The 72,089-nt window shown below is 36.0% G+C and overlaps 1 protein-coding gene across 1 annotated transcript; it reads left to right on the top strand.

Annotated features, from left to right (window-relative positions):
* Window positions 1–46,204: 46,204 nt before the first annotated feature.
* Window positions 46,205–51,562, top strand: CPXCR1 (CPX chromosome region candidate 1). The gene is made up of 3 exons (XM_070256799.1): window positions 46,205–46,338; window positions 47,839–47,944; window positions 50,002–51,562. The coding sequence occupies exon 3, from the start codon at window positions 50,081–50,083 to the stop codon at window positions 51,059–51,061; it is 981 nt and encodes a 326-aa protein (XP_070112900.1). The 5' UTR covers window positions 46,205–46,338; window positions 47,839–47,944; window positions 50,002–50,080; the 3' UTR covers window positions 51,062–51,562.
* The last annotated feature ends 20,527 nt before the right edge of the window (window positions 51,563–72,089 follow it).

Below are 72,089 nucleotides of genomic sequence, written 5' to 3'. Positions count from 1 at the left end.
TTCCTTTGGGAAGAAAGGCCCTGGGCCATGGTCCTCAGATTCAGCTCAGAATAAACTCTCCCAAATTTTCATTTATAGATTGGTTATGGATTATTTTCATCAACATAACTTTATTTCCTGTGCTTCAGAGCTATGAAGGAGCCTTGGATGCCATGCTAATGCCTGCAGATAATAGAAGAGAACCTGGCAAAAATACCTCAACCCACTTTTGAACATACATGCGTATATACACATACACTGTAAGAAGAAAAACTCTAACTTATGACTTTTGTTTTTTCTGCCTATTACATGGGTCTTCCATGAATAGTGACCTTAAGGTCCTATACTGTATTGTCTATGGTTGTAGGTGAGGTTCCTTCACAAGTCTAGGAGGGTTTTTATTCACAATGATTACAATGTGAAATGCCACTGCCTAGAGCTGTGCAGTTCGCAACCATGAGCTGTGCAGTACCATATGTGAAGCCCCAGAAACTCTCCTGACCTGGAACCTTTCCAGAATTTCATCCAAATTAACCCCTGTGTAAACCCATTTATGAATGGGCCAAAACATTGCTAATCTCCCCTAAACAAAGGAGTATAGAGAAACAGAATCATCTGGATACCAAGGTGACCATAAAGGAAAGTCCCAGCATTGATACTTGGTTGGAGGTTTAAAGTAGGGATGTATTTACATCTATATCTGTATCTGTATTTGCATTTATATCTATATCTGAATCTGAATATCTATATATTTATCTTTACTTACTGTATTATTAACACCAATTTATTATCCACAATTGGCCACATCTAGGTTATCCAAAAATTAATTTGAAATGTGTTTATAGTCATCTATTGAGGGTATGTATGCAAATTATCATTGTAAAATTTCCCTTTCTCATATACAATTGATATCCTTTTTCTTCAGAATGTTAAGAAGCTATAGAATGAAAAGTTCCTAGTTAATAAAAAGATTTAAAAATATTAGTAAAGGATAGGATTGTTTGTTTTAAAAATAGTGATAAGTTAGAAAAACCTAATGTGGATTTCTATTTATTTGTTGTAAAGTTATAAGTTGGTCTCTTTGTAAACCTTGTGACTACTTATAGAATAATACACCATCAGGAAGATAGTGCTTATTTACATATAAAATTACAAATAAGGTAAGACCCTTTTTTGTGCCAGTAGATGTTAATGTTTAAATGCAATTTCTTTCAAAAGTCAGAACTTATTTTGATGAGAATGATTATAACAAGTTATTATTACTGTCCTCAGAGATTTAAAAAAAAAGAAAAAATAGTGAACATAAATGAAAGTAGGGGATATTATATCTTGACATTCAATGCATAAAGCTTTAAACTGATGACTGAAGGACACATGGAGGCTACTAGTTTGAATAATTTTCCCACACATAAAATCAAGCACTGGCCATTGACTATGTTGGATCAAATTATGACCTCAGATCCTCAACTTTGCCTATTTCTTCATTCTGGAACTTAATGAAAATTAGCAAAATGCTTCAAATTGCCCCTGATTTCTACTTCTTGAGAAGAAAATTGTAGAGAGAATGTTCTTGCAACCACCTAAAAGGAATGCATTCACTACAGTAATTGTCCCATGTATTTGTGAAAGTTGTTTTGAATGGGAAAAATGTATATACATTTATTTAGTTTACCTTTAGAAACTGATGAAATAAAAAATCACTAAACAAATATCTATAACACTAAATGAGTATTTTCTTTACTCACTGTAATGAAGAAGAATCTTCCTTTTGTCTACTTGTTCTTACAGAAAGTTTAAAATGTCTCAAATAAATGTTTCAAATTTACGAGTAGAAACTATTTTACTAAAAAATTAAATAGAGATTTGTTAAATTGTAACTCAGTTCTCAGTGATATTTAATTTAACAATAATCTACCCTCAGATTTAGAGAAAATTAAAAATAACACAATGTGACATGCTTTCACTTGCCACAGTGTCTTGCTGGGAATTTGGCTTGTCAGTGTGTCATATTGAAAAAAATGATGAATATAGTAAAGTGAACTTTTTACCAAACCAAGTGGAACACATACAGAATTGTTTAGCATTCCAGGAGTTGGTCTGTAACAGATGCTTTACAAAATTAAGTATTTGGACACATTTCAAAATTCATCAAAACACTGTAAGCTTTTCACTAAATCTGAAGCTTGGCATTTCACGATGGCAAGCGTTTGTCAATAAAATTAATTTAGTGCAAATATTAAAACTGTGTTTTGTTTATCACAGAGCAATGAAGATTCACGGATTTTTAATTAGCATTCAAAACCTAAATTCAATATCATTTAATAATTTCTTTTGAAAATAACAGTATTTAGACTTTTCAGAGAGCATGAGGAAGACAGCACATTTTACTTAAATATGAAGAGAAAAAATTTTTATTGCATTTATTATAAAAATCTATCTTGCAACGAATCTTATAAAGCAAAGAAATTAACAAGGTTTATAATAATGATTCTAAAGAGTCTGTCTGCTCATATCAAGGTTCCCCAATATATCTGTCTAACCATAGCTGTATTTTATACCATAGCATGAAATAATTACGTTATCAGATGAGAGCATTTCAACAATAAATGTGCAATAGATATATTTTGTGCCTGAGTTGGAAATGATTAAGGACTCATTATACTGCAAGCATTTATATCAGGGAGAAAACTGAAGTGGTACAGAATTCTTTGAGCTATATTTTGTTGCCTCTGGAAGCTGTCACTGCACATTTGGCAGGTGATCCTGTCTTCACAATGATTTTTCCCTGAGAGTCTCAGTTTTCTACATAAAGTAGAGCAAGGAACATTATCTCCATATGTAGCACATTTTTAACAGAGTTACTAGCACACAGCCAAATTATCTAAGTTTTACTTCCATTCAGTCACCCTGCCCACCCAGGTAGGGGAGCACTTGAAGAAACATGAGGCTGAGAATTGCTTAATTATTTCCTAAATAAAGAAGCATTAATCACAGCATTACAAATTTTTGGAGTTCCATCAAATGTTTAGATGAATTGGGATAGAAATTAGGCTACTGAAAATAAAAATGTACCTCATGTCAAGAACCAGGGAAAAGTAAAATTGGAAAACAAAATGCGCACTTAGTTTGGGTTAGATAAACTCTGTATGTATAGGAGATGTGGAAAAAAACAGTCATTTTATTTACTTGTTTTTAACCAATAGTTTCATCCCCACTTATTAATAGTTGGTACACATGGGTTAGAATTGCTAACAGCTATGTGGAATGAGAGCCTGCTAAGGCAATAATCTACAAGCCATTTAGAATGAACCGTAATAGTATTCTCAAACTTTAGTATGTGGATTGCTTTTGCATAAAAATCACCATATGAAGCTTCCTTTCAGTTATAGGGGTGGAGAAGCCAAAAGAGATGCTACTTGTTTTGAAAAGGTAGCTATTATGCAGAAGCAACTGTTAGGCTGAAAATGTATTCTATTTGTTTCTAATAATATTTCTGAGGAAATCATAAGTAAGACTCCTTTTTATTTTTGTTTTACTTGATTTTCAATGTTCTCCATTATCTTTCCTTACACTAAAGTAGCTACAATTTATTAAACAATTATTTAAGTACTGACTAAGCATGTTACATATATTTTCTGATTTCTCTGTGGCCAACTGTATTTTGCAAATATGGCTATGTGTATACACACACAGACACACATATGTATCTATACAGAGACTATTCCACATGGTCTTCTTATGATGTGATGTGATGTCTTCCTTCAATAGTTGGGTCTATATTCCCTTTTCCTGAACCTCAGCGGGCCTACAACAAAAATGAGGATATGCAACTTTTGAGACTAGGTCATAAAAAGAAATACAGCTTTATTTTACAGCTACAAGACTTTCTTTCAAGACTCATGTTTTTGGAGGCTTCAGCTGCCACGTAAGATGCCTGACTACTCTAAGTCCACCATACTGAAGAGAATGTGTGAAAAGAACTGAGATTTATTTTTTCAAGATACTGGAGGGGCTTCTGTTGTTTCATCCTCCAGCTGTTTTAGTATTTTCAGCCCAGATGTCAGATAAATAAGTGAATAAGCCTTAAAGATGACCCCAGTGCTTGACTGCAAACTTATGAGAGACTCTCCAACCAAATTGCTCCTAAATATCTGACCTACAGAAACTCTGAGGGATAATATATTGTTTTAAATTACTGAATTTTAGGATGATTTGTTACACAGCCATAGTAACTGGAGGCTTATCCAACAACTCTATAGGATTGTGTAAGAGGTAGTCTTCAGTTATATAGATGAAACTGAGGTCTAAGATGGATAAATTACTTGATCAAAGCCACAAAACTGGTCCCTAGCAGAACTGGGGTGCAATCCAGGTTTCTTTGACCCTACAGTAAGTCCTATTTCTAGTAGAGCACACTGTCTCCTTTTCATATTTCCCCAATTTCTCACTTAGATCCTACACCCACCACATACACTTTTATACACAGGAATAATATTCAAAATTTCTAAAAACTTGCATTGCATGGTGTATTAGTTATCTATTGTTGCATAAAAAATGATTCCAAAACTTAGTGATTTAAAACAATAAATTGATACTTACTTTTCTCATAATTTCTGTGGGTCAGGAATTCATGAGTGGCTTGACACAGCAGTTCTGGCTTTGGGCCATTCATAAATTTCCAGGCACTTGTTGGTCAAGGCTGCAGTCAAGTGAAGGCTCACCTGGGGCTAAAAGATCATTTCCAAGGTCACTTAATCACACTGCTCACAAGTCAGTGTTGGCTTTAGCAGAGGAGCTCAGCTCGTCTGCATATCGGCATCACCACAATGTCACTTAGGCATGTAAGTTGTGTCCTTAGGCATGTAGGTTGATGAAGGAGCTCAGGACATGCCACCCCAAAATATGCCATTTTGGAATACTAATTATTTTGAGTTTAAAGCACTAGTAAAACAGCAAATGAAGCAAAAGTCTTTCTCTGAACTCCCCTTATCTACCTAAAGACAGATCCTCCAAAAGGAGCTCAATTGTCATCAGTCTTCTCCCTGGGAATTTCATCACCTAGGAAGAATTGACTATGAATAGAGGATAGCAGACTAGAAGTCAACACCACAGCCAGACAAACTTTATCACAAACTATCATACCTCTCATCTGTGCTTCTAAGGGCCTTTTAAAGAACAAAATTCAACTGAGTAAAATTTAAAGATCTTATTGACTTTATTCAGTGATTAATTAATCAAGCAGCATCCAATCTAGCAGATAGAAAGGAGTGCTGAAGAGCTGTATAAGGCAAGAGATTTTATAAGGCAAGAAATGTGCAGGAATAAGGAAGTTATACCGGGCATTTGCTGATAGGTTAAAGCAGGGCTACTTTTCTCATATGGAGCAAAGGGAAGTCTGGGAGCTGGGTTAGGTAACTTGTGCTGAGCAGGCAAGCACTGGTTGAGTGACCTAGGCCTTCCTTTTCTGGGAGAGCTGAACACAGAAATAGCTAAGTTTTTGTTTTGCTGACATGAGGCTTAGCATGAGCAACTCCATCTTGGGTCCAATCTGGTTACTTTAACAGGTCCATTAATCTTTCTTAAAAACATTTACCCTTCCTTAAGTGGCCCACATACCCCTCTCCTTTCCTTATTAAGACAGTATTATAAGCTCTCAAATCTCGTGGCTTTTTGGGTATTCATTATTATTTTGTGTGATGCTTCCATGCACATAATATTAAAAATTAATAAATTTGTATACTTTTTCTTCTGTTAAACTGTCTGTTGTCAGTTTGTTTCATAGACCCAGCTGTCAAACCTAGGAAGGCAGAGTGAAAGTTTTCCTCCCCAAGACTGCCTTTCTCCAGAGTGAGCTAACTAAGAGAGCAAGGCAGAGCCTCAATGTTCTTTATGAACTCGTACTGGATATCATACATCATCACTTCTGTTATATACTTTCAGTCACACAAACAAGTAATGATATAGGCAGAAACTGTACAAAGATCTGAATATCCAGAGGTAAGGCTCATTGGAGGCCATCTTAGAAGCTGGTTACCACTGTGGGCCCTTTTTTCCTCAATTAATTGTAGAGGAGAAAAGTAATTTTCCCTCTATCCTTCTAGGTTCTTGACTGAGACCTCCATGTAATAAAAGATAGATTAACAGGAGAAAAACAAACAGAAGCTTAATGACATCTATACTATGCGGGATCAGAATGTGCCACCCCAAAATGTGTCTCTTTGGCATGATTATTTTTAAGAACAGAAGACTCTGAATCACACTTTGAGCTTCCCCCTAAATACCTGAAAGAATTTAAGACAGAAGGCCTGTTCCAGGAAGGCACCAATACCATAAGATAACCACAGCATAATATAAACTAGGTGTGATAGACAGGAAGGCACTAGCAAGCCCAAACTTTTATCAAAGTTCTCTCTCAGTTTTCATTGTCTGTAGATGGCCCAGCAAACATTTGTTTACCAAACAATTGCTTTTCCATTTCGATGTGAATTGCCTTCCTCCCCTCTGAAGTCCCAAACCACTAACCCCAACATCCTCTTTTATCTTTAGCTGAAGATGGTATTTTAAGGTGGTGGCTGTGGAAATTTTGGTGAGTTACTCTCTTTTCCTGGGTTTCTCCCATATATACGTGTCATTAGACTTTGTTTGATTTTCTCCTGTTATTCTGACTCATGTCAATTTAATTCTTAGGCCAGCCAGAAGGACCTAGAGGGCAGAGAAATAGTTCTTCCTCCCCTACGATACCTCCGGTATACATAGGAGTGTTAAAGAACAAAAATTCAACCAAGTAAATTTAAAGATCTAACTGGCTTTATTCAGTAACTCATGAATTAGGCAACAAATAGATTGGAGGTCCCAGGTGTAGTACAAAATATAAGGTTTTTATAAGCAGAAAGAGACTAGGGCGAAGAAGTTAAATGAGAGGATTATTTCAAGCAAGGTCACCTTCCCTTAGGGGAAAGCAGGAGGTCTTATAAAGCAGATTACCTCACTAGTGTTGATCAGGACATTCCAGACTAATTGGTTTAAAATTCTGTTCTTGGGTGAGGTTGAAACTGCAATTAGTTTAGGTATTAAGTCTTGGTGGGGCTTAGCATAAGTGACCCCATTTTGCCCTGTGGTTTCTTTTTAATAGGTGATATCCAGGAAAACTGAGTAATTCCCTGAAATGGCCCCAGCCAGCATCTTAAATACCATCTCCAGCTAAAGACAAAAGAAAGATGTGGGAGGGAGGAAGAAGGCCAGTTATGGGAGGTTGTCAGGAAAAGGACAGTAAATCAAGGTGTGGTTGTCATGCAGATTTAAATCCATGCCTTTTCCTTTGATAAGAGTTTCTAGAGATTTAGTCATCCTCCTCTTCCTGGCACAGAAAGGGTGACATCCTTACAAATGGAGATTTCCTTTATGAATGTAAATTTCCCTTGCCAAAGGGCAACTTCTATTCTGTTTTCAGAGATTCTCCTGTGTCTGCTGTTGCTTAAAAGTAAACAGCTTAAGATAATCCTTATGCGAAATAGACATATTTTAGAGTGGCAAATTCTGCTCCTCTTTATAATCAAGTCTCTCCACATACAAAATACATTCTCATACCCCAAAGACCCCCAAAGTCCCATTCCATTATAACATTAAGTCAAATCCAGAATGTGGTCAGCTAAGCATCAGTGCTAAGCTATTCTGAGCTTACAGCTGGAAACTACAGTGAAGGACGTCTGACTTACTATCTCAGAATACATTCTCTGCTCCCCTCTGACCCCTCATCCCATTTCTACCCTGGCTTCAGCCTCTTTAAGTGTTAGGAGTGGCCCCACACTTGTCCAATTATGTTGTGGAAAAATAGAGGAGGGGAGGGACTTTGAATTTTGATAGCTCTGTTGGACACTAGCACATATATGCCCACATGGGGGAATGGATGCAGGAAGTAGGGGTGAATGAGAGGCATGTAGAGTGAAACTACAAGGGCCTATGAGATGGCAGAAAGACTAGATCCAGAAACGTTCCAGCACAGGCTAGATGTGAAAGCAAAAAAAGGAGGCAGTTTAAAAAGCAGCAGTGCAGCGGCATTCCTCCTCCTATTTGAATTCCTGTGCCTGGAGTTGGAAATGACAGCTTCTCTTGCCAGACATGGTTTTAACCCTATTAATACTGAATTTAATTGCTAGAAGTTTGAGAAAAACTTGCAGGGGGTGGGAGGAGTTTTTCTGTTTGTTCCTTAATGGCTTTGAATTGTTTTCTATACTATTGCAACTTGGTGTACGGTGGAAATCGATGTTAAATATTATATGCTTGTCATAAGTACTCAAGATGGATCATCCCTGATCAGGGAAAGTTGCAAAGAGAAATGTGAGTGGGACAAATTGGTTTTTGCCTCCTGCGGGTGGGACGGATGCCCTTAACCTCAGGTTTTGGCAGTCGAGAAAATAACTACTGGCTTCTTACCATCAAAAAGGAGGCCTAAAACTCTATTAGATTATTTTTAAGTATGGGAGACAGAACAAGTCTCCTTGATGGATTTTTGTTCTGATTTTTGCCTAAAGACAGGCAATATGTAAAGGGAAACAGCTGGAAAGAGGGTGACCATTTCTAGATAAAGATACATTAGGAATTTTAGGCTACTGGATACGTGCCTTTTTGAAAGCTCCTTTGAAGCTTGCTAATGAGGTCTTGTGGAAAAGCGAAGCACCCATTTTGGGGGTGGGTCAACTCAGACTCATTGACTGGTGAAAAAGGAGCTTCAAAAAATTCTTGCAAGAAAGTCCCAGATCACCCAGTATATTCTTGGGTTTGCATGAGAAAGGGGTATTTACCCTCTCCTCTTGCAGAAGTAGAGAGAAGCTAATGTTTTTTAGAGGAGGAAGTTGGTTTTTTTGGCACCCTAGAATCATAGGAGATTTCCTTTAATTGTCTGTATCTGGCTCATGCAATGTTGCCTGCTGCTGCTGTCAGTGCTCTAAGCCAAGAGCAAGTGTGGTCATACTCTCAGGGGGCAGGACTAGGACTCTGAAGCTTGAAAGTCACTCCTCTCTGGGGCTGTGAGCAGTGAAAATGAAAATGAATCTTGGATATTGAATGAACTGTCTGGTCACATGTAAATGTCCACAGAAAGGGCTATTTTCTGATGAAACCACTGCTGACCTATTCTACCTCATTCCTAGCTTGCGATTCCTGACAAAATCTACGAGGTGGGGAAGGGCCAAATTTCAAGGGTGAAGCTATCATCTCCTCATCCCCATCTCTTGGGTGATTGAATGAAGTTGGATTTTCACCACCTCTCAGGGATCTCTCACTGCTGTTGGCTTCTTTTCGCATTTGAACTATTGGCAATCAGAGATTTGTTCCTTTTGTGGCAGAAGTATCTCATCATTGAGCTGATAGTCTGATTTTACACCCTTACCTCTTCAAGGTATCCACACACTAGTAACATAGTTTATTAAATGCAACTGTACCCAGAGAGGGATGATCTTTCTAGACATTTTTGGATGGTGTAGATATATTTTGAAAATGTAATCAGAATTTTGACCTGACCATTCCCCTGGACCTGATGTGTCTTTGTTTCTTGTAACAGCAACTCCAGATCAACTTGGCTGGAAAGGAAGCTGAGAGATTCAAACTTCAAGTTGTATAAACATGTCCTTCTGTAAAAAGGCTTTTGTCTCTCTTCTACTGGAATATTCTGGACTAAAGTTCTCAAAATAGAGGAAGACTAGAAAAAATGTAAAGTTAGAGTTACTGAAATGGGACATACAGATTTTGTAAAAATAGAGGGAAAGCAAAAACTATGGTTGGGGAAGGGAAATCCTAAACATCTGGAAAATGTTGGGGCGGGGGACATTAATGGGCTTTATCTTTTAGAAATCATTCTGAAGACTTGGCCTAATGTATTGTCCCACCCTGCTGCTGTGGGGATCACAATCATGTTCCCCAAAATGTGCCTCTTTGGCTTGATTATTTTTAAGACAAGACTCTGAAATAAACTTTGACCCTCCTCCTAACAGCCTAAAAGAATTTAAGATAGAAGGCCTTTCCCCAGGACGGGCCATCACCATAGATAGTTCTGGGAATAATAGACTGGGAGGACCCTTGACAAGCCCACTCTTATCAAAGTTCTCTTGCTTGGGTCACATTGTCTATAGATGGCCCAGCAAACATTTGTTGCTCCATGTTCATGTAAGTTGCCTTCCTCCCCTTTGAATTCTCAAACCACTACCCCTAACATCATCCTTTGTCTTTAGCTGAAGATGGTATTTAAGGTGGTAGCTTTGGACATATTGGTGAGTTACTCAGTTTTCCTGGGTTTCTCCCATGTATACATGTTATTAAACTTTGTTTAGTTTTCTCCTGTTATTCTGTCTCTCATTCTTAGGCCAACCAGAAGCACCTAGAGGGTAGAGGAGTAGTCCCTCCTCTTCACTGCCCTGCTTGGGAGCAGTTTTTCCAAACTGCTTTCCATGCCACTGTGTGTACTTTGAATTAAAACTGACTGCTGAAACAACTGTATCTGCCCCCCTCCACTCCTGCAAGGCAGCTGGAGATGGCCTCAGCTCCTACCTTTCCCACACAAGATACCTATAGATATCATCCACATCTCATGGACATACAAATTGGTGTCTTGGGCAAACGGGATTGCCTGCAATTGATTGCCTTCAGGCTGTCCCCCTGAATCAAGCACTAAACTGAATTTAGCTATTTGGATTGAATGAGGTGATGTGGGGAAGAGAGACCTAAAACTTACCAACCAGTGGGAGCTGAGAGATGGAGTCTGTGCACTTGTGCTGCCTGACTGATTTACGCCCTGCTTAGGGGTCCCAGACAGTTTTCTATTCCTTGTTTCTAGGAGTGTCATATGTGCCCTGTGAGATTGTGCTTCTTGTGTCCTATATGTGAAAGGCAGACATGAACTTTTCTTTCTCTCATTCTCTCTGATTTACACTCTAGCTATACTTAGCAGAAACATTCACATGTTCAAGCAAACATTCCTAAGAGATCAAGTATTCCTCAGAGACGTGTATTCTGTGGGATGTTTACCTATGATAGGACTTATTCCATTAGAAAGGTGGTATGAAATTTATCTCAGACTTGAACTTAAGTGATTCATGACCCTGCCTCCTTCTAGAAGGTATTCAAGTCAGTTTCACCTCACTGGCTTGAGTTGTGTAGATAATAAAATTTATGGATTTCACCCTTGTGGGCCAAAGTGAAGTATGTACTGATAAGGCTCAAGATATGCTACTCCAAACTACCACACGTTGGCATATTGAATACTTTAAACTGAAGGAATTTGAAAAATGGCAGTCCTAGAAGGACTCTGTGACCCTCCCCTGAAGCAGTTGATAAGATCCTCTTGTAACAGATGCCCTCCCTATACCTGGAGGAAATCCCAAGCTCCACATAGGAAGGAACACCTGAAAGGAGAATGAACAGCCTTTGCCAACTTTCCCCCAGTCTATTACCCTTAACTCGTACCCTTTGTCCTATTACACTTTTATCCAACTTTCAACTCTTCATCAAACCTAGCATAACAATGCCCAAGTTTAACCAATTCTTTGGGTCTATTTCTTTGTGTCTTCATTACTCCCCTGTCATGTAAAACTTATATTAAGTAAATTTGTACATTTTTCTCTTCTTAATCTGTCTTTTATTACAGGACCCCTAGCCAGGAACCTAGAAGAGTAGAAGGAAAAGATATTTTTCCTCCTTTACAGCACAAATTTTTAATATATCTTGTACCCTGGTATGCTTCTGGCTGCTTTGATAAAATTAATACAGAATCTTAAGGAGGAAGCCACCTTTCTAAGATAGACCTTCATGATTGATGCATCTAACGTAGGTTTATTTAACTGAGTGAACCAAAAACCCTTGGAGGGAGTACCTGAGACCAAGACTGCAGATTTTCTTTATCCTATCCTTGGAGTCCTGCTAGCAATAGCTGGATGAGTGTTGTTTAAGACAAACTGAAAGGATTTCATCATAGCCCTCTTGGAAAGATGAAAACAAAATGACCAATGGAGTGACATATTATAGATAAATTTGCTAGAGGCCAACAATAGAGAAAAACAAGAGGTGAAATTGTAAAGTGTAGAAAGAACATTTTTGTGTTTCTGCAGAGGGGAAATTCTGAAATCAATTTTGTTAAAAACTTGAGATCCTCCACTAAGAACAAGCATTAGGAAGTTAATTAATAACTGTACAGATAGTGAGAGAAGTCCATAGAGCTTTGGCTAACTTGGGCACTATGCATTGATGTTTGAAGGGAAGATGAGGCTTGGAACCGCAGAGATAGCTCTATGTTATAAAAGCCATCAACACCAGTTCCCTTGGAGAGATGTATTAAGATTCAAAACAATTAGAGAGAAAATCCAGGATTCTTTTTGTCCTGTTTCCAGGAGCAAAGTGTTTTTCTCCTCCATCCTTGAGAGGGGAGAGTATGCAACTGCCTCTTTCTTCTGTTTATAAGCAGGGAAAATATGTTCATCTCCTTCCCTTGCCTACGGAGACTCTGGCCACTTGTGTAGATTTTTTTCCATCTGGTTTGTATTACATTGCCCCAGCAGTAAGGATAGGGGCGTGGAGGACCAACATAGTTATTAGTATGTAGACATCAATAACTAATGTGTTTGTGATCCACAATACCTTGCGTATGCATTCAGAATAGAATTAATAAAGATGAATATAAAAAACCCAGCAGTACAGCATAGGAGGAGTCAGGCAGCATATTCACCATCAACAATATTCTTAGAAATCTCTTTGAATAGATCTTGAATAGACCAGTTCATTTGGTACATATTCTAACTTTCATGTTAATGCAGGTTATAGTGTTACTCAACTTTTCAGTGCTACAAAACAAGGAACTCCTTACCTCTAGTTTCCAATAACATTTTCCTCACATTTTTTTAATCCTCACCAAAACAGTCCCGAGGGTCATCAGGTGACTGCTAACAGCCTCTTCAAGGCGTTTTAGGCCTTTACCAGCATTCTCATCAAGGTCCTTCTGGCTTATACCTCTAGCCCAATCCTAAAGCCATCTCAACATTTTAAGGTTTTGTTATGGCAGCACCATACTTTTAGGTACAAAAGTTTGCTTTTATTTTGTATTTTTATCCCAAAACTTAGTGGCTTAAAACACAAACATGTGGGGCCAGCCTCATGGCCCAGTGGTTAAGTTTCTGTAGTCTCCTCTTCAGCAGCCTGGGTTCGCAGGTTTGGATCCCAGGTGTGGACCTACTCCACTCATTGGCTATGCTGTGGAGGCATCCCACATAAAGAGTAGAGGAAGACTGGCACAGCTGTTAGCTCAGTGCTAATCTTCCTCAAGCAAAAAAAAAAAAAAAAGAGGATTGGCAACTGGAGGTTAGCGCAGGGCGAAACCTCCTCATACAAACAAACAACAAAGAAAAATATCCAAAACCCAAACAAGTATTATCTTTCATAATTTTGTGAGTCAGGAATTTGAGAGTGGTTTGGTAGGGGAGTTCTGATTTAAAGTCTAATGAGATTGCAGTTAAATGTCAACCAGGGTAGCTGTCAGCTGAAGGCATGGCTGGAGCATCTGCTCCCAAGATGGCTCACTCACATGGCAGGCAAGTTGGTGCTGCCTCTTGGTGGGAAGCCTTAGTAACCTTTCCATGTGGGCATCTACACAGAGCTGATTGAGTTTTCCTTATGATGTGGCAAGCTGTCTTTCCCCAGAGCAAGTGATCCAGAAGCTGAAATGCCTTTTATGATCTAGCCTCAAAAATTACACATTGTTACCTTTGAATATTTTATTGGTCATACAGACAGTGTGGCTTTAATGTGGGTTAAAATTAAACAAGGCTGTGAATACCAGAATGTACAAATTATTGAGGGCATCTTGGGAGCTGGCTATTATGTGTAAACAGATGCAGGTTCTAGCACTTGAATGTAGTCCTGGGGGTTCCAGTTACACTGACCCTATGGTCATTGAATTATGAAGAGATCTGAGGAGTTTGCAGGAAGGAGTGCTGGATCATTAGGTGCTAGGTGTCATTTAGGGGTAGAATTGAGGCAGATTTACCAACTGGTGCTGTCAGATGAGTATTAATTGCATAAACACACACACACACTGTGTTTTGGCACTTAGAGTCAATCAATAAAAAAGGAATAACACGACATTTTTAGAGCTGTTGTATGAGGTAAAAAGGAAATGATAAACAAAAAGCATCTTGCAAAATAGACGGTCATTACAATTTAGTTCTCTTTACCTTCATTGAGTTGTTTGACACAGTTTAACATTTAACTGTTCTCTAACTCCTTAGCTCTTCTCTATACTCATTTTGCCTCTCCACTGGATTCTTCATTCTTTTGAAAACAAGATCCTTATCTTAAACACATAATTTTTGGAATTCCCATATGTGCGATGTATTGATGCTGGACATATAACCTATTATTGGATAATATACATTTTTTATTTAACTACCCTAACTTTTCCATTTCCTTATCATTCAACTAATATTTTAATAACTACTTATCAAATTTAGAGCCAGTATTTTAAAAAAAAATGGATTGAGTGCTTCTTTAGGGATCACTGATTTTAACCAAATGATTAATATTTAGAAATTACAAAATGTATAAGGAATCAGGAAGCATTATTCTAATTATCATGTGAGGGGAATATAATCTCACCTCCACAGTGGGGGTGATGTAATTATTTGAAGGGGACTTTTGAAAGTAGACATACCTCCTTGAAATTCTTTCATTACTACTGAAGGTTCCTGTCACTAACCGCAAATAAGCCTGGTGTTTCCTGCTCCTGCTTCACCCCTGTGGGCAGTCAAAATTTTTTAGAAACATTGATGTAGAAAGTAGTTATAATTTGATAGATTCTTACAGATTAAATGCTAATTATTTTCTTGAAGGATTGAGACAAATCTTCTTAGTCTGACATGTGTAGAAGTTTTTGTTTTGCTTTATGCTGTTGGAATAGAGCTCTGAGTGCCTATGAGAATTGATTCACAGATGAAAAGCTTTAAATGCAGTTCCTAAACTTGGCAGACTAGGAAGTAGTCAATTGCTCAAAAAATGTAAATGGACATACCTTCAAAGAACAAACAAAAATTCTTTACATCTGTTTTTTTCTTTCACATGCTCTGTGCTTACGAAGTCTCTCCCTTTCACTTTCACTCAAAGTTCTAAGGATTTTGTCAAATCCATATCTTGAACAGACTGTCTTAGCTGGAAATGGAAATATCCTCTTTATTTTCTTGAAAAAATTAAAGCTGAAGCTTCAAGATGTCATCCACTGCTTTTTTGTGCTTTCTGACTGAATGTGAGTATGCATATGTGTGACAGAGAGAGAGAATATCTTGTTATATATGCAAAATATATAGACCATGAATCACTTTCACTAAGTTAAACTCCATGTTGCTGATTGTGAAGATTTTAAAATAATTCTTCTTCATTAATTTTTAAGCAGTTAATTTTCAAGCCGACATGCTTCAAAGTCTCAGAAACACAAAAACTAAACACGGTTTAGACATAAAATTTTTAAGTAACTCAGTCTATGCTTCTAATAATTCCATTCTAGAATTTGCCCTTTAAGTTTGATCCCAGTTTATTTCAGATTCCATTGTTCCTGGTGCAATGTAATAAAGGAGTCAGACATCAACTTCTATTATTATCTTTCAACTAGATAATGACACATAGGCAACCTCATACTGATGGATCTACAAGGTTATTTCCTAGTATTTTTGCCATACTTTTGGCAAGGGTAGGCTCTGCACTCTATGAAATTATGAGTAAGACAATAACAACAACAGGAAATATTACTCCCTTATTATTGCAATTATCAAGTTTCTCACAGAACATACACATTGTACAGGGCTGAGTATAATTGTGCAGGCTATGCTTTTTAAAAGGAGGCCAGTGGAGGGGAGTGAAATCCGGTTCTCATTCCACTTGTTAAACCTTTTCTTCTGGTAATCTGCTCCATTTGGCCAGAAAGGGCAACTTTTCTTAACTCATGTAAAGATGCTGTATGTCAGTGTTCTTAAACCATAGATGCTGAAGGACTAACTTCTTTTTTATTTTTAGGCCAACCCACTGATGATTAATATTTTTGTAAAATGCAAAAGAATTGTTATTTTAATTTTTGTAAAATAAAGCACAGAACACAAAATACAAGCTTTACAAAATACAAGCTCAAAATTTTATATTAAACAGAAATAAAATTACATTTCAAAAAATATAATTAGAACATACAGCATAGGGAACTACAAAAGCCTACACTGTTTCTTGAAAATGTGCATATGATCAATTAATATAAAGAATCCCCATTACACATAACTTTTTATCATTCTACAATCATATCTAAATTAAAAAATTATGGGGGAATTGCTGGAAAGATGGTGGCATAAGAGGACTCTGAATTCATCTCCTGTAATGGACACAACAAATTTGCAACTACTCTTGGAACAATTACCTCTGAGCAAGAACCAGAAACTGGATAAAACGAACCCCCCAAACAAGGGACAGTGGTGACTGAGGTGGAAGAGGAAGAAATTCCCTTCTAAAGAGGAAAAAGCCACATCCTAGCTGTGGCACTTCACAGTCAGGAGCAACCTTAAGGTACAAAGCTTTCCCTGGCAAAGCAGGGAAGCTGAGTCGGGGAGCATGACCACTATAAGCAGCTTTTGAAACCAGCACAACAGAAATGAGCATCATAATATCTGGCTTTGCTGGCAGTTAACAACAATGAGGAATACCCACAGAAAAGCTATCAAACATAAGAGAAAGAAAAGCTTGCTCTTAAAGGGTCTATGCACAAATTCACCTGTTTTGGAAAGCAATCTAAAATCACCAGAAAGAAATGTGTACAGTCCTATGGTAAAAAGAGACTCCATTGATAGCTTTTGGGTGCATCTCGGTGAGGCAGGAGGTGTTGGGGACCACCTCGCCAGGGACTGAGAAATTGGCAACAGCCATTATTGTGACATAGTCCAGGCATGCTGACTCAGATGCTGGCAGATGCCATTGGAGTTCTTCCCTTGGCCTGTTAGTGCAGAGGTCTGCAACACCCACTAGAGCACCAATTTAATCCAGCCCAGCCAGGGCTGGCAGCCTGCCCTAGGGACTGTCCCCACTCACTAGCAAGCCCTTGGGCAAATACTGGGCCCACATAGGCAATGTGTGTGGGGTCTCTGCAGCAGGGTGAGTGGGTCCCCTCTCTGGAGCAGGGTGTGCAAGAGAGGCAGGGTGTGTGTGAGGCATGGGCCTGCATTGGCAGAGTGTGTGGGGCCTCTGTAGCAGGGCAAGTGGATTTTCTTCAGTAGGTTGGAGTGTGTGCACAAAGAGAGGACTGCATGGACAGGGTGTGGGGGCTTGCACTTCGTGGAGCTTGTCTCCTGCAACAGACTTGTGCTTCTCAAACAGCCACTTAAGGGATTGGCCACACCTTCCAATGCCTGAAACAATTGTGTGCTGCCACACCTGGCGCCAGCCCCACCCAGCTGCACTACTGAGAGAGCTGGCAACAGCCTCACAGGCCAGAGGCCTACAGCAATTGGAAGCCCCTGAACAAAGCAACTAGCCACTCTGGAAGCCTACTCACTTAACAGAAAAACCGCAACAGGAATGTTTTATTAGATCTTGCAGCCAATGTGCTGGGGCTCCCCATGCCCAATAAAGCGACTGAAGGGAGCTTAGCAGCTGAACACAGCTGAGCATTACCACCAGCCAGTCAGGGGGACACCATAGCCTCCCTATGCACCTGAAGAAAGAGCAAGCCTGCCACGACAGGAGACCAGTAGCCCACACAGAGGACACTCCTGGAACATTTGGAACTGGTGATGAGAGGGAAGCACACTTCTGGGCCTCACAAGGCATCACTTACATAAGGCCACTTCTCCAAGATGGGGAGATCTTAGATGTATTGGATCTATTCAATACATAGATATAAACACAGAGAAAAAGGCAAAAAGAGGAGACAAAGGAATATGTTCCAAATATGGGAACAGGACAAATCCTCAGGAAAAAAATAAACAAAACAGAGATAAACAATCCATCTGATAAAGAGTACAAAAAGGATGCTTGCTAATCTTTTGAGAATAATGGACGAATTAAGTGAGAACTTCAACAAAGAATTGGAAAATATAAAAAAGAACCAATCAGAACTGAAGAATACAATAACGGAAATGAAAAATTCACTAGAGGGAGTCAAGGTATAGTAGATGATACAGAAGAATGGATCAGTGAGCTGCATGAAAGACTATAGGAAATTACCCACACTGAACAGAAAAAAGAATTAAAAAGAAGGAGAGCAGCCTAACAGACCTCTAGGACAGCATCAAGTGCACTAATATCCATATTCTATGTGTCCCAGAAGAAGAGAGACACAAAGGGGCAGTGAATCTATTCAAAGAAATAATTGCTGAAAACCTGCGTAACCTAAGGAAGGAAACAGCCAAGTACAGGAAGCACAGAGAGCACCAAACAAGATAAACCCAAAGAGGTCCACACCAAGACACTTCATAATTAAACCATCAAGAGTTAAAGATAAAGAGAGAATCCTAAAAGCTGCAAGAGACTTCTCAGCAGAAACCTTATAGGCTAGAAGGGTGTGGTATGATATATTTAATGTGCTGAAAGGAAAAAACCTACAACCAAGAATACTCTACCTGGTGAGGTTATCATTCAGAATGGAAGGAGAGATAAAGAGTTCCCCAGACAAGCAAAAACTAAAGGAATTTGTCACAAATAAAGTGACCTTAAAAGAAATGCTAAGGGGACTTATTTAAGTGGAAAAGAGAAGATCACAAATAGGAGTAAGAAAATTATCAAAAAAAAACTTACAAAACAATAAAATCACTGGTAAAGGCAAACATGCAGTAAAGGTAGCAGATCAACCACCTATGAAGCTAATATGAAAGTCAAATACAAAAGTACTAAAATTATCTATGTCCATTATAAGAGGGTGAGGTATACACATGCACAAAAATGAGGTTAAATATGATATCAAAAACATAAAATATGGGAGGAGGGGAGTAAAAGAGTAGAGCTTTTAGGAAGAGGTCAGACTTAAGATGCCATCAACTTAGTATAGATTGCTATATACATAGGTTATTATATATGAACATCATGGCAATCACAAACCAGAAACCTATAATAAACACGCAAAAAATTAAGAGAAAGGAACCCACAGTACTAAAGAAAAACCATTAAACCACAAGGGAAAAGAGCAAGAGAAGAAAGAAACAGAGAAGAATTAGTAAAACACCCAGAAAAAAAGTAACAAAACAGCAATAAGTGCATACTTATCAATAGCTACTTTAAATGTCAATTGACTAAACGCTCCAATCAAAAGATACAGGGTGGCTCATGGGAGAAAATCACAAAACACAAGACCCATATATATGCTGCATACAAGAGACATACTTCAGACCTAAAGACACTCACAAACTGCAAGTGAAGGGATAGAAAAAGATATTTCATGCAAATGACAATGAAAAGAAAGTTGAAGTAGTAATACTCAATCAGACAAAATAGACTTTACAAAAAAAACTGTAACAAGAGACAAAGAAGGGCAGTACATAATGATAAAGGGAGCAATCCAACAAGAAAATATAACACTTGTTAATATCTATGCACCCAACATAGGAGCACCTAAATATATAAAGCAATTATTAACAGGCATAAAAGGAGAAACAGACAGCAATACAATAATAGTAGGAGACTTTAACACTCCACTTACACCAATGGATAGATCATCCAAACAGAAGATCAGTAAGGAAACATTGACCTTAAATGACAATTAGACCAGCTGAACTTAGTACATATATACAGAATATTTCTTCCAAAAACTGCAGAATATACATTCTCTTTGAATGAACATGGAACATTTTCCAGGATAGGTCACATATTAGGCCACAAAACTAGTCTCAATAAATTTAAGAAGATTGAAATAATACCAAGTGTCTTTTCTGATGGCATGAAACTAGAAATCAACTACAGGAAGAAAATTGGAAAAGCCACAAATATGTGGAGATTAAACAAAATGCTACCAATGAATGATTGAGTCAACAAAGAAATCAAAGGAGAAGTCAAAAAATACCAGGGGGCAAATGAAAATATGCCATGCAAAACTTTATGGAATAGAGCAAAAGCAGTTCTAAGAGAGAAGTTTAAAACAATACAGGACTACCTCAACAAACAAGAAAAATCTCAAATAAACAATCTAACTGCACACCTAAAGGAAATGGGAAAAGAAGAGCAAACAAAGTTCAAAATCAATATAAGGAAGGAAATAAAATCAGAGCAGAAATAAATGTAATAGAGACTAAAAAACAATAGAAAAATCAATGAAACTAAGAGCTGGTTCTTTGAAAAGATAAACAAAATTGACAAACCTTTAGCAAGACTCATCAAGAAGAGAAGAGAGAAGGCTCAAATCAATAAAATCAGAAATGAAAGAGGAGAAATTGCAACAGACACCTCAGAAATACAAAACATCATAAGAGAATACTATGAAAAGCTATACGCCAAAAAGTGGATAATCTAGAAGAAATAGATAAATTCTTAGACTCATACAACCTTCCAAAACTGAATCAAGAAGAAATACAGAATTTGAATAGACCAATCACCAGTATGGAGATCGAAACAGTAATCAAAAACCTCCCCCCAAATAAACGTCCAGAACCAGACGACTTACCTGGTGAATTCTACCAAACATTCAAAGAAGACTTAAGACCTATCCTTCTCACTCTTCCAAAAAACTGAAGAGGAAGGGGATCTTCCTAACTCATTCTAAGAAGCCAACACTACCCTAATATGGAGAAAAGGAAACTCTCATACACTGCTGCGGGGAATGCAAATTGGTGCAACCGCTATGGAAAACAGTATGGAGATTCCTCAAACAATTAAGACTAGAACTACAAAACGATCTAGCTATTCCACTGCTGGGTATTTACCCAAAGAACATGAAAACATGAATGCATAAAGATGTAGGCACTCCTCTGTTCATTGTGGCATTATTCACAATAGCCAACACTTGAAAACAACCTAAGTGTCCATCAAGGGATGAATGGATAAAGATTTGATATATGCACACAATGGAATACCACTCAGCTATAAAAAAGATGAAATTGTAACCATTAGCAACAATATGGATAGACCTTGAGGGTATTATGTTAAGTGAAATGTCAGATGCAGAAAGTCAAATACCATATGATTTCACTAACAAATAGAAGATAAAAACAACAACAATGAACAAACAGATAGATATGGAGATTAGATTGGTGGTTACCAGAGAGAAAAGGGGGAGGAGGAAGGTGAAAGTCATGACCAGGCACATGTGTATGGTGATGGATGGTAATTAGTCTTTGGGTGGTGAACACAATATAATCTACACAGAAATCAAAATATAGTGATATACACCTGAAATTTATGGAATGATATAAACCAACGTTACCTCACTAAAAGAAAATTTATGATTGAAATAGCAATTCCCAATAATCACTGCCTATACACACACTTCAAAGGAATACCATGTATATCAATTTTCAAATATTTGAATGTGAAACATTAGTTTGTACGTTGTTTGTTAACTAATCTAGTTTGGATTGACAACACTTCTCACAGGCAATAATGTATATCTAAGTGTGTCTATCTTTTATTTTAATAATATTCATGGTAGAGAAGCAATCTCATAGACGTATGTTGATGGGAATTGAAGAAATTTTAAAGCAATTTCAGCAAACTCAGGATACTATTAACATTTATCCATAATGAAGCAAACAAGACTGTATTTTGAAGATCATCTTCAAAGCTTCATCAGTAGCCAGAACCAGCAATTTATATTGCACAGTTTTTGATAAGTTTAAATTATCATTAAATGAAAGAAATAAATTCCAAATTCATAAATTTCTTATGTACGGATTTTCTTCTGAAAGAAAGTAGAATTCAGTACATTCTACCAAATTGTAATGTATTTGGTGGTAACTTTTTACAAATATTCAATATCAAGTTTGATCTACTTATTACATTCATTGTTCAATTATGGAGCACACCGTTATAACCTGTAGAAACTTTTGACCAAGTGTTTATAATTGCCTGTTTCTTATCCTCTGTTTCATTGTGACCAAAAATGTTAATCAGGTTCCCCTCCTCCCCACAAAGTCCCCTGAACTTTTGCTTGTCCCCAAGACTGAATAAGCACTAAAATGTACTCCCCTTATTAGCATACCAAAAGTCAACTGACAACAGTGTGACAAATTTCCTTTGAAACCTCACAGATCGTGTCTACTGGCTCCCTCTGGATTTTCCCCTTATTCATTGCTTGTCCCTCACTATAAAAGTAATTTCTTTTTCTGTTTGATTTTGAGAAATTTGCAGATTTTTGAAATTGAGAGTGTTCTCCCTTTGTGATAGTCCTTTTGAATGAAGTTTTCCCTTATCTAAGTTCAGATTTGTTAGTATTGGACACTACTCTTTCAGGCTTCTTTTTCTTTTGCCCTTTGATCTTAATTGCCATCAAAAAAACAGGCTCCCTTCTTTCCTTCCATGGAATTATTATAATGATTAAATATATCAAATATATCAGATAAATAAGCAAGTCTGTCCAATTAACATCTTCAACTATTTTGAACCAAACTGGTTTCTTAATCTTGCAAAAACACTAAGATTTTGTACATTAATGACAATACTTTAGCATGCAATAAGGTTGTATATGACTAGCATATAAATTATCACACAAAGAGAGTAATCTTGAATTTATCACATTAACCTATGTAATTCACATTTTTTTAAACTTTTTATTAAGATTATGATAGTTTACAATCTTGTGAAATTTCAGTTGTACATTATTGTTAGTCATGTTGTAGGTGTGTAATTCACATTTTTTACTACATCACTAAGGAAACTGTTTGGTTCAGCTGACCTTTTTTCATAGCAAGACTTTTTCAGTTATGGAAGCAAATTTACACTCACGGGCAAGCACTCTAATCTGCCTACATTCCTACCATTCTAACTGTTCCACAAAAGCATGCTTTCAGATGAAACTTAAACTCCAAATCACAGTCATTGACAATTTGATTTTTCCTAGTTTTATATAATCTAGAGTAGTTGTGTTTGTAAGAAAAGGAATTGAAAAAATAATTCTTACTTTATATCGTCATGTTCAAATTGTACATCTTCACAAAGATTTCTCACATATCTTTGTCAAATTCCCTGTAAAATACTTAGCTAGCTGTATGAATTGTGTGTTAGTGTTCTGCATGATTTTCGAGTTCCTGAATATTTTGAGCTATGGTATTATTAGAAAGTGGTATTTTTGAGCTAACTTTTGTTTTTGCCACATATTCTCCCAACGTTTTCAAGCAATGATCATTGATGTAATCTTTTAATAATATCTCAGAAGCTGTATACTTTTTGGTCTTAGCCACTTTAAGTTATCAAAAGGCCCTAATATTTATTTGTAAAATATTGACTGTTTCTGTCAATTTTTAATACAATGCTCTTCCTTTAAAAGCATTACTTTGGTTTTAAAATTATTTTGATGTTCTGTATGTAAATGTCATTTAAATTTTGATGATTTCATCACTTAATTAGCCACTATATTCAGTAAGTATAAATTGTGGGTTTAGATCTTCACCATCAATTATGGCCAACATATTGAAATCAATAAATGAAGCAGCACATGTTGAAGTAAAACTACTACAAACTCTACTGATCTCCCTTTTCTTCCCCAAGAGCACTTCCATCATCAACATTTAGTTTATGGCAGCTGCCACATTCAGAAAAAATATGCCTTTTCTTAGCAAAAAGGTTTAGTGAAGTTTGTTTTACCATCAGTCTATTACACTCAAATGTAAATAATACACATTTTACTTTCCTAATTTGGCTAATAATGTTAAACTATAAAATTTCTTAAAAGGCTTTGTTAAAATTTAAACAATTTCAAAATAATTTATAAAAATAAATATTTATATTTTCTCAGATATACTTTTGGGTGAATTTGACAAGCTAATCCTAAATTATCAAAATTTTTTGGTCCTGTTGCCCCTTATTAGTAGACACCTCATGCCATATGCACTTTACCATGTGAATAAGCACCCAAGATCATCTGTATCTTGTTCAAGAAGGCAAGTCCACTAATCACATGCTTGAATGTTATAACAATGTCAGTTACTATAAAAGTATCTATAATTTGCCTCTAATTCCTACAATTTTGTTGTGAGCCAGCAACAAATAATTAAGACACAGTTACCTACCATCCTTTGAGTAGCACTTAACTTTGGAGATACTGAAAACTCTCACACTTTCTAAGATACAATGAAAATACAGTAATTACAGCTGTTTGAAGTAAAATTTATTTTCTGAGAGCTTTTCTACCCATTTTTGGATCTTTGATGGTGATCACATTGTTTTAGCCAAGAAAAATAACTTGGAGATTGTTATTCATGTCTAAGTATGTTGTGGCTTCTTTTACTGGTAATACAGTAGATAAAACACTGTTTCAAGCTTGTACTGAGCCTGTTATCAGCCTACTACTAACACAGGAAGAAACAACTGTGGGAGTCTAACATTCATGTAATTCTTTTCATGTTTGAGGGTACAATGGAGGTGGTCTTTCATGATTTTTTATGGTTACTCTGAATCCAAATTAAAAAGGTGTTATTATTACTTCTTCACTAAGTCTTAAAAGATTTCTGGGACTTACCCTTTTATCTTCTAGTATAACTCTGCACTACATAACCACATTTGGTCAACAACGGACCATATATTTGACGGTGCTCCCATAGGATTATAATGGAGCTGAAAAATTCCTATTGCCCAGTGACAGTGTAGCCATTACAGCATTGGAGCATAATGCATTACTCATGTGTTTGTGGTGATGCTGGTGTAAAGAAACCTACTGCACTGCCAGTCACATGAAAGTGTAGCACATACAATTATGTACAGCACATAACACTTGATAATAATAAATGACTATGTTAGTGACTTATGTACTTACTATATTATAATTTTTATTGTTATTTTAGAGGGTACTCTTTCTCAATTATAAAAAAAGTTTACTGTAAAACAGTATGCCATGTTACACCGGCAGCAGCCTCATAGATCTCGAGTTTACTGCATCTCTTGATTGCATCATTTTCTCTGGTGTTTGATTTAATATAGTGTTGTTTTGTTCATCGTAGGCCCTAAACGTACAAAAGCCACTGCTAATGTTGCCAGTAAGAGGCCACATTGAGTGATTGTCCTGGAAATAAAATCATATGTGATTAAGGACTACAAAGGTGGAAAATCAGTAATGGTTGCTGCTTGCCAGTCAGGCATGTCTCATTCCACTATAGCTATGATCTTGAAGAACAAGAACAAAATGATGGAAGCTGTTGAAAGATCTGCTTCAGTGAAGGCAATGAGATTAACAAAAATTCAGGAAGCGCCTATATCAGACATGGAGAAATTTCTACTGACTTGGATTGAATACCAGACACAGAAACATATCCTTCTCAGCACCATGATGATCACAGTGAAAGCAATTTTTTTTGCAATGTTGGAAGAAGAGATTGGACCTGACTATGTTAAATGTACTGCTATCTCTGGGTGGTTTAAATGATTGAAGAATAATCATTCATCACATATTGTGAAAGTGAGTGGTGAGTCTTTGAGTGCTGATCTAAAGCAGCTGAAGAAGTTTTGGAAACTCTAGATAAGCTGATGTTGGAGGAAAATCACTTGTCAGAGCAAATATTCAATATGAATGAAACCTCTCTATTCTGGAAATGGATACCTGAAAGAACTTTCATCCATAAGGATGCCAAGTCAATGGTTGATTTCAAGGCTTTTAACAACAGGATAATCGTCTTGCTTGGGGGTAATATTGCAGGCTACAAACTGAAAAAAAATCGAAACCCTTTGTGATCTGGTACAGTAAGAACCAGAGAACCTTCAAGCATATCAATAAGCACAGATTGCCAGTGTAATACAGGAGCAATAAAGAGTCATGGATGACCCAATTTCTCTTCCAAGATGCCCTCCTGAATACCTATGCCAGCAAAATAGAGAAGTACCGATTGGAGAATAACATACATTTTGAGATTTTTCTTATTGTTAATAATGATCCCAGACATCCTTTTGTTATTGATCTTCATCCCAATATCAAAGCAGTGTTTCTCTCTCCAAATACCACCTCTTTGATGCAACTAGTGGATCACAGAGTTATAGTAACTTTTGAGGCCTACCGCCTGAGGAGAACCTTTGCCCAGGCTGTTGTTACAACTAAGGAAGACACTGAGAAGACACAGATGCAATTCTGGAAGGATTAAGACATCTATGATTGTATCAAGAACCTTTCTTGGGCTTGGGATGATGTCACCAAGGAGTGTATGAATGGCATCTGAAAGAAGACACACAAGAGGTTCATCCATGACTTCAAAGTATTTGCCAAGGATGAGGAGGTTGCAAAAATCAAGGCTGTGGCTGATACAGCAAGCAACTTTAACCTGGGTGTGGATGAGGATGACACTGAGGAGCTCCTGGCTCCTGGAAGTGGTTCCTAAGGAGTTGACTACTGAGTAGTTGCTAGAACTGGAACAAGAACACATACCTTAAGAAGAGACAAGTGTAAAGGACACTGTAGGAGAAGAAAAAGAACAAATCCTAAGAAAATTCACAGTGAAGTGTTTACCTGAAGCTTTTTGCAGTTCTCAATAAGCTTCTTAAAAATTTTGAAAACGAGGACCCCCAACACCAAAAGGTTTTCATTAATAGAGAGGAACTTTCATGGTTCATTATCTGTTTATAGGCATAACTATGATGAAAAAAATAACAAACCAAGCAAACCACCGTGGACATATTTCTGAAAAGAGTGATGCCTCCTCAACAAGAGCCTCAGGCAGGTCATTCAGGAGGCCTTCTAGGAGAACACATTATCATAGGAGATGACAGCTCCATGGGTGTTACTGCCCTTGAAGACTTCCAGTGGGACAATATGTGGAGGTGGAAGACAGTGATGTTGATGATCCTGACCCTGTATAGGCCTAGGCTAATGTGTGTGTTGGTGTCTTTGTTTTATCACAAAGCTTAAAAAGAAAAAAAATTAACAATAGAAAAAACCTTATATTTCTTCTATGTTTAGATACACAAATACCATTGTGATACAATTGCCTACAGTATTCAGTACAGTAACATGCTGTACAGGTTTGTAGCCTAGAAGCAATAGGCTATGCCATATAGCCTAGGTGTGTAGTAGGCTATACCATCTAGGTTTGTGTAAGTACACTCTATGATGTTCACACAATGATGAAATCGCCTAATGATGCATTTCTCAGAACTTAACCCCTTCATAAAACGATGTATGGCTGTAGTTAGAGTTTCATTGATAACTAGATGCCAAAAGAAGTGGTAATAGTAAGAAAGTTCTAAGAACAACAAAAATCATCACCTATTTTCCATTTCTTATATTTTTACCATGTGATTTCCTTTCCTCTCTTCTATAAATATTCAATTTCTTTATGCAAATATACCGTATAATTTTATATAAATAGAGAAGTATGATTCCTCTGCTCTCCTTGCCCACATTAGGTCAACTCCCACCTTTCTTGAGGATGACTTATTTTAGTAACTTAGTATTTATTCTTGCATATTTTTATCCATGCTTACTTTATCAAATATGATTAGCTTTACTTGCATATAAAAGAAACTAAATAATTGTGGCCTCAAGAAAACAATGCTTACTTCCCTATTAGGAAGAACAAGTCCATAGTCAGGGAAATATAGACAGGTATGGTAGCTCTGCTTCAGGAAATCACCAAAGATCCAGGTGATTTCTAGATTGTTGTTCTACCATTCTAGGTTAGAGTCATTTTCCTCATGCTTTTTGACAGCTTCTACAGTTCCAGCCATTATATCTGCATTTTAGGTGGCAGAATAGAGAGCGAGAGAAATATTGCCAACCTCTTCTTTTATTCTTAATGTTTTATAATGAAAATTTTCAAACAAAAAATAAAGAGAAGAGTAAAATTCACTCTTGTATACCACTTAAATTAAAAATTGATAATGTTCACAGAAATATTACTGAAGCTTTTAAAAGGAAGTTAAATTTACAATGACCCTTTCTTTCTAAATACTTTCACATGCATCTTGATAAAAGACTATTTTTATATCGCATATAATGATTAGAAATAATTTTCTTATATATTATCTAATAGCCAGATGACATTCAAATACTTCAGAAATAAGCTTTACAGAATTTTGAACTAGAATCCATTTAAGGATAACACATTGAGTTTGGTCAATATTTCACTTGATTCTTCTTTAATTTAGAATACTTCATTTTTTTCTCATGATATTGACTTTATATAAGAAGTCAATTATTTTATGGAATGACCCACAACGTAGATTTGTCTAATTGTTTCTCTAAGATGACCTTTAGATTGTTCTAATTATTTTTGTTTTATTGAGGCATAATTGACAAATAAAATTATACATTCTGATGATTTTATATTCATATACATTGTGAAAGTATTTCTCCCATCTAGATAATTAACACATCCATCACTTTATGACCATCTATCTAGTTTGGTGAGATCATCTAAGTTCTAGTCACTCACCAAATTTCAATTATACAATATAGTGTTCTCAACTATAATCATCATTTATACATTAGATCCTCAGACTTTATTAATCTTATAGCTGAAAGTTTGTGCCCCTTAACCAAGCTCTCCCCATTTGCCCCACCTCAGGCCTTTGGCAACCACTTTTCTACCCTCTGGCTCTATGAGTTTGACATTTAATTTAGATGCCACTTATAAATGATGCCATGCAGTATTTAGCTTCTTCTGTCTGATTTATTTTACTTAGCGTAATGTCTTCAAGTTCCATTCACGATGGAACAAACAACAGAATTTCCGTATTTTTCATGGCTGGATAATATTGATATATATATGATATACATGTATATATATGTATATTATATATGATATATATTGATATATATCATATATGTACATATATGTGTATATGTATAGATATTTATATATCATAATATATACACACACACACACTCACACACACACACACACATATTACTTCTTTTGTATGTATTCATCTGTGTTTGAACACTTTAAGTTGGTTCCGTTTCCATGTCTTGGATATTGTGAATAATGATGCAAGGAACATGAGGATGCAGATATTGTTTGAATATCCTGTTTTTATTTCCTTTGGATATATAACCAAAACTGGGGTTGGTGGATCATATAGCAGTTTTATTTTTAATTTTTGTGAGAAACCTCCATACTGTTTTTCAAAGTGGCTGTACCAATTTAAATTCTCATCAAAAGTGAGCAAGGGTTCTGTTTTCTCCACATCCTCATCAACACTTAATAGTTCATGTTTTTTGATGATAACCATTCTAACAGGTATGAGATGATATCTCCTTGTGGTTTTGATTTGCATTTCCCTGATGACTGGCAATGTTGAACATCTTTTTATGTATCTATTGGCCATTTGCATGTCTCCTTTGGAGACACGTCTATTCAATTCCTCTGCTCTTTTTTAAATTGGATTATTTATTTATTTATTTATTTTCCTATTGAGTCATGTGAGTTCTTCACATATTATGAATATTAGCCCCTTATCAGATATATGATATGCAAATATTTTCTCTCATTCCACATGTCGCCTTTTCATTTTGTTGATCCCTTCCTTTGCTGAGCAGAAATTTTTTAGTTTGATGTAGCCCCACCTGTGTATTTTTTCTTTTATTCCACTGCTTTTGATATCAAATCCAAAAGAATCATCGCCAAGACTGACATCAAAGAGCTTATCCCCTATGTTTTTTTCTGGGAGTTTTAGGGCTTCAGGTCTTAAATTTAAGTCTTTAATCTATTTTGAGTTGATTTTTGTGCATGATGTAAGATGGGAGTCCAGTTTTGTTCTTTTGCATGAGATTTTCCAGTTTTACCAATACTTATTATTGAAGAGACTATCGTTTCCCCATCATATATTCTTGGCTCCTTTGTCATAAATTAATTTGACCATATATGCATGGGTTTATTTCTGGGCCTCTACTCTCTTCCATTAATTTATGTGTCTGTTTTTATGCCAATACCATACTGTTTTGATTACTATAGTTTTTAGTATAGTCTGAAATCAGAAAGTGTGAAGTCTCCAGCTTTAGTCTTCTTTCTCAAGATTTCTTTAGCTATTAGCGGTCTCTTGTGGTTCCATAAAATTTTAGGATCATTTTTCTGTTTCTGTGAAAAATGCCATTGGAACTTTGATAGGGATTGCATTAAATACGTAGATGGCTTTGGGTAGTAGAAACATTTTAACAACATTAATTCTTTCAATCCAATACCAAAGAGTAACTTTACACTTCCTTGCATCTTCTTCAATTTCTTCCATCAACGACTTACAATTTTCAGTGTAGAAATCTTTCAACTCCTTGGTCAAATTTATTCCTAAGTATTTTATTCTCTTTGATGTAATGGTAAATGAGATTGTTTTCTTAATTTCTTTCTGATAGTTCCTTGTTAGTTCATAGAAATGCAACTAATTTTTGTATATTGATTTTGTGTCCTGTAACTTAACTGAATTCATTAATGCATTCTAATAGTATTTTTGTGGAGACGTTAGGGTTTTTCTGTACGTGATATCACATCAGCAACTACAGACAATTTTAATTCCTTTTTTCCAATTTGGATGCCTTTTATTTTTTTTCTTGCTAATTACTCTGGCTAGGACTTCCAGTACTATGTTGAATAAAGTGGCAAGAGTGGGCATCATTGTCTTGTTTCCAATCCTAGAGGAAAAGCTTTCAGCTTTCAATATCAAGTATGCTAGCTATGAACTTGTCAAATATAGCCCTTACTACGTTGAGATACATTCCTTCTTTACACAGTTTGTTGAGAGTTTTTATTATGAACTATGTTGAATTTTGTCAATTATTCTGCATCTATTTAAATGATCATATAATTATTATTCTCTATTTTGTTAATGTGTTGTATCAAATATATTGACTTGCATATGTTGAACCAACCTTACAACTCTGGAATAAATCAACTTGATCATGGTTTATGATCTTTTTAATGTACTGTTGAACTCAATTTGGTAATATTTTGAGGAGGGTTTTTACATCTATGTTCACCAAAGATTTTGGCCTGCAATTTTCTTTTCTTATAGTGTCTTTGGCTGGTTTTGGTATTAGGGTGATGCTGGACTCATTCAATGAATTTGGAAGTGTTCTCTCCTCTTCTATTTTTTGAAAGAGTTTGAGAAGGATTGGTATTAATTCTTCTTGAAGTGTTTGGTAGAGATTGTCTGTGATGCAGTCTGGTCTGGAACTTTTCTTTGATGGGAGATCTTTGATTACAAATTCAATCTCCTTACTCATTATTCATCTGTTCATATTTTCTATTTCTTCCTGATTCAGTCATGGTAGGTCATATGTTTATAGCAATTAATCAATTTTTTCCTGGTTATCCAATTTTTGGCATGAAATTGTTCATAGTAGGCTGTTATGATCCTTTGTATTTCTGTGGTCTCAGTTGTAATGTCTCCTCTTACATTTCTAATTTTATTAATCTGAGTTCTCTCTCTTCTTTCTTCCTAAGGCCATGTGAAGGTTTGTCTATTTTGTTTATCTTTTCAAAAAATCAGCTCTTAGTTTCATTTATCATTTCTGATGTCTTTTTAGTCTCTCTTTTATTTACTTCTGCTCTGGTCTTGGTTATTTCCTTCCTTGTACTAATTTTGGGTGTATTCTTCTTCTAGTTTCTTGAGGTAAAAGGTTAAGTTGGTTAGTTGAGTTTTTTTTCTTAATGTAGGCCTTTATTGCTGTGAACATCCCTCTTGGAAATGCTTTTGCTGCATTCCATAGGTTTTGACACATTGTGTCTCCATTTTTATTTGTCTCATGATGTTTTTTGATTTCTCTTTTGATTTCCTCTTTGGTCTCTTGGTTGCTCAATAGCATGTTATTTAATCTCCATATACTTATAAATATTCCAGTATGCTTCTTGTATTTGATTTCTATTTGAATATCATTGTGGTCTGAAAAGGTGCTTGATATGATTTCAGTCTTGTTAAATTTATTAAGACTCATTTTCTGCCTAACATATGATCTCTGCTGGAGATTACTGCATGTGCACTTGAGAAGAACGTACAGTCTTCTTCTGTTGAGTGGAATGTTCTGTAAATGTCTGTTAAGCCCATCTGGTCTAAAGTGTAGTTTAAGTCCAGTGTTTCCTTATTGACTTTCTGTCTGGATAATCTATCCATTGTAAAAAATAGAGCATTGAATTCCCCTATTATCATATTACTGTCTATTTCTCCCTTCAAGTGTGTTAATATTTGTTTTATATATTTATGTGCTCCTATGTTGAGTGCATAAATATTTGCAAATGTTATATTATCTTGTTAAATTAACCACTTTATCATTATATAATGACTTTCCTGTATTTTGCATGTGGGACACTACCAGAGCATGGCTTGATGAGCAGTGTGTAGATCCACACCTGGGAATCTGAACCTGTGAACCCCTTGCCATCAAAGTGGAATGCACAAACTTAGCCACTATGCCACTGATCTGGCTTCACTCTATGTCTTTTGACAGGAGAATTTAGGTAATTTACATTCAAAGTAATTATTAGTAGGTATGAGCATTCTATTGCTATTTCATAAATTGTTTTCTGGTTGCCTTGGTGTGTGCCTCTTTGTATTCATCTTATTTAGAATGTTCTGGCCTTCCTGGATCTGGATGTCTGCTTCTTTTCCTAAGTTGGGAAAAATTTTAGCCATTATTTCTTTGAACAAGCTTTCTGCCTCTTTCTCTCTTCCCCAATGGGACCCCTATAATGCACATATTGGTTCCTTGATGGTGTCCCATAAGTCTCTTAATGTATATTCACTCTTTTACACTTTTTTTCTTTTTGCTTCTCTGATTGGATGAATTCCACTGCCCTTTCTTTGAGTTCACTGATTCTTTTTTCCACTTGTTCTAGTCTGTTGTTGAACCCTTTTATTGCATTTCTCAGTACAGTTATAGTATTCTTCAGCTCTGAGATTTTTGTTCGGTACCTTGTCCTCTTTTCTATCTCTTCGCTGAAGTTCTCATTTTGTTCATGTTCATGCTTTGCTTTCATGACATTGGTGAGCATCTTTATGACACTTATGTCGAATTTTTTATCAGGAAAATCACTTACCTCCATTTCATTAAGGTCTGTTTCTGGAGTTTTATCCTGCTCTTTGTTTAGAACATATTTCTGTGTTTATTTGTTTTCCTTGACTCTCTGTGTTTGTTTCTCCACATTAGATAAAACAGTCATCTCTTCCAGTCTTGATGGAGTGGTCTTGTGTAGGATGTAAACTTTATTGGTCATCCTGGCCCAATCCAGACTTTTATATAAGAATAAATAATTTTTTTCTTATATAAAGCCCCACATTGTGGATTTGTCTAAATGTTTCTGTATGATGGTGTTTAAGGTGTTCAACCACATGTTTTTACTACTTAAACAAGCTAAATATTTTGTCAAGGATATGTCTTATGTAATGCTGACTATATTACATCACTTAAGAGGCATATAAATTCAATTTATTCAATTAATAATGGTTCCAGTTCATTATAAGTTTAAGATGGTGATAACCAAGATTCTACTTTGTAAAGATAAATATTTCTCTTTGAACAAGCAAACAGGGTGATACTAATGCTTTTTGTATCTACAAATAAACCTTACTTGAATCAATTATTTTATTAGTGATTGCAAAATGTTGATTCTTAAATTGTAACAATATTATTACATTTTTGTTCTGGCATTCTTTTGTAAACAAGAGATTTTCCTCATCACTAGGTCTAGTCATTTATCTTAAGTACAGTTTATACTGAAAAGGCACAGTAACTACTTAATTTTTTCATTTTAATTATAATTTCATAGTAAGGAGTTGATGAAATAGTCACTGATAATGGTAGAAAGTAAGGCTTTTCCTTTTTTGATTAATATTGCAAACTAAGAATTTTTAAACATTAGATATGTTTTAATAAGTTACTGTCATCAGTTTTCTGATCATCAAACTGTCCCAAACTTTCCCAGTGAGAGTTCTTTTGCACTGGCTTTGGTGTCATTGTAACTTGACCACATTAATCTTCAGTGTTTTCTTGTTTTGCAGCACAAAATATTTACAGATTTATCAAGTATTTTCATGGCCTCCTCATGAAATCTGCTTTTTCATCAAGGAAACTTGGTTCTTTATATTAAGTTATGTTATTTAAGAATCACAATTTAAATTCTCGGATTTCTCTAATACTGAAATAGCTATAAGTCTAACATATTTTTGTACAATCTAACATTTTGTACATCTAACATATTTTGTAAAAAATATTTACAAAATCTCTATGAGGAAAACTACTAAACTGATGAATGAAATCAAAGAAGATTTAAATAAATGGAAATATATTCCACATTCATGAATAGGAAGACTCAATATTGTCAAAATATCAGTTCTTCCCAATGTTTCTATGGATTCAATGCAATTCCAATAAAAATCCCAGCTATTTATTTTGTGGCTATCAACATACTGATTCTGAAGTTTGTATAGAAAAGCAAAAGATTCAGAATAACTGACACAATATTGATGGTGAAGGACAAAGTTGGAGGACTGACATTACCCAATTTAAAGACTTACTATAAAGCTATAGTAATCAAGATAGTGTGTTATGAGAAAAAAGTAGACAAATTGATCAGAATTACAGAGCACAGAATTGCAGGAATAGAATGGAGAGCACAGAAATAGACCTCCATAAATAAGTCAACTCATCTTTGTCAAAGGAGCTAAGGCAATATAATGGAGCAAAGATAGCCTTTTCAACAAATGGTGTTGGAACAATTGGACATCCACATGTGAAAAAAATGAACGTAGACAAAGATCTTACACATTTCATAAAAGTTAACTCAGAATGGATAACTCTGACCTAAATGTGAAATGCATAACTATAAAACTCCTAGAAGATAACATTGGAGAAAATCTACGTGTTCTTGGATATGGTGAGGAATTTTTATATGCAACACCAAAGGCATGATCCATGGGAGAAACAACTGATAAGCTGTACTTCATTAAAATAAAAATACTTCTGCTCTGCATAAAAAAATGTCAACAGAGTTAGGAGACAAGTCACAGACTGAGTGAAAGTATTTGCAAAATACACATCTGATAAAGGACTGTCATCCGTAATACACAAAGAACTCGTATATGGCAACAACAAGAAAACAAGTGACCTGATTTAAAAATGAGCCAAAGATCTGAATAGATACCTTGCCAAAGAAGATATACTGATGGTAAATAAGCATATGAAATGACGCTCCACATCATATGTCATCAGGGAAAGGCAAATTGAGACAACAAAACTGAGAGATCACTACATACCTATTTGCCAAAATCTGGAACGCTGACAACACCAAATGCTGATGAGGATGTAGACCAAGAAGAATTTTCATTCATTGCTGGTGGGTATGCAACATGGTACATCCAGTTTGGGAGACAGTTTGGTGGTTTCTTATGAAACTAAAACTACTCTGACCATATAATCCAGCAATCATGCTCCTTGGTATGTGTCTTTCTTGATTACTAGTGCAGAGCTGTTATCTTTCTTTATGCCCCCTGATCCCCCACTCTCCTTTAATCCCAACCTCAACCAGTTTAAGAAAAAAGCCATGTATTCTGGCAACTTCAGGGAAACGAGGGACTGAAACTTTTATAGCTCTGTAGCATACATGTCTCCCAATCACCATCCTACCTGAATCCACAAGGAGTGGAAACAACCTAATTCAACTAATGGTGTTTGTGTAATATTCATAGTAGGGAAGGAAGCTAACATGAGCTTGTGACTGGATACCTTTAGACTGATTTAATATGATTTTTTAGTTGCTTCAACATCTGAATATATAGTAGGAATTAATATATTACATGCTTTTACTTTTCTATTTGTAAGTACCATAGAGGGTTTTCTTCTTTGGTGAAGACCTGTGGATAGACGAGTGCTAGTAGGACAACCCCCACTCTGCCATTTCCACCAGTGAGTGTGTCAAGATTTATTATGAGTGTCTCTACCTTCTGCTGTCCAAAACTTTCAATATATAAATGATGTCCTGAAAATTAAGAAGTCACAGCCTCAACAGCACTGACTGTGGTTTTATTACACCTCTGGTAGCAGGGGAATCTGATAACCCTTGACAAAATTCAATGGCTTACTTGCCTAGTAAAGTGTCTTGGGGCTATGTGAATGAATTCATAACACTCAATCCCTCCAACAAGCAAAGGAAAATTGCTTTCTCTTTACCTCTTCTTCCCTCTTGCCAAAAGAAAGTCTAGCATCTTATTAGGATTTTTGAGGATTAGAGACTATATCAGTCAGGGTTTTCCAGTAAAACATAACCAGTGGTGCTGGAACAACTAGATACCACATGTGAAAGAATGAAGTTGGATCCTTATCTCATACTATATATAAAAATTAACTCAAAAATGAAGAAACACCTAAATGTCAGCGCTAAAACTATAAAATTCTTAGGAAAAAACATAGAGATAACAAATCAAGTCCAAATATTACAATTGGGTGGGTTATCTCTTAAATCTCTTAATTGTGGGTCCCTCCTCCTCCTTCTTGCCTTTGCTCTCTTCCTTTCCTTTTTTTTCCTGTAGAGTATCCCACAGTATGGATTTTGTGATCACAGCACCTTAGTGCTACTATATGATCCTCTATCCTGTACATTTCCAGTAAATTTATATCTTAGATGAACAACCAGATTCAGAGGTAGGTTTGGACTCAAATTTACTTCATAGGTGGTGTTGCATTCTTTAGTCACTAGATACATAAAGTCTTGGTTACTTTTTTGTCAAATTAGCATCAATTGATGATTAATGTCCAGATCCATTAATTCTTTCAGTGTCACAAAATTATGTCAGCAATAAATGTGACTTTATTCCAGTTTTTCCACTGAAACGGATTTGCAAATCTTAAATTATTAGGTTGGTTTTTGTTGCTTTACAAAACTCATGAGTTTGGGAACTTTACAACCATTTAAGTATGTAAATGACTTATTATAGTAATCTTTTCTTATAATACCAGAAAATGGACAATGTTTAGTATCCATTCACTTGTGAATATTCCCCATCGCTTTTCTCTAGATAAAGCAATGACATGGTATCCTTTATTCAAGATATTAAAACCTACATTTTTTGTGGGTATTTAGCGTAGGTGAAAGATCAGAAAGATTCAGATCAAACAGTAACAGAGTTGATCTAATGGGGAAGATGCAACATCATTGGATCTTGTTCAAAGGTGATTTTAATTTTGTGAACAATATTTTGTTCCATCTTTTAAAAGAATGATAAACATACATATTACTTATACAAATAAATTAATACAGAGCACTATGTTCTAGCCATCCCAGCCCTCTCTATGTTCCTTAGAAGACCAAGATTCTTTCTCCCCAAGACATTTGCAATAGTTTGCCTGTTCCTCCAACTTTGTGGAACATTCTTCATCTTAATGCTTTGATTGCCAGCCCCTTCTCATCCTTCATATTTTAGCATAAATTTAATCTCTGCAAAGAGGACTTCCTTTACGTAAAAATCTAAAGTATTTCCTCACATTCCAAAACAAGTATTTATTTGAAGACCTATTTTCAATTCTTTGGGAATATACCTAGAGGTGGAATTGCCGAGTCACATGATAATTCTACACATTTAACTTTGTGATGAACTTGTAAATGTTTTCCAAAGCGATGACCATTTTACATTTCCATCCACAATTTACAAGTATTTCCATTTTTTCATATCCTGGCCAATACTTGATATTCTCTGCTTTTGTAACCTAATCACCTCCCAAACATGCCAACTGCTAATACCATCACATAGAGGATCAGGTTTCAACATACAAGTTTTGGGGGGAGATAAATGTTCAACCTATAGCAAATGGTAAGTAAAATGAATCAATAATACAAATTGCTTAGGCCTCTTTTAAAGTTATTTAGCATGCTCACACAATCTCATACCTGAAAGAAAAAGAACAATTGTGGTTACCTATCATTGTCTCCAGAAATTTCTCCAGGGCTGCTGTGATGGTTAATTTTATGTGTCAGCATGAATTGGCTAGGGGATGCCCAGATAGCTGGTAAAACATTATGTCTGAGTGTGTCTGTGCTGGTTTCTCCAGAAGAGATTAGCATTTGAATGATTAATTCAATTAATTAGCAATTAGCATTTGAATCTTCTTTACTCAGTAGAGTGAGTAAAAAAGATTGTTCTCAACAATGCAGGAGGGCATCATCCAATCCCTTGAGGGTCTAGGTAGAACAAAAAGGCAGAGAAGGGCAAATTTTCCCTGTGCTGGAACTACAACATAACATCTTCTCCTCCCTTCAAACATTGACACACCTGGTTCTCAGGCCTTCAGGTTTGGATTAGAACTGTACCACCAGTTTTCCTGAGCCTCCAGCTTATAGATGTCAGATCATGGGACTCTGCTGCATCCATAATCATGTGAGACAATCCCTCATAGTAAATCTCTTTCTATATATATAGATATATCCTATTGGTTCTGTTTCTTTGAAGAACCCTAACTAATACAGATTTTGATACCAAGAGTATTGTAGAGGAACAGACCTTTAAGAATGAGTTTTCTGAATTGTTTCTGGAGTTTTGGAACTGACTCTCTAATCTGATTAAATTTTAAAATGATAAAGACCCTATTTCTAATAGCAAAGAGAGCACTAACAGTCAATAACATGAACTATTTATAGAGATGAGCAAAATATCTTCATTGGATACTTCTAATCAGCCACTTATAAGAAGCAAGGAGCTAAGTGTTATGACACTTTCAAAGATTTTTGGAAAACTAATGACACTGGTTGATTGCTCTGGATGTTAAGGGACAAAGTAGTGAAAGAAAAGGATGAATGCAGGGGTTCAAATTCCAAGTTAAAATGCCATATAACAGATCTAAGATCTTTGTGTGCCCTAAAAGAGTCCCACAGCTCCTGCAGCTGCAGGGCTGAAAATGCTGAAAATCAAATGCAGAGCTTCACTCTGTGACTGGCCAAATTGCAAGACAAGCTGAACTCCTGGCCTCACAAGGTGTCTACCATTAAAGTGAGGGCATTGATTTGGAAAGAATGGGATCCTATGCATTGGATGGAGACATGTGGGAAGAAATTGACGAAGCTAGGGACATTGACCCCAGTGGAATTGGCCTCCACACCCCCAGCAGAATTGGCTTTCTCAACCCAGGGGCAGTGTTAATACTGCCTAAATAGCTAGGACAAATACAGCCATTGGTTAACATAGGTTAGCATAAAGGAAGCTATCTTATAGAAGGGAACCATGTTAGAACTATAAATGATCCTGATCCATAAGATATCCCCTTTTCTTGTCAGTAATGCTTTTGTTTGCACATAATCTAGATAAGTATGCATCTGCTTGTGAGAAATATATATGCTCTGCTATTTTCGTAGCCTTGGCTTACACGTAGACTTCCCTATTCTGATAAGGCGATAACTTTGTTCTTTAAGTTTTTCCCGGGTTTTAACAACCTCTGGGGAAAAAAGCCCTATGCTGATATCCATCACTGGTGACAAGAGAAAGGGGAGATCTGGAGTCTCAAGGCCTACAACACCAGATGGTCAACATTCCAAGACTCCCCTTTCCCAGCCCATTTGCCCCATATAACTGCTTCAAAATTTTGTACTTTTAAGATGGTTCTTTAGCATTCTAGTCCACCGTCTTCCCCCTTGCCAGCAAGCTATAATAAAAATACCCTTTCTTTCCCACCACCTTGCCTCTTGACTGTTGACTTGTCTTTGCAGCAAGTAGAAGACCCCTTTTTTGTGGTTATAGTAGTGGCTTCCCCACTCCCAGTGATATCGACCCATCCACCCACAGTATTATTTGCCTTTCTACCTCCCTCTGAGGGAATTAACCCTTCATTGCCTGAAGAATTGGTAATGGCCTCACCTGAGGCAGTAGCTATGCAAGACAATGCTGATTCTCTTTAGAACCAACTCCTACCACCACTTCTAGATTATAACTAGATAGACTCAAGTTCCAGTAGGACCCTAAAGGTGAGATACAAAGTATTACCCATGAGGAGATGTGCTATACTCCAAAAGAACTGGTTAGGTCTTCTATTCATACAGACAGAAAACCAGGGAACATGTGTGGGAATGGATTCCAAGGGTATGGGATAATGGTGGAAGCAACATAGTTGGGTCAGGCCAAAGTAATTGATATGTGCTCACTAAGCAGAGATTCTACATTTGATGTTGAAGCTCAAGGAAGTTAGAAAGAGCTCTATCTGTTTGTTTGGTTGGCTGAAACATGAAACAAAAGATGACCCATTGTTTGTGAAATGGAAATGCTAAACCTGCCTTGGTTTAATATGAAAAAAAGGATTCAGAGGCTTAGAGAAATTGGAATGTCGAATGGATTTGTCATTTAAAACCTATTCACACACACTGAGAGGGTCCAGAAGACATATCTTTCATGAATATTGTGAAGAATAAATTCGGGAAGGGAGCTCCAGTATCCTTGTAGAGATCTGTGATGGCTTTTCTGCATAGGCCAGATCTCACTGTTGGAACTGATGTCACTTAATTGAGAAATCTAAATGCAGTAGGGATAATTGGAACCTAGGGTGGCAGAGACCAAATGGTGACACTCAACTGCCAAACACAATGTCGACATGATTATCATAACGGACATCAGAGTTAAATTATAAATCAGAATAGTCTGACTTGTGCAGACATATGGCATTGGATAGTTAACAATGCTGTTTTTAGAAGTGAAATAGCTAGTAGGCCTACTAAATTCTTATTTGATCTGTATAAGTAGAAAAGTTCTTCATCAAGTGAAAAAAAAACGTAACTCAAATTATAAAAAAAGAATCACATTGCCTCAAGCAATTACCAGACTTGAGCCAGTTTACAGAACCAGAACCCTTTGAATGGGTCCCCTTCAGAAAAGATCCTGGTAACTACAGAAATTTTATACTTTTAATCTCTTATCTAGTCTTCCCCCAAGGAACCTATGGTTTTTTACAAGGGTAATTTTACATTGGGGAAAAGGAAATAATCGGAAGTTTTAGGGACGCCTTGACACTGACTCTGAACTGACATTAATTTCAGGATCGCTAAAATGTCCCTGTAGTACACTAATCAGAGTAGGGGCTTATAGATGTCAGGTGATCAATAGAGTTCTAGCTCTATGCTAATGGCTCACATGATTATGCAGGCTGAGCAATCCTATTGTCTACCATCTGCCAGCAGGGAGCCCATGAATGCTGATGGTGCAGTTCCAGTTCAATCACTAAGGCTTGAGAACCAGGACAGCCATTGGTGTAAATTTCAGTCCAAGCCTGAAGGTCTAAGAACCAGGAGTGCCAATGTCAAGGGCAGGAGAAGATAGATGTCCTATTTAAACCAGAGAGGCATTTGCCAAATCAATAGCTGCATACCAAGTATCAGACAATGTGTTAATTTCCTCAAGCAATGAAACGACATCTGGTACAGTAGCTACAATCGGAGTTACCACCTGGTGAAGCTTATAATTATCCACTGTCATTCTTCAAGTTTTGTCTTCTGCACAGGCCAAATAGGACAACTGAATAAGGGTGTGAGGAGAATCACCACCCTGCATCTTTCACCACCACTTTCATCTTTCCTTGATGGTGGCACTAATCTCTGCAATCCCTCCAGGGATATGGTATTACTTCTGATTTACTATTTTCCTAGGTAGAGGTAGTTCTGATGGCTTTCACTCAGCCTTTTCCATTGTAACAACCCTCACTATGTAAGTCAGGGAACCAATGTTAGGGTTCTGCCACCTGCTAAGGATGTCTTTTCCAATTATGCATTCTAGAACTGGGGAAATAACCACAGGACACGTTCAGTAACTCATTGTGAGATAGACCTGAGCTAGAACTCCCTTGGCCACCTGACTTCCATAAGGCCCACCAGAAGCAGTTTGCTTTCAGCTGGCAAAGCTGGTAATAGACCTTTACTGCCCTACCTAAGGAATACATCGACTCTCCAGCCCTATGTCATAATTTAGTTTGCAGGGATCCTGATCACCTTTCCCATCCACAAGTTATCAATTACTCCATCACATTGATGATATTATGCTAATTGGACCTAGTGAGTGAGAAGTAGTAACCTCTCTAGACTTATTGGTAAGATATTTGCATGCCAGAAGCTGGGAGGTAAATCCAATTCAAATTCAGTGGCCTTCTGACTCAGTAAAATATGTAGGGGTCCAGTGGTTTGGGGCATATCGAGATGTTTCTTCTAAGGTAAATGGTAAGTTGTTGCATCTGACCCCTCTTGCAACCAAGAAAGAGAAACAATGCCCAGTATGCCTCTTTGGAGTTTGGAGACAATATATTCCACAAAAGAAGGCTTTGGAACAGGTTCAGGCTGCTGTGTAAACAGTTCTGCCACTTGGGCGATATAATCCAGTAGAAGCAATGGTGATTGAAGTTATAAATAGTATAAATGTGATGGGGCCGAAGTGGGCTCTGAGGGCACAAGTAAGTTACATAAAGAAGGGTACCACATGCCCGTGGTCCCCATTCCTACTACAATGTCTTCTCTCTTCTCTGCGCCTATGGCCTCATGGGGTTTTCCCTATGATTAGTTAACAGAGAAAGAGAAGACTTGGGCCTAGTTTACAGATGGTTCTTCATGATATGTAAGCACTATCTGACTGTGGATATCTGCAATACTACAGCTCTTCTCTGGAACATCCCTGAGGAACAGTACTGAAGGAAAACCACCCCTTTGGGCAGCTATTTGGGCAGTGAACCTGGTTGTGCACTTCACTTGGAAGGGGGAAGACTAAACATGCAAATATTCTGCTTCATGGTCTGTGGCCAATGGTTTGTATGGATGGTCAGGGACTTGGAAGGAACATGATTGAAAAATTAGTGACAAAGAAATTTGGGGAATAGTTACCTCTCAGAATGGGCAAAAATGTGAAAATATTTGCGTCTCATGCAAACGCCCACCAAAGCATGACTTCAGTAGAAGAGGATTTTAATAATCAAGTGGATAAGATATCCATACTTTGGACACCAGTCAGCTTCTTCCCTAGCCACTCCTGTCATTAACCAATGGGCTAATTTAAAAAGTGGTCATGGTGGCAGGGATGGAGTTTATGCATGTGCTAAGTAACATCAACTTCCACTACCAAGGCCAACCTGGCTACAGCTATCATTAAGTACTCAATCTTCCAGCAACAGAGACAAACACTGAACCCTAAATATGGGACCATTCCCTGGAGTAATCAGCCCGCTACTTGTTCATGGTTTGATTATATTGGACTGCTTCAATCACGAAAGGGGCAGTATCGTGTCTTTACTGAAATATACACTTACTCTGGATATGGATTTGCCTTTCCTGAATGCAATACTTCTGCCAAAACTACCATCCATGGACTTACAAAATGACTTATCCACCATTGTGGTATTCCATACAGCTTTGATTTTGATCAAGGCACTTATTTCACAGCAAAAGAAGGGCAGTAATGGGTTTATGCTCATGAAATTCGCTGGTCTTATCATGTTCCCTACTGTCCTGAAGCAGCTGGCTTGACTGAACAGTAGAATGGTCTTTTTAAGACTCAGTTACAGAGCCAGCTAGCTGACAATACCTTGCAGGGCTGAGGCAAGGTTCTCCAGAAGGCTGCATGTGCTCTGAGTCAGTGGCCAATAAATGGTGCTCTTTCTCCAATAGTCAGAATTCACAAGTCCAGAAGTCAAGGGGTGGAAATGGGAGTGGCACCATTGACTATTAGCTCTAGTGACCCATTAGCAAAATTTTTGCTTCCTGTTCCCATGACTTTACGTTCTACTGGTCTAGTGGTCTTAGTTCCAGAGCAAGGAATGTTTCCACCAGAAGACACGACAATGATTCCATTGAACTAGAAGTTAATAATGCCACCTGGCCACTTACGGCTCCTCATGCCTCTGAATCAACAGGCAAAGAATTGAGTTACTGTGTTCTCTGGGGATACCGATCTTGACTACCAAAGGAAAATCGGACTACTATTCCACAATGGAAGTAGGGAAGAGTGTGTCTGGAATACAGGAGATCTCTTAGGGGCCTCTCTTAGTGTTACAATGCACTGTGATTAAGGTCTATGGAAAACTATAACAACCCAATCCAGGAAGGACTACAAATTGCCTAGACCCTTCAGGAGTGAAAATTTGAGTCAGTCTACCAGGTAAGGAACGACGACTAGCTGAGGTACTTGCTGAAGGCAAATAAAATTCAGAATGATTAGTAGAAAAAGATAGTTATAAATGTCAGTTACATCCATGTGGCAAGTTATAGAAATGAATACTGTAACTGTCATGAGCATTTCCTCCTTATTGTATTATATTTGTGTGTATATATACACATATAGGTCAAATATTTTTGTTTTCTTCCCCCTTATTCTCTTATCATGTAATATAAGATGTATTGACTTTATATCAGTGTTTAAGTATTGTTAACATTACATCATATTATTTAAGTTATGGGATATCAAGAGAAGAGTAAATATCACTCAAGGGTTTTACCTCCTCTTTTACGGAAGAGATTAGCGTAGTTTTAGTTGTATGCAGGGCAATTATATCACGTTTGGTAGAATTATGACCTTGTTACTGTCTTTATTTGGAGATTAAGTATGGTTTAGAAAGATGTATATGGGTGTCAGTGTGACGAAGTGTGGACTTGTAATGCTTAATTTTATGTGTCAACTTGACTGGACTAAAGGATGCCCAGCTTGCTGGTAAAACATTATTTCTTTGGGTGTCTGTGAGGGTTTTCTGGAATAAACTAGCTTTTGAATTGATAGACTGAATAAAGAAGATTGCCCTAACCAATGCAAGTGGATATCATCCAATTCCTTGATGACCTGGATAATACAAAAAGACAGAAGAAGGGCAAACATGCTCTGTTCCTGAGCTGAGACATCCATCTTTTCCTGCCCTCGGACATCTGAGTTCCTGATTCTTGGGTGTTCAGACTCAGCCAGGGACTTATACTATCAACTCTTCTAGTTCTCGGGCTTTGGGGCTGGACTGGACCTACACCACAGGCTTTCCTGGGCTTCTAGCTTGCAGATGGCAGCTAAGATAGCAGGACTTAGCCTCCATAAACACATAAGCCAATCTCTTGTAATAAATCTCTTTTTATATATCTGTATTTGTATCTATATCTACCTATCTAGATATAGTTATGTTTATCTGGTGAAATATAAGTATGTGTATCTATCTATCTATATAGATAGATAGATAGATAGATAGATCTGGTTCTGTTTCTCTGGAGAATCCTGATACACTTGATTTTTATTTTTGCACTCTACTAGTCCTTTGTCATGAACAAGTGGTTTGATTTTGGTGCCACAATCTGACTTCCTGTCTCTACCCAGGCCCTATATTGACCCTGTGGCTTTAAGATTTCTCATCATTCACCTTCTATAGTGCCCAAGGGTAGGCTTTACCCTAGATGAGTGAAACTCAACTCTCATATCCCCTCTGAGCCTCATGGCCTTAGATGTATCAGGAAAATTTTCAACTTGACCCAACCCAACAGCAGACAGGAATTAGAAGTGATCTAGAGATATGATCAAAGTAAAAGTACATCGATAATAGTCAAAAAGGTAGTCAAAGAATATAAGGATCCCTACTGTTTGATGATTGGAAGCTAATAAAGGAAAATCAGTTAGGCAGTGAAAATAAAATATTCATCTAAACTAACAAAAAGGAAGACCAGGCAAATGATGTAAAGACAATTAAAAGTTTGGAAACCAACTTAATAAAATGGAATAATCAGCCATATATTATCTCAAGGTAAGATTGCCAGATTTAGTAGACAAAAATATAGGATGCCCAGTAAAATTTGAGTTTCAGAGAAACAATGCCCAAAGTCCCAAAACAAGCAAGTACCAAAACAAATTTGACTATAGTTGGTACAGACTTATACTAAAAAAGTATTCATTTTTTATCAGAAATTCAAACTTTACTGAGTGTCCTGTACTTTATCTGGCAATCCTATCTGCATGCTGCTTCAATTTTGAGAACCGCATATAGTGAAGATTTTATCTGCAATGAGTCAAAAATTATGAAGTTCTGGGTATTCCCAGCGTTTACTCCCCTTGCTGTGTAAAAATGATTCAAGATTTGCCATTGCGGTTATTCCCTCCTCCTCCCCTATGCAGAGGGTTCTGTTGGGTTGCTAGGTTGCCAAGTTCTGTGGACATTGTGATGCAGAATCAAAAGAGCTATAAATGGAGAGGTAGAGGGCAGAAAGAAAGGAGGAGGGCAGGTTTGGCCTAGTGAAGCACGTCTTTTGGAGGGATTTATCCTACTGAGAGTGGAGGTAAATGGTAAGTTAAAAATGAAAAGGAAAATATACGGGATCTTAATAGGTACGTTTTAGTCTATAGATCCACTTTATAGAGTTTAAAATTATTTTGAAATTAACTTTGGTTGCTTGATTTATGATCCTTTGATAGAGATGCGACTCTGAGACTTGTCCTTTGGGTCAGGCCTTCAATATGTTCACATGTGATTCTGTGCATATACCTCAAATGGAGAAAAGCACCCCATCTTATTTATCGCTAAAATTTTTTTGCATGATAAATGCATTTTAAAAGTAAAATTAACAAATTTGGAGGAAACAAGAGAAGTTAAGTTCCCTCCAATGAAGACATTGGGGCACATGAGGGGTTTCCTGACACTCATAAGTGCTTGGGGCTCAGAAGACACATGTTAAATGAGGACTTTTCATCCAAGATAATGTGAAAGTGTATCTTGGAGAGTTTGTCACAAGAGAAAGATGAGACATTCAATTCCCGTACAGAAATTTTGACTGAGCTGATAAATCCTTAATGCAATTTAGGGTAAAATTTTTAAATTTTTGGTAGAAGTAACAAACATACATATAAGTATGTATACAACTTCAACAGGCCTTGCATGTAAAAATCTGTCAGAAGGGAGAATATTTAAAAACACCAACTCTGGTATTTAGTTACACTTTTCGTTTTATATCACTCTTTATAAAGATATAACTGTAATATTGTACTTCCTCAAGGGCCCAATGATCAACTCAAAATGTGTCTTATTTTAAACGTTATATTTTTAAAAGCTATCAGGCGCATTTACATTTATCTTTGTGAAATACAATTTTGGTTTCCTGTCTAATAAACAGGGAAATGTTGCTTTCAGTAAAATATATATCCAGTATCATATTATATATATAATTAAATATAGATTATATATAATGAATAAATGCCCTAATTGAGTAAATAAAATCAAATATAAAGAATAGAGAACAGGAAAAAAAAGATTAGAAGACAGTATTACTGTATTACATAAACATGTACATATTTGGCTGAGTAATTAGAAAATGATCAAGTAAGGAAGAAGACATATGATTCTTGGCTATTTCCAAACACAAATTCAGGCATTAAAAGATAAAGATGAAGATGTTGAATAGAATAACCCGTATGCTTCTTGAGCAATTTCAATGAGGACTTATTTTTTAAATGAACAATAATGACCCTAAGTACATAGATTTCTGGTGTAGCTTCTCTGCAGAGCACAAAAAGCCTTCAAATATCATTTATGCCCTGTAGACCGACCCATCTTAATATATTTTAATAGCAAAAATAAGTGTGATAGATAGAGGCATATGCATTGGATATTTCTTCTATGAAATGCCGGGGAAGAATGTGTAAGGGAACAATGAATCTCATAGCCTGGGATGTGGAAGTGGAAGCCTTTACCAAAGGGCAAAGCAGAATAAGTATTTTACTTAAAGGTAAAAGGCGCAGGAGCTGATGAGTCTCTATCTGTTTTATGAAAATATCTTGATTTGTTTTCAGGGTGCATCTGACAAGATCTAGATGACCAATAGGAACTAAAGTTCCCACCAAACTACTGGATCTCAGCCTTACTAAAAAGCAATCAGTCACACTATCCTCAAACTTAGTGAGTCCAATTTTGTTATTTTAGACATCTGATAAAATGTAGACTGTTCATTGTCTTCCCTTGATTATAACTCTGTAGCTGCTGAGATATCCTGGTAGAGCCTCTCTAATTGACAGTCTGGAACAGATCAAACTCACTTAAGCTCAGCAAGGACCCACTCCTTGAAATTTGGGGAGAGTATGAAGACATTGAAGAAGAGAATATGAAAAAGTAGACTAGAGGATAAAGAAATAAGTCTTCAGGAATACCTACATTTAAATGTTAGGAAGAGTAAAAAAAAAAAATAAAAAGCAAGTAAAACAAAGACAAGTTAGATAAAGATAAAGGAAGCAGAAGAGTAACAAACAATCTCATGGTAGCAGAAGTCAAAGAATACAGTGCTTAAAAGTAGGGGGAGACAAAGAGTGTAAAATTCCACGACTACTAGAACAACACTAGAGTGGAACGTATAGAATGAAATCTCAATGTGATCACTGTGCTCAGTAAAAAATTTAAAGTCTGTTTGAGAGAAAAATAGTTACACTTGAATTAACATCAAATTTTGGAAAAAAATACTTAAAGATAAAATTTTAAGTTAAATATGAGTATGAAATAACAAAAAGACCAGCAGTATTAGAACAAAAAACTCATGCTGAGTGAATAGAGAAAAGAAAGTTGCACAGGGCAGTGGGGTCAGATTATGGACGGGCTCTGAAGACTGAAGTATGAGATAAAGGCCTATGCTACTTTATGTCTTTAAATTCACCTGACATATACATAAATTCTGTCTAGATTAGCTCATAAAAGCCAGACATAAAAAATGGAAGCCCTGTTTGTTAATTTTGCAACTTCCTTGAGATTTCTTTCAGTCCACTTGCATTTGCCTTTCCCCACCATCGCCTTCAGTAAGAAACTTCCCTATCCATCTTTCTACTTAGGAGAAATCTTCCAACTCAGATTGTCCCAGTTCCCCTTATAGAAAGGAATAGCAGCTATATGGTTCAGAGAATCAGTATCCACTGAAGGTGTTTGAGCAGGTATGTGACATGAGGAAAGGCGCAGGAAAGAGGAGAAGAGTGAGCCAAGACTTTGGAATGAGGAAATCAGCTGCTATCAGCAGTAAAGCAAGCATGATGTGATTATCAGCTTGATTAGTGCTGAGGCAATGAAAATGAAAAGGAAATGGTGAATTTGAAAGATATTTTAATAAATGACTCAGAATGTAGTCTTTTTTCTTTTTGAGGAAGATTAGCCCTGAGCTAACATCTGCTGCCAATCCTCCTCTTTTTGCTGAGGAAGACTGGCCCTGAGCTAACATCTGTGCCCATCTTCCTCTACTTTATATGTGGGATGCTTGCCACAGCATGGCTTGCCAAGTGGTATGTAGGTCCACACCCAGGATCCGAACCAGCGAACCCCAGGTCACAGAAGTAGAACATGTGAACTTAACTGCTGTGCCACTGAGCTGGCCCCAGAGTTTGGACTTTACTGTTCAACTTCCCTCTCTTACCTGCTCTGCCTTCCCCTCCCTCATAACTCATAATTGCTGCTCTTTGCATAGATATTGCTTAGAAAGAACAGATGAAAGAATAAAACAAAGGAAAAATTCCAAGGAAAGAATAGCTTGTTCTTCATACGAATTCAACCTTTTCATTTTCACGTAGGTCTTAATTCTCTCTTAAACATATATACTTATAAAAGACTGCCTTCTACTTTATGGTCTCATTTTAAAATCCCAGGTCAGTAATTCAGATCTATCTTGTTAAATAAAAATTCTATTTAATCCACCATCCAAAAGGGAATAATTGGGCTTTCTATTGGGAACTATATGTACTGTAGTGTGAAGAGTACATTTCTATATTAGCCAGAAGAAAGTTTATATTACTGCAAGTTTGTACAAGTTGCAGAACCAAGTAATGAGAATATCTATTTAATAGGAGTCATATTTGCCCTCAGGTTTGATTTTTCTTATTTTATTTTGTGGGTATGGGACTCTGATATTAAAGGTTCAAAAAATATATATTTATTTAAAGGTGTGAGAAAGCTCTGGAATAACACATCCACATGCTTTTTGCCAGGACTAAGGAATGACTTCTTATGAAGTGGAGTATTCCTCAATTTAATAGATCTTCGTCTTTCTCATAAATAGAACCCAGAATGACTTCTCTTACTAAAGAAAGAAGTGATCCAGCTGACAATGCTCTCAGAAATCCAGAAAATGAGGCACCAAATGACTGTAGTACCAATATTCAGCCTTTATTTGCTGATTCTAATATAATTTCTCAGATGGAAAGCAACCCAGTGAACAGGGAGCTAGACACACCAACCTCCCAGGAGCTTGATGTTCCTCAAGTAGCAGAAAACAATGAGCTTGAAATAGAGAAGACTCAAAAAGATCCTCAAAAAGAAGACTTAGGGAAGGAAGAGTGCCTTCTCCTTCAGATCCCCATTCCTAGAAAATGGATCTTTCTCATCTCAGGATTAGAAAGAATTATCTATCTGAATATCCCACTAGTAAAAATTGATAAAAACAATCCCTTAACTAATAGAGCAAGATTCTACCCAGGAAAAGTGGAGATGAAAACAAGTAATTTCTGTCATAGCATCATAAATTACAAAATTCCTCTCCAACTCTCAATTTCATGGAGAAATCCATTCATCAACAATCACGAGATGAGAAGAATGATTCACCGTCTGCTGTGTGGGAGGCATTTCTCTCAGCCTGCAAGTCTTCAAAATACCGTATGGGTAAAGCAAAAATATACAGCGTTTCTTCCTCGTCAGAATGTCCTCACCCACGTGGAGAAGGCCATAATATTGAGAAGACCTTTGAAGATGTACTACTACCATACCGTCATTGAGAGACTTACAGCAGGGAAATTTTACAAGTCAACTGATACTAAAGGGAAGGATGAATTCCACATTTTTGCAAGGCCTGTGTTCTGTGTCCCATCAACCCAAATCCAAGGCACATTTAATGGAAAAGATTTTGAGGATCATTTGAGATCTCACTATAATAGGAAGTTTGTGGTCATAAGCAACAATAAGTGTTGGAAATACCTATGTCCTATCTGTGGGCGTAGTTTCAACAATTTGGATGAATTTAGACAGCATTTTTGTAGCTTTCCTTGGAATTAAGTTCAATTGAGGTGAATATATTTTAAAATTTAACTTCTAAAAATTCATATTTTGACTACCAAATTGAGACGAAATTGTATGGACATAAATTTTAAATTTTTAGATAGAGTTGCAGAAAGCAGCACAAAATAATAGGATATCTTGGGAAGAAACACCTTTGAGAAAAGAGGACAATTCATAAGAAAACGTCTTTTTATACTGTACTAGTACAAACGGATCATCAAAATATCAGGTCCTTGATCTGTATTGGGTCAGCGACTGAACTAAGAAAATGTTTGCACTTTCTCAACATCCATTCTGCAGATAAGAATATTGTTAATATTATCAGATTCCAAGTTCACAGGATCCTGACAGTGATAGCAAACATATATGAGAGGGCTAGATAAAGTTCCACCAGATGTTTCTAAAGACTCTGCTAAATTTAATATCTGAAAAGTTCTCCATAAATTCAATAAAAATCATTTTAAAGGCATTGAAAGTTGCATTGTATCATATAATAAGGTAATATAGCTGGAATTTACTGGGAGGCTTGTTGCATATTATACCTTATTGAATAAGTATGTATAAAATAACATATAGAATTTATTTAATCCATAGATATACTGCACTACATAAATCCTTCAACTCTCATGATGCAGAGGATAATCATGCTATATCTGAGACAGGTAAAAATTCCTGTGCCTGGAATTTACTGGGAGGCTTGTTGCATATTATACCTTATTGAATAAGTATGTATAAAATAACATATAGAATTTATTTAATCCATAGATATACTGCACTACATAAATCCTTCAACTCTCATGATGCAGAGGATAATCATGCTATATCTGAGACAGGTAAAAATTCCTGTGCCTAGAAAAACAGTGCAAGTATTATAAATATGCTACATTCAGATAATAATTTTGATGATTCCAAATAAAAACTCATAAAAAGAAAATATTGTGGTAGAAATGGAATAGTTTGAGATAGAAAGGAACAAATAATAAACTGGTAGCATACAACCGTAATCATTTTTCACTTGGATAGATGAAGCTATCCAAGAGGAAGTGAAGCTTCATCACTATTGCCTACCATCACCACCCAAATTTTCCATTCCCCCATGTATATATGCACATTGCCCACTCATATTTAAGGAATTTCCTGTCTTGCTACTTGCAGCTAAAACTTTGTACCTCTTCTTTCCTTTGATCTGTGTAGTCGTAAAACTTAAAGGTAGACTCCATAGCTACACTTCTAAGTCAACTCATATTTATTGGTCACCCATTATGTGTGAAGCACTATGGTAAGATCATTAGATGTGTTAATTAATCTTCACAATAATCTTACATGTATGCATTTTTATGGTAAAATTAAATGTATAGAAACAGTTTCCAGGTAAGTGAATGACTTTCGCAGGTCACACGTTTAGCAAGTGCATATTGTTGTTATCATATAATAAGGTAATATAGCTGGAATTTACTGGGAGGCTTGTTGCATATTATACCTTATTGAATAAGTATGTATAAAATAACATATAGAATTTATTTAATCCATAGATATACTGCACTACATAAATCCTTCAACTCTCATGATGCAGAGGATAATCATGCTATATCTGAGACAGGTCAAATTTGTTGATCTGGTGGTAAATTTGCTGCTTCCAGATAAATTATTCAGTGTCAACAGTGAACAAGGTGAACAATTAAACGGATTAAGACAATACAGGCAACTACATCAAATGTTTCTCCATTTTTAAAAATACATGCTATTTGAATTTTTATCTCATTAAAGCAAATGAGATATGACACGTAGTTATACAAAACTGCAAGCCATCAGGTAGATGTCAATAAAAATAAAATACAAAAAATCTTTTGTTTGTCATTTTTCCTAACTGAAGATAAAATGAAAATAGCAATTGGATTTAAAAAGTAGTATTTATCACTGTCGTAGTACCATCCGTAGAATCCACATTTTAGCTGACACACCTCCAAAAAATTTGAAAATATTATTCAAATGCAGAAAAAACTAGTTGAACTGAATATTACTCACATTTTTGTCATAAATACAAAGGTATCTCTTGAGTTAAAATTTTAGAAATGATAAGTAAGAATGAGTTAGGACAGAATAGTGAAATCAGAAGATTCTAAAATAAAGAATCCTAGATATATCCTTTGCTAGCAGCCCACTTGAAAGATGTTCTCAACTTCTGTGGAGACGGAAAGCAAGTTTATACCTAGAAAAAAGTGAATGAGAAATGCAGTTCAATGTTTAAAAAGATTGTTATCTGTCTTTAAAAATTTGCAAACTAACTCAACACCTCACAGGTGTACTTATTTTTTCCCAAAGATAGAGGAACAAGCATGTATTTTATTCCTTTTATGATTGCATTAGTAATTTTCAGAATTTCTTCACAGAACATTATATTTTAAAATATAGGTATAGGATATTGCCTTTACTTCATATACACACAGTAACTAACTTCTATAATAATAGTTTACGTTAGCATCATCAAGACCAGCAAATTATATACTCAACACAGGGTAGAATACATTTTTAGAATAAGTAAGCTTATAGAACTCTGAAAATGGCAGCCTTTTATATTTTTATGTTCTGAAATTTTGACTAGTTAGAATTGAAGACTATATTCTTATATTTTATTTCAAAAATGTATCTTATAATGAACTTTTCTGTTTGCCTCATATTATTTATCTGTCATCAGTGTATTGAATATCTCTTGGTAAGTTATGTTTTTAGACATATTTAATTAAAACAATTCCAGGGTTTTGAAAGAATGAAACTGCATCAAACATATGGTAATAGTTTTATTCTAATTTATGCAAGATACTTTAAAAGTTAAATTGAAAGCATGAAAAAATATTCTAGGAAATCTAAAATCACAACAAAAGTGTACTCGCAAATAATAATTGATTTTATTCACAATTCCATTGGTACATTTAGTGTCTAATACTATTCGTTTTCCATAGGAACAATCTGAGATGACTCACTTTAATCAATAGAAATAAAGGAGCTGAGAATACAGGTGTCTCTGAGTCTGATTTTGGATTTGTTTTTGCATCAGAGTTAGGATATGAAAGCTCCCAAACTGTGGATTTATATAGTAAGACTACAGAGTCATTCATATTAAAGAAAATAGCTTTCAATTCTAAGCAGACTATTATTATTCAATTTTCATGTATGAAATGTATCATATATTAAAACACAATGTAGTCAGCAATTTGCTCAATTGTCAATTTGAAATTATTTAATTAAATCATGTTGAAATCAGCTTACAAATTTTATTATAAAGTTTGACTATTATGATGCTAACAACTGATATTAAACAATTTCACAATACATTCATTTTTCAAAAGGAAATCTTGGGTAACAAACATTTATAATTTATTCCATCTAGTAATCAGCTAAGAAAAATAGAGTCCTTATTGTATAATAAAGTAATGATTAGAATTATCTATAGATTTGATGAAGGATCATTTACTGTTCTTGTTATTGCTATATTCTTAGTATTCTTATTATCTGGGTTGAGGAAAAGGAAGGGGGCCATTAGCCTAACTATGGTTTAAATGTGTAATTCTCAAACTTTTCTGACTTACTGTAGTTTACACTAGCTGATGGGTGGTTTGTTTAGATAAAATTTGCCCTGTTTCTACATATTGTGAAGAGGCACTGGCAGCTGTTGTTCATAACTTTTCACAGGTGTTTGTACAGCAAACAACCTTGGAAGCTATAGATAGTATCTCCCTCTAGAGCAGAGGGTAGATTAGATTTCTTTCCTAACCAGGATATTAAACATAATATCACCCCCAAGGGCAAATGTTGGGCAAGTTTGCAAGCAGCCCTCTTATAAGATTGGGAGTTTTCTAAACTCTACGTTCCTCACTAATGACACAAACCCACTATGTGCACAATATTTACCTGTGCCACTTTGCATCACCCCTGCATGACTTGGAAGGCAAGGGGCAACGATGCAAATATAAAGCTCAGGCTGCCTGCTTTGCCATGAGTAATAAAATTCTTTGTCTCTAACCCCAGAATCTCATGTCCTATGTTAGAATCTATGAAACTATGGCAGTCCAACTTCAAGATTTTACCCTGGGAAAATCTCAAACTGTGCACAGTTCTTGATATTTGAAAGAAAGCTGCGTGAATAAAATCGTTTTTAACTAAATTTTGTTATTTTTAACCGGGTGACACCTTCTATTCCTTCAATAGACTCCAGGCACAACATCGTTGAGAGTGTAAGGGGGTTAACTGGGATGAAATATTTGTATGAATGTGTAAGTACACACAGGTTAATGAAGGAAGCATTGGGGTAATTGAGGAGTGAATCATTCTGTTCTTTACCAAACAACTACTTCTATGAATGGAAGAAGTTACATGTCTGTTACTGCTTCTGAATCTGTATTTATAGAATATAAATATGACTTAACTCTCACTAAATAAAATATTAGAAAACTTTCTCTTTATCTGGATATTCTCATGAATATACAGACTCCTTCTTGGTAACATTTAGAAGGACCTGGCAATCAGAGTAAGGACAACAACAACAAAAACAGAGCAAGGAAGAGATTTGCATTATTTAACTGAGAAATACTAGATTACTTATTTATGAATAGAGTAGGGAAAATCAGAGGCTCAAAGATAATGCTAAAGTTTCAAGAAATATGTTAATATTTTTGGTGTTGCATGGTATTTTAATCTTTACTAAGCATTAAGCAATATATCCTTTTAGAGAGTTATTTGTGATGTTTTAGTGTAACCAATATTCATTTTTCAATAAAGTTGTTATAATTAAAATATCATCGCATAAAAAATGTGTAGTGCATGAAATGTATGTAAATATAAAAGTATAGTTGTACTGCTAACAACATTTTTAAATGATTTCCCTTAAAAGAGGATTATGTCACCATACTGTATGGAGTAACAACAACAAATACATACTCTTAATATACTCTCTCTCTCTCACTTCATATATATATAATTATATCTATATTAATAATATAGATTTGCTTTGTTTTAGTCTCTGTGAGAGCTGATGACATCTAAGGAAGTGTAAAGAAAATTTCCAACCTAAGTCTGGAAGAGGAAAGAAAAATTTTGACATGGTTTTGCATGTGGATGCTATGGTATATCTCTTGGTATGCCACTCAGATATCCCTCTTGAGGACTGAGACATTCATTCTCCAAACATCACGGATTGTAGACTGCTGCCGCTCACAGTGGAGTCCCTTCCTAGTAATTGCCCCCAATCAGGGGAGCTGCCTCTCTCAAGGTTAGATCCTCTTTCTAGTACCAGTCCACATCCAATTACTGGCCAATGAGAAGATATAACATCTTTGCCCCTTTGCCTCATTTCAGGATATCACTGAAGTGCATCCCAGCTCCAGAGATCCCCTGAAATTGTCTAGTCTTTTAGCTGCTTCACATTTGAACTCTGTCTTTAAATAATACTGCTTCCTTCATTTTCTAACAGGTGTTGTTGTCAGTGGCATGCCACTCTACCCCACAAACACAAAAAAATTTCCTGAACATAAATCTCTATCTCAGAGTCTTTTTTCTGGTGAACCTGATCTAAGACAGTTTGGAACAAAGAAAGGAGGCAAGAAAATTAACAGAGACAAAAAGAGATAATATGACCTGATGTCAAAATCATTAACTTGAATGTGATTCAGAGGCATAGACAGGTGTTTTAATAAGATTAAACCATCTGGGAAATCTGCGATGCATGAAGCAGAAGAGGGAAATGGATAATCACTAACTTTAAAAGTCATAGCTACAAGGTAAAATCTTTTTTTTAAAGACTCTAACAGACTGTTCTAGATGTTATTAAAAGCTATGATAGACTGAGCACTTTGTTCTCGCTTGTATGTTTGGGAGTAGTTTTGTACACTTAGAACACATTTAGAAAATTATAGATCACATATTTGGATAATCATAAACAACAGCACAGGTTTTCCAAGTGTACTACATTAGAACAAATTGAATATTAAGAAATATATATCAGATTAGGTTTCTCCACTAGGAAGATGAAACAACAAAAAATTCTCCCTCACATAATCACCCTCCCACAAATCTCCATTCTCTATATTTTTCATCCATATCAGTTTTAAAATTTCCAGTAAAGAAATCTGGCAATTCAATTTCACAAGAAATAGCACTCATTTATTTTCTTCACACCTGTATTTCTTTCTTATTTGTGTTGTATCTCTTCTTTCCTGAAAAGACAATACAAGTAAAGGAGAACCCTGAAAATCCTTCAACTTTGTTGAGGAGAGGGCAGCTAAAAATTAAGAATTCAATTTCCTAATCATATCCATTCAATCTTCATGTGTTTAATTATCAAACATAAAATCTATAAGGGAAACTAATCAACTTTGCTGAGTTCCTGCTATGTGCATAACTCTGTGTTAGGCACAATAAGAAAAGTATTTTCCAAACTTCAGTTAATGTTATTAACCACCTAAGATATTTGCCATATCCAAATTATACGTGTGTTATTTTACACAATAGTTTTATTTAAATTGAATAATTTTTTGCTTAATTAATTTACAATAGACATGAATGGGTAATAAAAAAGAGACAGATATGAAATTTGGATAGGGCAATGTCCTCTGAAGTAAAAGCTGTACTCAAAGTTGGAGAGTACTGACTGGCAACTTCAAGGATAGCAAGATAATTAGGTCTTGATCTGCTGATTCAAGTTTCAGGGGTAGCCATGGGCAGGAAAGGATAAAAACGTTAAAGCTTAGCTGGACCCATAATAAATATTCTGCAAACTATATGGGAAAAATGGAACTCCAGTCTGAAGAAAAATTTTGGCCAAGGAAATATGCAGAAATAGAAAGTAGGAGATTGGGTATCTGCAACTGATAGATTTTTATAAGACTATTATAGAGGGAGATTGCAATGACGATGAGGCCAAAACTAAAAAAAATGCTAGGGATGTGTAAAATGGGAGGACCTAAGGAAGAGATGTATGAGTTGGGGTTGAAAGATGGAGAGCCTGTAACAGGTATGACTTTTTGGACTAAGGTAAAAGCCACCTTAGGAAAGAGTTTGAGCTGAAGGAGGAATGTAACATGAAGATTGAGGCCTAGAATGAAGTATGAAGAGGGTTGAAAGAAGAAAGGTTAAAGGAATATAACAATTTGAGAACAAAGGGATATATTGGACTTTTAAAAATGGCACTCAGGAATTGGTTATAGTTTAAGGAGGTAGATTGAAGATGGAGGATCTAAAAGTTGGAGGATGAGAAAGGGACTTAGAGGGGCTACTGAGAATTGGGGTGGGGGATACGAAAATGAGTGACAGACAGAAAAGTGGAGAAACAATTTCAGGAACAGCAGACAGTAGGGAAGAAACAATTTCAGATGGTCAATCCCCTCCTTATCAGTCTTAATAGATTGTCTTACTAAAAATGAACAGTGAATATAACAGTCCTGGTCAGGATTCAATAAATAGAGCTCACATGTTAGTGCACCACTGAAGTAATTTGGTTTTCTAACAGAGGTATTTGTACCACCTATAGGGCATCAACATCTATGGACCAATAATGTATAAGTGGTAGTCTGTCATTCAATGAGTTTACAAGGTAGTTAGGAAGATAAAACTTGCGTATATGAAATAGAGAACATTTAAGTGCTAAAATATGTTTCAAGAGTAATTCCAAAAAAATGAAAAATACAAATGAGCAAAGTATGAAATACAACTTTATAATAAGTAAGATAGGGATGAACTTTAAAATATGGACACGATACAGATATGAGGAGACTGGCAGAATGTTCAAATAATGTGAGGAGTTTAGTAAGTAAAAACATGAACAAAATTGATATATCCCCACATGTCAATCCTTTTGAGAAAACTAGCTCATATTAGATGGCAAGTAGGCAGTAAATATCTTTCTAGTATACAATATCTATGATTCTTTCTTGTAGTACTAATATTCTATAAAAATAACTTTAGCTAGATGGCATAGACATACTTGTGGAGAGCCCTAGAAGTCACACATAAATCGTAGGACCTGATAGTTGGACAAAAGTAGCACTTGTAGAGTGTCATGTGATACGGCAGTAGCAATGTCATTAGATGTTGCTGTCTGCAGTATGAACTGTAGAATAGAAGAGAATAGAGGATAAAAGATAAAGACTAACTAATAGAGTATTGTAGTCATGCAGGTATGAGGGCGAGTGGTGGCAGCAAGAACAGAAAAGGACAGATAATCCAATAAACATGGCCAAAAACAAAATGGTAGGCATTGGTGAGTGGTATTGAAAAATCCTGGCATAAAAAGTAGTGAGAGTCAAATACTATACCTATATTTCTTCCTTTTGGGACCATAAGAAAAGTGGTCCACTAGACTAAAATAAAATGAATGGAAATTGGTGCCAGTTTGTTGAGATGAGGAATCAGTTCTGGATATATTGGCTGAGGTCACAATTAATCATTAAACTGAAGATGATCTGGCTGCAGTTAAAAATAAGTGTCATATGTCAAGTAAATACGCATTTATACATATATATTTGGAAATTCTCTATGCAGAGGTGGGAATGAAACCATGAAAATGGATGAATTATTGAAGTAATGGATTAGAGAGAGAAAACATAATTTGGAGGATTAAGTTTTGCAAAAAGTATTCTTAAAAAATGTGAAGGAAAATAAAAACCAGAAAAAATGACAAAGTGGAGCAAGCAGAATGGTAAAAGTGGAACCAAGGAAATCCGTGTCCTAGAAGCAGGTCTAGCAGCAATGAACTCCCTCAGCTTTTGTTTGTCTGGGAAAGATTTCCTTTCTCTGTCATATCTGAAGTGTAATTTTGCTGGGTAAAGTATTCTTGGCTGAAGGTTTTTATCTTTTAATATTTTTAATATATCATTCCATTCTCTGCTAGCCTATAGAGTTACTGTTTGAGAAATCTACTGATAGTCTAATAGGTGTTCCTTTGTGGGTTATTTTCTTCTCTCTGGCCACTCTTAATATTCTTTCTTTGTCATTTACTTCTGACAGTTTTAATATAATGTTCCTTGGAGAAGGTCTTTTTTTTTGCAGAGATAATTAGGTGTTCTTTAGCTTTATATATTTCTATATCCAGGTCCTTCCCCAGCTTTGGAAAGCTCTCAGCTATTATTTCTTTCAATAAGCTCTCTGCTCTTTTCTCTCTTTCTTCTCCTTCTGGGATAGCCATTATCCTTATATTACTTTTCCTAATTGAATTTTATATTTCTCAGATAATTTCTTCATTTTTTAAAAATCTTAGTTTTCTCTTCTCTTCCACCTGAATAATTTCTAGATTTCCATCTTCAAACTTGCTAGTTCTCTCTTCCATATGGTCTGCTTTATTTCCAATGCTTTCAACTTTATTCTGCATCTCATTTATTGTTTTCTCTAGCTCAAGAACTTCTTTTTGCTTTTTTTCTTTTTTAGAATTTTAATCTCTTTGGTTAAGTACTCCTTATGTTCATTAGTTTTATTCCTGAGCTCACTGAACTGTCTTTCTGAGTTTTCTTGTAATTCACTCAGTTTCTTCATGACAGCTATTTTGAATTTTCTATCAGTTATATCTCAATCTTCTGTGATGTCAAGTTTGGTTTCTAGAAAGTTGTCATTTTCTTTCTGTGTACTGTGTTACATAGTTCTTCATGGTACTTGATGAGTTGTTCTTCTACTGGCACATTTGTGCTAGCAAACACCTGTCTTGTTTTGGTAAGGCTTTGTTTACTTGATCCTGAGCTCCTTCTGGCTGTACTTGAGAGACTGTACTTTCCACCCTCCACTGACTCTTCCAGAGGCATTGTCAGTACCTTTGTGCTGTTTGTGCCTCTGAAGTTACTGGTACCTTGCTTTTTATGATATTTCTGCAGTCATGGGGTTTACCTCTGAGGTCACTGGGCTATGAGCAACTCTGCTGCTTCCAGTGTCACCTGGGTCACGTGTTCCCCCACTGAAGTTGGGGGAGGTGTAGTGCAGGGCTCAAGCTAGATTCCTGGGTACATCTGCAATGTCTTAGTTTATTGGGTCTACAGGCACAGCTGCTATGGGTGGGGAAGCCAAAGTTGCCAGCACCTCTGCTGGGCATGATTGAGGTCAAGGGCTCCACTGTCACTGTTACCTGGTTCCCCACAGGCTCTCCACAGCCTGTGCACTGATACTGCATTTGCTTCCTGTGCTGTTGCTCCCAGGTTCTGGGGGTGCTGGCAATGCTGCTGCCAGGGGCACTGGGTTCACAGATGTAGCTGTGACTTCCAGATGCCTAGGGTCATGGGTGACACCACCACAACCATTGGAGGAGGTTTATCTGGGTCATAAGCACTGTCTGGACTGACAAAGCCTCTTGGCTCTGGTGCTTGTGCAGTTCCTGGAACCTCAGATCACAAGATCACAGGGACTGCTGCTCCTGCAGAGGGCCCAGGGTCTTATACGCAGCTCCTACTGCTGGCAGAGCTGGTGTTGTGGTGCCACCACCTGGGGCTGGCTCACAGGCACTGCTGCAGCTCCTGAAGCCTCAGATTGCAGATGCCACCTATCACTGCTGGAGGAGGAGTAGGGGCTGAACTGTAAGTGCCATTGTGGCTTCTGCAGCTTCTGGTCTTGGGCACTGGCATGATTCCTCGAATCTCAAATCAAGGACACTGCCACCGCTGCCAGAGGTAACAGGGTCTTGAATGCAGCCCCTACTGCTGGAAGGGCCAATGTCAAAGGTACACTGCCAAGGGAGGGGGTTTGGTCACAGGTATCATTGAGATTCCTGGAGCCTTTGGTTGTGGGCCCACATTGATTCCTGGAGCCTCAAGGATCATGAGCTGCCTGGATTCCTGGGATCTCCATAAGGGGGTATTACCTCACTTCCAGGGGCCTCTATTCACCGGTGCACCTGCAATTACTGGAACCTCAATTTTGGGGAGCTGCCACCACTACTCCTTTGTTTCGACCATCTCCAGGAGATCCATTCCACCCACTTTCAGATATACAAATGCATAGATCTCTCAAGCATTGTGGTGTGCTGTGCAGAGAGTACTTTGTTGATCTACTGGTTGTAACTTAGAAGGGAGAGAAAAGGGAACAGCTCACTCCACTATAATGTTGACATCACTCTCCAAATTATCTTTTCTGATCAAAATTAAATAAAAGTAGAATTTAAAGCCAGAAGGAAAACTGGAAAACACAGAAATAAGTAAAAATTAAGCAACACACTGTTAAATAGCCAATGCATGAAAGAAAAAATCACAAGGGAAAATGGAAAAAAATCGAACAGATGAAAATGAAAATACAATTTAACAAAACCTATGGAATGTAGTGCAAGCAGTGTTGAGAGATGCATTTATAACTGTAAACTCTTACATTAAAAAAAGAGAAGATCTCAAGTTAACAACCTAACTTTACATTAAGGAATTAGAAAAATAAGAATGAACAGAACCCAAATCACTCAGAAGGAAGGAAATAACAAAGATGAATGCAGAAATAAATGAAATAGAGAAAAGAAATACAATAGACAAAAGCAGTGAAACCAAGAGTTGCTTCTTGGAATAGATCAATAAAATTGACAAATCTTTAGTTAGATAGTCTTAGAAATAAAGATAAGACCAAAATACCTAAAATTGGAAATGAAAATGAGGACATTACTACTGATTTTACAGAAAAAAAGAAGGATTATAAGGGAATGCAATGAAAAATTGTATGCTAACATACTGGATAATCTAGATGAAATATAGATTCCTAGAAACACCCAACCTTCCAAGACTAAATCATGAGGAAATAGAAACTCTGAATAGACTGTTACCAGTAAGAAAATTGAATAAGTAATCAAAAACCTGCCAAAAAGAAAAGTCCTGGACGACATGGGTTCACTGTCAAATTCAACCAAACATTTAAATTAGAATTAATACTAATCTTTCTCAAATTCTTCAAGATAATTAAAGATGAGGGGATGCCTCCCAACTCATTCTATGAGGCCAGTGTTACTCTGATCCAAAGCCAGACAAAGACACGACAAAAAAAGAAAACTACACACAAATATCTCTGATTAATATTGATGTAAAATTTCTCAACAAAATACTGGCAAAACAAATTCTGGAGCAAACTAAAAGGATTATACATCATGACGAAGTGGGATTTATTCTTGCAATGCAAAGAGAGTTCGACACATGAAAATTAATCTATGTAACACACCACATTAACCAAAAGAGAGAAAAGAAAACCCACATGATATCTCAGCTGATGCCAAAAATGTATTTGACAAAATTAAAGACATTTTCATGAGAAAAACACTCAACAAAAAAAGGAATAGAAGAAAACTTCCTTGATGTAATGAAGGCCAAATATGAACAAACAACAGCTAATGTCATACACTATGTTGAAAGACTGACAAGTTTTTGTCTAGGAAAAAGACATGGACCACTTCTATTCAACATAGTATTGGATGCCCTACCCAGTGCAATTAGTAAAGAAAAATAAATAAAAGGCATCCAAATAGGAAAGGAAGAAATAAAATTATCTTTGTTTGTAGATGAGATGATCTTATATGTAGAAAATCCAAAAGATTTCACACACACACACACAAACTGTTAGAACTAATAGACAATTTCAGCTCAGTTGCAAGATACAAAATCAACACACAAAGATTAGCTGTGTTTCAAGACACTAAAAATTATCAATCTGAAAAGGAAACTAAGAAAACAATTCTACTTATAATACCGTCAAGAAGAATAAAAAGCTTACAAATAAACGTAACCAAGGTGACAAAGATTTATACATAGGAAACTAGAAAACATTGCTGAAAAACTTAAAGACAAATAAATGGAAAGACAACTCATGTTTAAGGGTTGGAATATGTAATATTGTTAAAATGTAAATACTGCCCAAAGCAATCTACAGACTCAATGCAATCCCTATCAAAATCACAATGATGTTTTTTGCAGAAATAGTCTTACGAGTCATAGAGAATCTCAACAAAGTATAGATAGACAAAACAATCTTGAAAAAAATAACCAAGTTGGAGGTTTCACATTTCCGGATTTCAAAGCTTACTACAAAACTATAGTAATCAAAACAGTGAGGTATTGGTATAAAACCATATAGGTCAATGGAATAGAATATAGAACCTAGAAATAAACTCTCATATTTATTATCAAATGATTTTCAATAAGGGGGCCAAGGCCATTCAATAGGGAAAGGACAGGATTTTCAACAAATGGTGCTGGAAAAACTAGATAACCACGTGCAAAAGAATGAAGTTGAAACTTTATATTACACTATGCACCAAAATTAAATAAAAATGGATTGAAGATGTAAACATAAGAGCTATAATTATAAAAGTCTTAGAATGAAACGTAGGGCAAGTGTTTACTGACATCGAATTTGGAAATTATTTTATAGCTATGACACCAAAGGGACAGACCACAAAAGAAAAAATAAATTTGACTTCATCTAAATCAAAAACTTTTGTGTATTATAAAACATTATCAACAGATCAAAAAGGCAGCTCACATAATGAGAGAAAATATTTGCAAATAATATATATAATAAGGGATTAATACCGAGAATATACAACAAACTCCTGAAATTCACCATCAACAAAAAACACAACTCAATTAAAAATGAGCAAAGGACTTAAATAGACATTTCTCTAAAGAAGATGTATATATGGCCAATAAGCATATAAAACGCTGCTCAATAACACTAATCATTAGGGAAATACAAATCAAAACCACAATGAGGCACCATTTCACATTGATTAGGATGATTATTATAAAAAGAAAACTAACACATATTTGTAAGGATGTGGAGAAACTGGAGTCCTCGTGAGTTATTGATGAGAATATAAAATTATGAAGCCACTGTGGATAACACTATGACAGTTCCTCAAATAATTAAAAATATAACTGACATATAATCAGCAATTCCACTTCTGTATATATACCTAAAATATTTGAAAACAGGGACTGTAACAGATCTTTGTGCACCAATCCATAGCATCATTATTCACAGTAGACAAATGTGGAAACAACTCAAATGCCCATCACAGGATGAATGAATAAATGAAATGTGGTGTATATATACAACAGAATATTATTCAGTCTTAATAATGAGTAAAATTCTGGCAGATGCTGCAACATGGATGAACTTTGAATACATTATGTTAAGTGAAATATACTAGACACAGATGGACAAATATTTTATCATTACATTTATATGATGTCCCTAGAGAAGTCAAATTTACAAACACAGATATTAGGATGGTGGTTGCCAAGGGCTGGGCTGGGTGAAGGGAGTGATAGGGAGTTATGATTTAATGTGTACAGAGTTTCAGTTTGTCAAGACGGAAAAGTTGTGGAGATGGATGACATAACAATGTTGCATAACAATGTAAATGTGCATGATGCCACTGAACTGTACACTTAAAAATGCTTAAAATGGTAAATTTTATATTATGTATGCTTTATCGCATCAAAATAAATGAGAAATTGCAATGAAAATTAGAAAATACATTAAGATGAAGTGAAATGTAAACACAGCATACCAACACTTACAAGATGCAGATAAGGTAGGGCTCAGAGGGAAATTTATAGTTGTAAAAATCTGTGTTAAAAAAGAAGAAAGAGACAACCCAAATCAACAACCTAACTTTCTATGGTTTTTTTATTATTATTATTTTAATTATTTTATTTTTTTCCATTTTCTCCCCAAAGCCCCCCTGTACACAGCTGTATATTCTTCGTTGTGGGTCCTTCTAGTTGTGGCACGTGGGACACCACCTCAGCCTGGTTTGATGAGCAGTGCCATGTCGGAGCCCAGGATTCAAACCAATGAAACACTGGGCTGCCTGCAGCTGAGCACGCGAACTTAACCACTCAGCCACGGGGCCAGCCACTAACTTTCTATCTTAAGACATTAGGCAAAAGAACAGCAAACCAAATCTAAAGTAAACAGAAGAAAGGAAACAATAAAACATAGACCTGAAATTAAATGAAATAAAGAATAGAAAAACTGATAGAGAAAATCAATGAAAGCAATAGTTTGCTCTCTGAAAAGATCAACAAAATTGACAAATGTTTAGATAGATCAAGAAAAAGGAAAGATGACTTAAATTACTAATATTACGAATGAAAAAAGGGCAGTACTCTCATTCTTACAGAAATAAAAATGATTATAGGGGAATACTGTGAAAAATTGGCAGCTCAAAATTTAGAAATCCTAGATGAAATGGACAAATTCCTACCAAAACTGACTCAAGAAGACACAGAGAATCTAAATAGACCTATAAAAAGCAAATAGATTGAGTTAGTAATCAAAGTTTTTTTCACAAATAGAAGACCAGGCCCAGGTGCCTTCACTAGCTAATTCTACCAAACTTTTAAAGAAGAATTAATACCAAATTTGACAAACACTTCAAAAAAATAGAAGAGAGAACGCATCCGAATTCATTTTATAAGAAACGGTATTACCCTTATACGAAAAACAAAGACATCACAAGAAAATAAATCTACAGGGCAATATGCCTTATGAATATAGATGTAAAGTCCTCACAAAACATTAGCAAACTTAATCCATCAATATCTAAAAAGGATTACCACCGTGACCAAGTGGAATCTATCTCCAGAATGCATAGTTTGGTTTAACATCTAAAAGTTTGTTTTAACATACTGTATCAATATAATAAAAGATAAAAACTTCTCAATAGAGAATAAGCATTTTACAAAACTCAACAGCTCTTCATGATAAAAAACACTCAACAAAGTAGGACTTGAAAGGAAATTCTTCAACCTAATAAAAGGTGCCTATGAAAATCCTACCGTTAACATCATACTTAATGGTGAAAGATTGAATATATTTCTCCAAAGATCAGTAAGAAGACAAATGTATTCTGCTCCTGCCACTTCTATTCGACATTGTATTGGAGATTCTCACCAACTGTGCAAAAAAAAAAAAAATGGAATAAAATCCAACTTGGGAATTTTGGAAAGGAAGAGGTAAAAGTATTCTGCAGATGATGTTTTGTATATAGAAAATTCTACAGACCCCACTAAAAAAATTATCAAAACTAATACATGAGTTCAACAAAGCTGCAGAGTAGAAAATTGTACCCAAGTTTGGAGTACTTTATAGAGCTACTCTAAGGCTGTTTATATAAAAATGAAAATTATAAAATTTCTACAAAGAACCACTCAGTTGTATCTATGATGAAAGATAGAGTAGATAATGCACTTGCTCTGAAGGCTGCAGACATCGGAGTCACAATGAGTCAGATTAGCACAGATATTTCTGCAAAGAAGCAGCAGATATAATTTTGGGTGATGATTTCTAAGCCATAAGGTGTGCAATTAAAGAGGGTAAAAGTTAGCATAATAATCTTAAAAATGCTGTTATATTCAACTGGGCAACAATATAGCTGCATAAACTTTAATCTCAAAGTGTACATTAATGACACATTTCTAATCCTTTCAATGACTTGCAGATTTTATAAATCAATGTCAGTATGCATGAACTTCCAGCTTTGGAGTCAGAACAAATCCAGTGGATAAAGATATCATTTGTAAACCTCTGTACAACTGGAAAGGTAGCATTTTGACAAAAATCTTGATAATGAAAATACCTGTTTCAACAATCATTGTGTGCAGTACTTTGTCTTTTGATGGGAGATATGAGACAATGTGATAATGACGAGACACAACAGTGACCTTCACATTGATTGCATTTTATGACATGTTTAATGCGTAAGTTCCAGATCCTAGAAAAAACTCTGTATCAGGGTGCATAGTGGCAGGAATTATACAGGGAAAAGATCTAGAAGTATATTAGTTTAATGTGATCATTTATCTTGAAGTATAATGCATATTGCATTTTTCTTTTATTAACTAAGAATTGTAATCTGAAGATCAACTGGAAAGGAAAGTTCAAGAGGACAAATGAGGATCTGAGAACTTCTTAATTTCTTTCTATTTCACTGATTAAAAATGAGCATTAATGTTAAAGACTTGATTTGAGACTTTAAGCTGCTGACAGTCTCAAATGAAATTATGCAAGTTTGATTACATGTTCTTTGATTTAAATTGATTTCTGTGACTGAGGGGAAATTTCTAAAGCAAATGGGCAGTTAAAAACAAAACCAGAATTACCTTCTGCCTATAAAGAAGGCTAGCAGTACAAATACACTATCTACCTTAATTGTTATCGACATGTATACATATATACAGATAGATAGATAGGTAGATAGATAGATATGCATTTTAAAATGTAGTATTTATAGTGGCATTGCTTTGTTACTAATACACTAATAAAATTAATCATTTCAAAGACATTCTGTTTGGTTTAGAAGTTGAGTCCCAAGAGTTCCATATTTCAGCTATCGTAACTTCTTTTTCCAGCAACATAAGAAGCTCAGATAGCTTATGCTACCATTTTGTATTTCAAGGTTATTTTTGTAACTAATAGATTTTATTTTTTGAGAAGTTTTAGATTTGCAGAATAAATTGAGTAAAAATTACGGAGTTCTCATATACCCCTTCACCTCTCAAATGTTATCAACTTTGCGTTACTGTGGTATATTTGTTACAATTGATAAACCAATATTGATACATTACTATTAAGTCATGTACGTAGTTTACATTACGATTAACTCTTTGTGTTTGTGTTGTACATTCTATGGATATTGACAAATATATAATCACATGTGTCCATCATTAGAGTATCATACTAAATAACAATTTCATTTTGCTTAAAGTTCCCTGTGCCTTATTTATGCATTCCTCCTTCCCTCTCCCATCCCATGACAACCAATGGTCTTTTTATTGTCTCCATAGTTTTACATTTTTCCAGAATTTCATATGGTTGATGTCACACAGTATGTAGCCTCTTCAACTGGCTTCTTTCACTTAACAATAAATATTTAAGTTTCCTCTATTTTTTTTGTGGCTTGATAGCTCTTTTCTTTTTGTCACTAAACAATATTCCATTGTATGAATGTATCAGAGTTTATTTATTTGCTCACCTACTGAAGGGCATATTGATTGCATCCAAGTTCTGGTAATTATAAATAAAGCTGCTATAATCATTTATGTACAGATTTTTCCGTGAGCATAGTTATCAACTCATTTGAGTAAATAGTCAGAAATGCACTTGCTGGATCGTATGGTAAGAGTATGTTTAGTTTTGTAAGAAACTGTCAGCCTGTCTTCCAACATAGTTGTACCATCTTGTATTCTCAGTGGTAATGAATGGGGGCTCCTGTTGCTCCACATTCTGGTTAGCATTTGGTGTTGTCTATGTTTTGGATTTAGCCATTCTAATAGGTGTATAGTGATATCTCATTTTTGTTTTAATTTGCATTTCCCCATGACTTGTGATGTGTGGTATCTTTTCATATGCTTATTTTCTATGTGTATATCTTCTTTGATGAGGTGTCTGTTAAGGTCTTTGGCTCATTTTTTTTGAGGAAGATTAGTCCTGAGTGAACACATACCACCAATCCTCCTCTTTTTGCTGAGGAAGACTGGCCTTGAGCTAACATCCATGCCCATCTTCCTCTACTTTATATGTGGGACGCCTGCCACAGCATGGCTTGACAAGCAGTGCGTAGGTTCACACCAGGATTCGAACTGGCAAACCCTGGGCCACTGAAGCAGAACGTGTGAACTTCACCTCTGCACCACCAGGTCAGCCCCCTTTGGCTCATTTATTTGTTTTAATTAATTTTTAAAAATTTTTTGAAGAAGATTAGCCCTGAGCTAACATCTGCTGCCAATCCTCCTCTTTTTGCTGAGGAAGACCAGCCCTGAGCTAACATCTGTGCCCGTCTTCCTCTACTTTATATGTGGGACACCTACCACAGCATGGCTTGCCAAAAGGTGCCATGTCCTTACCTGGGATCTGAACTGGCAAAACATGGGCTGCCGAAGTGTAACGTGAGAAATTAACCACTGTGCCACCGGGCCAACCCCAACCCCTTTGGCTCATTTTTTAATCAAGTTTTTTGGTTTCTTATTGTTGAGTTTTAAAAGCTTCTTTGTATATTTTGGACATTAGTCCTTTATCATATATTTCTTTTGCAAATATTTTCTCCTAACCTATGACCTATCTTAACAGTGTCTTTTGCATTGAAGAAGTTTTTCATTTTAAGGTAGTCCAATTATTATTTCTTCCATGGATCATGCTTTTGTTGTTATATCCAAAAAACCATCGCCAAATCCAACGTCATCTAGATTTTCTCCTATGTTATCTTCTAGGAGTTTTACAGCTTTGCATTTGCATTTAAGTCTATGAGCCCTTTTGATTATAATTAAATATGATATTAGCTGTAGGTTGTAGATGTTCTTTATCAGGTTGAGAAAGGTCTCCTGTCTTCCTAACATACTAAGCATTTTTATCATGAATGGGTGTTGGATTTTGTCAAATGCTTTCTCTTCATCTTTTGACGTGATCATATGATTTTTCCTCTGTAACTTGTTAATTTGATGAATTACATTAATTGATTTTGAAATGTTGAACTAACCTCACATACCTGAAATAAAACCCACTTGGTGACGTTGTATAATTCTTTACATATATTGTTTTACTTGGATTGCTAATGTTTTGTTCAGGATATTTACATCTATGTTCATGAGAGACATTAATCTGTAGTTGTGCTTTCTTGTGATGTCTTTGTCTGATTTTCATATTGCTGGCCTCATGAGTTAGGAAGTAGTCACTCTGCTTCTATTTTCTGGAAGATATTGTATAGAATTTGTTCCTTAAATGTTTGGTAGGTGTCACCAGTGAATCTATTTGGGCCTGGTGCTTTCTATTTGGGAAGATTATTAATTATTGACTCAATTTCTTTATTAGATATAGGTCTATTCAGATTATCTATTTTTCCTTGTGTGAGCTTTGATGTATTGTGTCTTTCAGGGAATTGGTCCATTTCATACAGCTTATCAAATTTGTGAGCACAGAACTATTCATAAGATTTCATTATTATCCTTTTAATGCCTATGAGATCAATAGTGATGGCCCAATTTTCATTTTAGATATTAGTAATTTGCATCTTCTCTCTTTTGTTCTTAGTTAACCAAGCTACAAGTTTATCAACTGTATTGATCTTTTCAAAAAAACAGCTTTGTTCAAGGTTTTTTGTCTTTTGGTTTTTTGGGCTTGGTTTTACTGCAGAAGATGTGATCACTGTTAGATCACTGTGGTTTTCTTTTCTTACTAAGATAGTAAGCATGAATCTCTGAGTTGTATGTTCGAAAATGAAGCTTCAAATTGTGGAGCAATCATTTACTTATTGAGCATCCACATGGAAGAATCATGAGAGTAAAAAGGGACAATACAATTTATTTAAAAGTTTGAGAGTTAAAAAATTATGTGTCTTATCCCAGCTTTGCTACTAACTAGATCTGTGTTCTCAAGGTGGGAAGGGGGGCAAAAACACTTGGCCCCTTAACACCAGGCTCCATACTAGGAAAATAAGGGGGTTGGATACTATCTAAAGAATCTGATAGTTAAGACATACCATGATTCTATGAAATTGTTAGACCTTTTTTTTTACTGAGCTAAATAATAAGTTGAGTCAAATTAAACTGCCGACGTATAATCTTTTTATTTTCTTACAAAAAAAGTAATATGATCCAACCTGACATTTTAAAAGTTTCATTTATGTGCCAGACTCTATACTGAGCACTGAGGATACAGGGATGTATGAGATAGTTACCTAATTGTCATACTATACTGAAACCTCTCTAAACAATTCATGGTACTCTCAAGTTTCTCACTGATACTCAGAGCACAAGCAATTATATAGAGTAATGTATCAGGGAGTGACTCAGAATTTCAGTGATGATCAATCTTAGAGCATATGATGCAGCTCAAGCAATAAAATTACAGATCATCTACTTTTTTATCTCCTCTCTGCCCCCTGCCCCTTCATGTTTTCAATTCACAGCGTCTCCAATTTGATCCCATTCAGATTGGTACCCTATCTAATCTCCCTTTGAGTTTAATTTCTTCTCTGGACTACTAGAGATCAGGCCACTCTGACCAATGGAAATTGTATTTTTAAAGAAGC

The sequence above is a fragment of the Equus caballus genome, chromosome X (genome assembly GCF_041296265.1).
Source record: "Equus caballus isolate H_3958 breed thoroughbred chromosome X, TB-T2T, whole genome shotgun sequence".
Lineage (NCBI taxonomy): Eukaryota > Metazoa > Chordata > Mammalia > Perissodactyla > Equidae > Equus > Equus caballus.
Note: the sequence above shows the minus strand (reverse complement) of the source record. Positions and strands in the feature narration are given on the sequence as shown.

Bases quoted from the DNA above. Each gene is read 5' to 3' on its own strand.
- CPXCR1 (XM_070256799.1), top strand. From the start codon at position 50,081: ATGACTTCTCTTACTAAAGAAAGAAGTGATCCAGCTGACAATGCTCTC.